This window comes from Astatotilapia calliptera, chromosome 15, assembly GCF_900246225.1.
Source record: "Astatotilapia calliptera chromosome 15, fAstCal1.2, whole genome shotgun sequence".
NCBI classification, from domain to species: domain Eukaryota; kingdom Metazoa; phylum Chordata; class Actinopteri; order Cichliformes; family Cichlidae; genus Astatotilapia; species Astatotilapia calliptera.
The window spans coordinates 7,261,345-7,322,292 of record NC_039316.1 but is presented as its reverse complement, the minus strand read 5'-3'; the positions used below and the strand labels follow the sequence as shown (position 1 = coordinate 7,322,292).

General features: G+C 39.2%; 2 protein-coding genes across 5 annotated transcripts in view; one reads left to right on the top strand and one right to left on the bottom strand.

Moving 5' to 3' along the window:
- The first annotated feature begins 211 nt into the window (after nucleotides 1–211).
- On the top strand, nucleotides 212–50,466 carry LOC113037539 (low density lipoprotein receptor adapter protein 1). Of its 4 annotated transcripts, XM_026194761.1 has the most exons (11): nucleotides 214–936; nucleotides 2,960–3,022; nucleotides 25,662–25,804; nucleotides 29,144–29,256; nucleotides 37,187–37,301; nucleotides 37,661–37,733; nucleotides 37,887–37,973; nucleotides 40,085–40,212; nucleotides 41,377–41,411; nucleotides 45,102–45,130; nucleotides 46,229–50,466. In XM_026194761.1, exons 1-11 carry the CDS (start codon nucleotides 915–917, stop codon nucleotides 46,273–46,275), a joined length of 855 nt encoding a protein of 284 aa, XP_026050546.1. In that variant the 5' UTR covers nucleotides 214–914; the 3' UTR covers nucleotides 46,276–50,466. The 4 variants fall into 4 exon arrangements, with proteins under 4 accessions (XP_026050547.1, XP_026050546.1, XP_026050548.1 ...); XM_026194762.1 differs by lacking the exons at nucleotides 45,102–45,130; nucleotides 46,229–50,466 and adding an exon at nucleotides 42,279–42,646 and having other exon boundaries at nucleotides 212–936; XM_026194763.1 differs by lacking the exon at nucleotides 45,102–45,130 and having other exon boundaries at nucleotides 47,441–50,466.
- A 7,179-nt stretch (nucleotides 50,467–57,645) lies between these two features.
- The window catches only part of fndc4a (fibronectin type III domain containing 4a), a 22,725-nt gene continuing 19,422 nt past the window's right edge, over nucleotides 57,646–60,948 (bottom strand). Inside the window, exons 5-6 of the mRNA XM_026143334.1 lie at nucleotides 59,884–60,017; nucleotides 57,646–58,680 (exon numbers count right to left, since the gene is read on the bottom strand). Coding sequence (XP_025999119.1) covers nucleotides 58,639–58,680; nucleotides 59,884–60,017 — 176 coding nt within the window. The 3' untranslated portion in view covers nucleotides 57,646–58,638. The remainder of the gene's footprint in view (nucleotides 58,681–59,883; nucleotides 60,018–60,948) is intronic.

Here is a 60,948-nt window from a genome sequence, read left to right as displayed (position 1 = left end):
AGAGTGCAGAATTTTTATCCTTTTGTCTTGAGATCTTTTAAAACTAAAGCACTTTCTCCGTGCCATTTAAATTTTAGTGACATTTTAATCTGTTTACAATCTTACTAAATGTTGTCGAGTAGGTGAAGATGTCACAGCAGTTATTACAAGAAAATTGCAATATCGAGCTACAATCGAAAGATGGCGCCAGAATACCAACAAATTATTTATTATTTCGACTTTTGACTACTTTTGTTACTTTGTTTATTATTAACAAGAAACATAGACGGACATGTGGAAAAAACATTAAAGAAAACAGAAGGCAGAAAATGGTCAGCAGTAGCTAATGATTTTATCACCACCCTTAAATAAAACTGTAGGGTTGTTTCTAGTCAAGATTAAAATATTAAACATGGTAAAGGGCTAAATGACTTTATTTGATAATTAAAAAAATAAAACTAAGAGAAAAAGAAACCATGGTAACAATGGGCCCACCACTGATCAATAACCCGCAAGAAATCCTATGAGACAGAAAGTGCAGTTGTAAGCTCATTAGGCATAAACTCATTAGTGTGTTTAAGTCCTCGGTACACACATTAGACTGTAATGACTTTTTTCATTAAGGTCACTCCCTCTCACCGAAGGAAGCTCGTGAAGGTTAGAAGGACACGCCCTCAACTTTGGAAACGGTGCAGTGGACTCGTGTGTGCCCTCAGCCGCTCACATTATCACTTGGGAAAGAGAGAGAGAGGTAAAGACAGAGAGAGAGAGAACGAGGAAGAGAGGCTCGGGGCTGGAACTTGAATCTGTGTCCTATCTCCCTCGCCTTTTTCCTTTCCGGCGTATCCGCCATCGAGCGCAGGCTGTTCCGTCTTTTCCTCCCTGTGGTCCGGTGACTGGGGAATCCACCTGCCGGAGAGCAGACACACCTCGTGATGGATGCCCTGAAATCTGCCGGTGTTCCAGATCAACTGGCGTTTAGATCAACTGGCGTTGGTCGAACAGATGTGTGGCAGTCTTGCGTTTCAGGAGCTCCTACCGACAAACCAGCAAAAAAACACCAAATGTGTCATCTGTGACACTTGTGAGGTTATCTCAAACACACTCCGTCAGTCTTGATGCTGTTGAACAACAAAATGTTTAAAAATGTGGCGAGTTTACCTGGTGATATCCTCATGCGCGACGCGATCGCGAAAACAGCAAACAAGTAACACCACGCCGTTGTTGTTCACAGGACAGCAAGAGTAAACGATCGGGAGACCCTTGTCGTCGTTATCGTTCCACTCGCACGGTTTATTTCACCGAATTCAGCGTTTTTGCTTCACAACTAAAGCGAGCAGTTTGCTCTGTGCACCAACATGGACTCGAGTCAACCAGCGCCACCTCTGGCCAAGTGCCACAGCCTACAGCCAGATCAACCTGTGACACACATCTGCACCACGTTTGAATTCGTGTCATGCACATTTGTACCTTTCAATTGTGTGTTTGTGCGTCATGCAAATAAACCTTTGAAAAGAATGAAATGATATCATATATTCCTTATTGGCCTACATTTGTACAAAATTCCAAATTATATACACAAAGTCATAGAAATCACCACTCCAATTGGTCATCATGATTTTAATATTCTCTTTTTCCATAACAATGAAATACGCCTTGGACAAATATGACACATCAATATTTCATTAGTGTTGTAACATCACATGTCGCTAGCATAGTCTGTCTGTGTCTTTTCCCTGAAAATGAATATTTCCAGCCAATATAGGCAATTCATCAACATGGCTGGAGTTATATACAGTCTGTATAAGTGTGGTTAATCTAATGAAGATTTGTAAGGAGACGGCAGTTACTGTGAATCCACAGCAGTTACACAGTGATTAGTAATAAACAGCCAGTGAGAGTGAGTGGATATGACTGTTCCCACCACTAACACATGACCATAGCCCACTACTAGATTAACTTGTGACACATCTGCACCTGCTGCTATGATCACAGTGAGTAGAGGCTGAGTGGCTGCACTTACCCCTGGTACATCCAAATCTGCCCACAAACATGTTGAAAGATGCAATGCCAGCAATGTGGATTGTCAACACTGAAAACAATCAGTAAGCAAAGACAACAGGGATCACTTTTTTCTGTTTATTTAGCACCCACAACATTTGTAGTCGCCTTCTGCACAGGGGAAGTCCACACACACTGTGTGGTACCACTTTCCACAGAAGGTGCAATCTGCAAGATTGAATGAGATTGTCAGAGTCATTGTCTGGCTGTTTATTACTAATCACCTGCTGTACATTCACAGTAACTGCCATCTCCTTACAAATGTTTATTAGATTGACCACACTTATGCAGACTGTATATCACAACCAACTCTAACATGTTTGTTTGCAGAGGGAAGACACAGACAGACTACGCTAACGACATGTGATGTTACAACACTGGTGAAATATTAGTGTGTTCACGACATTTTTCGTATGGGCAAAAGTATTGATATCAGGATGGTGATTCTTATGTGTATGTCATTTGGCATTTTGTACAAATGTAGGCTGATATTAAATACATGATATCATTTCATTCATTTCAAAGGTTTGTTTGCATGACGCACAAACACACAATTGAAAGGTACAAATGTGCATGACACGAATTCAAACGTGGTGCAGATGTGTGTCACAGGTTGATCTGGCTGTAGGCTGTGGCACTTGGCCAGAGGTGGCGCTGGTTGACTCGAGTCCATGTTGGTGCACAGAGCAAACTGCTCGCTTTAGTTGTGAAGCAAAAACGCTGAATTCGGTGAAATAAACCGTGCGAGTGGAACGATAACGACGACAAGGGTCTCCCGATCGTTTACTCTTGCTGTCCTGTGAACAACAACGGCGTGGTGTTACTTGTTTGCTGTTTTCGCGATCGCGTCGCGCATGAGGATATCACCAGGTAAACTCGCCACATTTTTAAACATTTTGTTGTTCAACAGCATCAAGAGGCAGAGCGATTATCAAGAGCCCGGGAGTTCCGCGGCACACATGGGGAACTTCAAAACACGAAAGTGAGTGAGATGATACAAATGTTTGGAAACGGTTACAGTTTTGCAAAGATTCTTTTTTTTTCTTCATGTGGCGTAGCGGCAGCATCATCTGTCAGATTGGGAGTATGAAAGGAGGGCAGTGTGTGCCTCTGGCTGCTCGCAGCAAGCTAGTGGACTTGTTGTTTTATTGCTCGGGCGCTTTTGTTTGTCCTTCTGCCAAATCTAAGCGCCATAGCTGTACAGTTACAAGCTGTTTTATTATGCTGTTGACTCTGAGCTGTCACATAATAAGAAACACAAGCACAGTCCTGTCACTTTTACTGTGTGATATGGAGCTAATGCTGCCAGAAGCCCCATACCAACATAAATGGCTACTTAGAGCCAGTATTTCTTCATTACCAGTTTAAACAAGTTAAACTAAAATCTAAATAGCTGCTGTTCTTGTTTTTTAGTTAAATATATTAAAGCTTTATACTGTTTGAAACTCTGAAACATTCACTTTGGGATCTTAGGACTCTTTCTTTTCGGCATTTTCCCCATTGGATTCGCTTAATCTAGTAATATGTACAATAATTGATAGATTAATTGAGAACGCTAGCATAAGAGCTTTACAGGTTTTCCACCTAGCTGCGTTTTACAGCCATCTACACTCACCTACCACTTCATTAGGTACACCTGCTTAACTTTGCATAAATGCAAATCTGTAATCAGCCAATCACATGGCAGCAACTCAGTGCATGTAGTCAAGACAACCTGCTGAAGTTCAAAATGAGCATCTGATTGGAGAATAAGGGTGATTTAAGCGACTTGGTTGGTGCCAAACCTGCTGCTCTGAGTATTTTATAAACTGCTGATCTGTTGGGCTTTTTCCAGCAAATATCTCTTGGGTTTTATAGAGAATGGTGTGAAAATGAGAAGCTACCTAGTGAGCTGCAGTTCTCTGGGAAGTTTGCTTCAGAGGAGAATAGCTACACTGCTTTGAGCTGTTAGGATGGCAATGGTAACGTAAATGACCTTTTATTATAACAGTAAAGCACTTTTAGGGTGTGAAACAGGAGATTCACATTGTGGATGTGCAGCTGAATTAAATCTACAGGAACTGTGTGATGCTATCATGTCAACATGGACTAAAATCTCAGAGGAATGTGTCCGGCACCTTGTTGGATCTGTGACACAAAGAATTTAGGTAGCTCTGAAGGCAAAAGAGAGTCCAACCTGGCACTAAGAAGGTAAAACAAATGATGAGGTATTTTGATTCCTATATATCTATCAGATGTTCTCTGCTATCACAGGCATATTCATAACAGTGTATTATTAGTAACATACTACAATGCAATTGTAATTGTAATGCAATCTTTATTTTAATGGAAAATATTCCAAAAAAATAAATAAAAATAAGGTAAGCTATTTGTTAATTTGTAAAGTAGGTTCCTACACAGTTCGTAAACTATGATCTCATCACTTTTATATATGTAGTTATAGATAATAAACAAATAAATCCGCTGATAAATCAATACTGCAACTTTGTACTTTGTAAAATCAGGATGAACATTCGGCCATCAATCAGTAGTGAAAACTGCAGGGATTTTATAGAGATTACAATACAGATTACTGAAACACCTAATCAAAGTTAAGCATAGTCCCAGTCTGTTCCTGAGTTATGGAGCTGAATAATGCCCGTGTTTGTAGGGACACTATAATAACACAGAAAGTTGACCTTTGACCCTTTGCTTGTAAAATCTCCTCACTTCATTGTTGTATCCTGTTAGATATTTTCATGAAATCTTGTCATAAGTAGCACATTAATTCTTGAGTTACAGTCACAATGCGTTTTGGGAGGTCACAGTGACCTTGAGATGCTAATCAGTGCTCATCCTATGGTCCAAGTTCATCCTTTGGTGCTTAATGGGAAAAAAAATCAATCAAGGTGTTCAAAAAAGTGAAAATAGGTTGGGGATAAGGGCAGACTGGCAACAGCAATCAAATTGCCTCTGGCTATGACTATCTTAGTTAAAAGTAGCATGGTATTCATTTGTTGCAGGTAGAACTGAGGACTATACTAAGATTTAATCCTACTAAGATCTAATTAAAGGTCTAGGTTAGTTTTTCTGTTGAACACACTTCAGCTGTCTAATAAGATTATACAGCTACTTAAAAAATATAAAAATGAAACCAATTTTTCAGCGAGTTTCATCCACAGAGGTCGACCAATTATCATTCGACGAAGATAAATGAATATGCAACAAACACATCTTTAATAATTGAGCTGAATTTACATCATAATTCTCAGTTATTGGTTTTTCAAAAAGTTTTTTTGACCATATTCAATATGCAATGTTGCTTAAGGACAACTACAGTGCGAAGTACAGGAGGTTTTGAGTGCTGAGTGAGGGGTCAGAGCAGCAAACCTTGTCACACCATCAGTGACAGACTGCCTTGCAGCCTGCAGCCCTGCTGTAACACAAATGTGTCAAGCGCCGTCTTGAACGCTCCCTCCTCTCTGCTACTTTGCCTGTGAGCTTCCCACTGCAATAAATGGTAGCATGCTGGTTATGCTTCATCCAAAATTCCTACTTAGTGCCAGCTTTCATTAAACATGACTGATTAATTTCACAGCCAGCAAGATGTTCTTAGTTTCTTCTGCTCTGTTGGACATGTTCTACATAAATTATTGAATGCCCGAACATAAATCTGTTGGATTTGGGCTTTCATGATTGTCTCTGGTTGCTTTAAATGCATTTTGTTTCTCAGCTCGAGCACAAAATGACAGTTTTAAGTGGCGGCTTGTCTCAAATAAGTGCTTGGGTTTGTCAGCTTCTCATAACTGCTGGGCTAAAACTTTTGATTGTGCACAAACAGTGAGGGATTTAAAAAAAAAAAATCATAATTTTCCACGTCACAATACTCTGCGCATCAACCGCGCTGACTTTTGATGACAAACAAACCATCAGCGTGTCATTTTGAAAGACATCGATTGTGACACATTGTTAGCAGAAGCCCCTGCATTGTGCTTTTCTTCTCTTATTGTTGTTGCCAGTGAGAGAGATAAGAAAAGGCAGAGTGACACTGCCAGAGCAGAATCCAGCTGGATTTCGGCACCTGATGACAGAAGCAGTTTGTGTCTCAGAAACACCGCAGAGATCAGGCTGGGAAAACATGTGAACGCAGCAGTGAGGAAATGGTGCAGGCAGTAAGAGCGGCTGTTGATATCCAGATGCTACTTAAGCAGGCAAAGTGGAGAGAGGACAGTGTCTGTATGGCAGCATGTGGCAATGCGTCAGAGCTGCCTGTCGGAATTTAAATAAGGTAACATCGCAGCCGGTTGGCACTTTCACACACATTAGGTGTGGTTAAGTTTGAAAGAGAGTGATGAATTATTTGTGTGCTGACAGCCAACTGAAAGTGCATGTGGAGCGTGGATGGTAAGTCACTGTGGATAAATAATCACTTTTAAGGACAATATTTAGTTAATTTAGGTAAGAGTTGGTTTTAACCCCTTAAGCCCCAGCGCCCCCTGATACGGGGGGCAAAGGCAGGAGATCAGTTAAGCTTGGGGCTTAATAGGTTAAATGAGACTCCAGTGTGAAGGTGGAATGAGACAGAGGAATTTAATTGGATGATCACTTGTGTCTGGAGTGTTACACTGATTAATTTAATTGCCTCCTGACCTCTAATTGTCCACCACTGTAAGGTTACACTTAACTTACCGCCCCTCCCTGAGCCTGGTTCTCCCGGAGGTTTCTTCCTGCTAAAAGGGAGTTTTTCCTTCCCACTGTCGCCAAAGTGCTTGCTCATAGAGGGTCATTTGATTGTTGGATTTTTCTCTGTATGTATTATTGTAGGGTCTACCTTACAATATAAAGCACCTTGAGGCGACTGTTGTTATGATTGGCGCTATATAAATAAAATTGAATTGAAAAAACTGAATTGAATTACCCTTTTGAAATTGTGTGGTTCTCTTTTAATACACCCTATATAACAAAAATTTATTTATTTATTTTATTACAAGTGGTCAATATGTCCCCCTCTGGATATATGTCCATGTGGTAGTCAAACCCGTCCCACACTTTTGCGAGCATTTCTGGAGTCACTGTGGCCACTGCTACCTACCATCAACCATGTGAAAGTCACGAACCCCCTCTGTGAATAGCTGTGGAATTAAAGCACTTTAAAATTTTATATATATATAACATATTTATAGGTTTCTATGAAATGAGGAGTGAACACTCTTTTCATTAGTAAACCAAAAAGACAAAAACAATGCATAATAACAATTTTATTTTTAACCAGCCACCTTAATAAACCTTATTAAAATAAAGTGATCTATTTGCTCCACCTTAAATGTAGTCAGTCTTTAGTCCTTTAGCAAGTGGAAAACTGACATGTGCAGCACTTTCTAGTCGCCCACTGTGGCTGCCCATTGTCATCTGTTGAGGTCAAAGCCACTGGCAGCATGGAAGAGGACACAGCATGTACCCTGAGTACAGGCCGTCCCTTTGCATCACGTCACACAGTAGCAGTACAGACCTTTCCTGTGTCTTAGAAGTCACACACACTTGCCCTTGGCACTAAAGGATGTCCCTGCTGCATCAGTTCAAAATGCTGTGACTGGAGGAGACTGAGCTGAAGCCAAGCAAGATTGTGTAATTTGCTTTAGTATTGCATTTTATAAGTGCTTTTTGTAACGGAGCATATCTTCTTTTTTGCTGCGTAGCTGTGGGACCAATGTGAGAAGAAGAAAACAGAAGACAACAAGCATCTTTAACAAAATCTCTGGTGTCTCAAGCCCTGTGGCTTTGAAGAAACTGTCAGAATATGCAATTTGTTTCCTGTGCTTTGCAGTTTGGATCATAGCTCGATCTGAAGTTGGTGGACTCAGGAGTCATTAGGTTCAATCTCTGGCTGTGCATATAGCCCTTGGTTATATTGAACCTGACAGGGGCTTGACTGAATGTCATCCAGGAGACACTGGTGTCAGTTAACAGTGTCCTGAAGGAGCAATTATCTCTCAGTGGCTCATTAAGACTCAGGAACCCGTGACCTAGAGAGATAGCAGTGAGGAGGAAGAGGAAACATAGTCCCCCTCCACCATTAAGGAAGAATTGAGTGTCAATAAAGGGCTGAAGACCAGAATTAGTAAAGATCAATTTACAGAGGGTTCCCACGATCTGAATGTGATAAATAAGATGACGAATTAGTGACTGATTGAGCAGTCAGAGCTGTGTTAGGATCCAGAAATAAGTACTAGTAATGTAACTTTATTAGGTACTAATTACATTATATGGTGTTATCTAAGGAGCTTGCATAGACAAGCGACTGGACTTTAAGTTTCTTAAAGACAACTGAAAAAACTTCTTTAGTTTCAAGACTAAAAAAGAGCTCAGCCAGGAGGAGCTCAAAAGCACCTTGATGATTCCTAAAACTTCTGGAAAAATATTCTTTGAACCGATAAGATCAAAACTAAACTTTTTACAAGGTTTGAGTGTGGTTACATCTGCATGGAACTAACACAGCATTTTATAAAAAGACCATCATAGTACCAGTCAAACATGGTGGCGATAGTGTGATGGTCCAGGGCTGCTTTGTTGTTTCAGAACCTAGACAGTCCATGAATTCTGCTCTCTACCAGAAAATCCTGAAGGAGAATGTCTGGCCATCAGTTCATGGCGTGAAGCTCAAGTGGAGCTTTTTAGGAAGTTATGCTGCAGGACGATGATGCAAAACACACAACATCAACAAAACAACAAAACCAAAATTATGATTGGCCTAATAAAATTCTAGATTTTATTCATGCCTAAAATATGTTTTCATTGCACTGTAACTAAACTAAACTAGTTATATTTTAATACCAGATGTAGCCATGTGGCTATCCCTGTGTGTGATCAGGTTTTAAACATGACTCTTGACCCTGATACAGCACAACATTGGCAGTGCTAAAACTATTTATAAATTAAATAGTCAACAGCAACATGTTTTTGGAAAAAGTCAGTGTACTTGGCTTTAGATAATGCAGTCCTGACAGTAAACCAGTACAAATATGTCTGTAGACTGCATGGATTCAATGCACTGGCTACTTCAGTGTAGAGACCTGATTCATTTAACATGACATCTTTAGGAAAGGTTGTATTAGCATAAAGTACACAACCAGCACTGTCCCATTTACTGTTGCACTAAAAAACATCATCCACCCAGAAAGAGGCAAATGGAGCAAGAATAGTGCATATATTTAGTCTGACATACAGCCAGATGTTGCTGTGCTTTTGGATTTCTTCTGCTAAAAGTAGAGGCACTCTTATTTCTCTTTGCATTTACTAGGGTTCATGTATAAGCACACAGTGATTTAGAGGATCAGTTAAGCCAGTATATGCCATTAGCTGAGCTTCAGTACATCAGATGATGATTTGAGTGAGCAGATTTCCCACCTATAGTCTGCATAATTCATGTTCACTACTCCTCAGTCCCACCAGTCGCATGCTGATGATAGATTAGATGATAAAAAGCTGCTAATGAGTTTTTACAGGGCGTGCTTTAAGGCAAGAAACCTGTCTAATGGATTTTTTATTTCAAAAATTAGTACTATCTAAGTTGTGAGCTATTATTTGCAGTAAAGATTTTAAATTATTTAACCCACTGTGTGTCTAACTGAACCCACACTGTGACTGAAAATAGGATCTCATTGTGTTTCTTGTAATTTCAGCTAACGGCTTTATAAAGTCTTTGATTTAAAAAGAAATTGAACAGACATATTTTTTCTTTTTGAATGTGTTTTTTAAATTTTATTTACAACCATGTTTCAAACACAAATCAGTGCTGTTTAGTTGCATAGATAACAGCAGAGATGTTTTTGTCTGAGTGTCTTTTCAAGCATTCCACTTCAGAAGGGAAATGCACGAGCTCTATCGCCCCAGCAGTCTGATTAGTGGGATTACTGTCAAAAGCACAGAGACCTATCTCACAGTTCTGCATAGCCTTTTTCCGCTACAGTTTGTTTGAATTTTTTTTCCTGCATTGTTTTATGAGGAAACTGACAAAAAATATATATATATAAATGCCATGTTGTGTTAGAAATTTTATTTTAGGCTTCTAGTAGCAAATACCCTGGTGCTTGGCGTGTGACCTTTTTAGCCATGCTTGCAGTGAGAGTCTAAAGGGACGCCTACACAGGAAGAGACTGGCAGGCATGTGGCAACCAGAGACCACAGAATGTCACTGAAATTCAGTGACTTGTAGCGACAATGGGAGAAAAAAAATGTCAGTGTCATGAAGCAGCTGGTCGCTAAATAAAACTCCTCAACTCTGAGGCAAAATAATTGAGTAATCTGAAGAGTTGTTGACTAGCAACCGGCTGTCATCACGTTCTAGATGGTGAAAAATGAAAGTATCAGTCCACTATTTTTGTTCTGGCTAAAATATCTCAATAACTACTTTATGGATGAAATGTTATTGTTCTTGGCACCCACAAGAGGATGAATCACTTTGCTGATCCGAAGCCTTTCTGTGTTATACCAGGCCATGGCACGTCAAAATTTTCCATTGTACTGTGTTCAGCTGTTTGTTAAAACAAATATCTAATCAGCCAATCACTTGGGAGCAACTCTATTCAATCAGACATGTAGACATGGTTAAGACGACCTGCTGAAGTTGAAACTGAGCATCAGAATGGAGAGGGAAGCTGATTAAAGTGACTTTGAATGGGACATGCTTGTTGGTGCCAGGCAGACTAGTTTGAGTATCTCAGAAACTGCTGATCTACTGGGACTTTCTCACAAGGCGGCTGCAGTGATGAGGACCCTGTACCTGCCTGTCGTAGTAAAGAGAGAGCTGAGTGTAAAAGCGAAGCTCTTACTTTAGCTGTCGATCTGCATTCCTACCCTCACCTATGGTCACTGTGGGTAGTGACTAAAAGAACGAGATCGCGGATACAAGCGGCAGAAATGAGCTTCCTTTGAAGCCCTCTCCCTTAGAGATAGGGTGAGAAGTAGCGAGAGGGGCTCAGAGTAGAGTCTCTGCTCCTCCACATCGAAAGGAGCCAGTTGAGGCAGTTGAGGCATCTGATGAGGATGCCCCCGGGGCGCCTCCTAGGTGAGGTGTTTCGGGCATGTCCCACCAGGAGGAGGCTCTGGGGCAGACTCAGGACATGCTGGAGAGAGTATATCTCTCGGCTGGCCTGAAAATGCTTTGGTGTTCCCCCAGACAAACTGGAGGAGGTGGCTGGGAAGAGGGAGGTCTGGACTTCTCTGCTTAGGCTGCTGCCCATGCGACCTGGCCCTGTATAAGCAGGAGAAGATGGATGAATGGGTCAGAATATGCATAAATAACATAAAATCAGGTATGCATCGTGGCTGCTGCTGCTGGTGGTGTATTGGTGTGCAAGATATATTTGGGCACATTTTGGGTCCCTCATTGCCACCTGAGCATCATTTAAATGGCTTAAAAGACAAATTAGTTCAATGTACTCAACACAGTCTCCAGATCTCAATCCAACAGAGCACCTTTGTGATGTGGTGGAACAGGAGCTTTGATGTGTGATGCTGTCATCTCTTAGGAATGTTTTCAGGATCTTGTTAAATCTCATTTTTATACTAGCATGGTACAGCTAATAAATGGGGTTGGTAAGTGGCGTGCTAATTTTGTACAAACTAGCAAATATGGGCATGATCTTTGTAAAAATGTTTTGTCCACTTAACACCAGCCTGCAGGCATTGCCGCTGGGAGGATATCGGCACGCTCATTGTTTGCATTTCATTCAAAGCATTGCTTTGCCCTTAGCACAAATTTAGCTCAGAGACATAGAACTGACTGTGTAATATGCTCTTTTGTTTAGTTAGTGTGCATTTTTTTATTTCTGCCTGGTAGTATTAGATAGGGGAAGTACATTTATAAACTAGCATATCCTCCATATTTTTTGCCACTTTGCTTCATCTTCTTGTAAACCCAGTTCAGGCTGCAAAGGTGAAGTTTTGGTCTTCATTTTTCCACAGCCATGAGAATATGCAGTATTAAATGGTTTTGGGATGTTGTCACATGTCACGTGTGATAACCCCCTGTTTGCGGTGGATATTTTGAAACTGAAGGAAGCCTCATTCAAAGATGAGTTGTAGTATTCCACAGCGTAATAATTTCTGTATTAATACTTTAAGGTTTGATTTTTACATATGGTATTATAAATTTTTCGTGAAAGGGTGGTACAGATGTTACCTTTATGTACATTTCTATATGTTGTATCTATTTCAGCCAACATTCAGAAAGTAAATCAGATTTTTCACGACGTTGTTTGTTCGATCTTCCACATGTTGTCTTGTGCCTGTTACATTTGAAGCAAGCAGGTTTATTTTCTTCACTGGTTCACTCCACAAATATTGATTTTTAAAACCTCAGCCTCGTGTTATTAAAAACTGCAGCATATCATATTCTATATTGATTTTCTTTGTGTTGTGTTGTGGCAAGCGTAATGTTTTCTCGTGGTCCACAGTAGAATTTTTGCTATAAATGTTTATGTTTGGTAATTCATTTTTTAAAGCCTTGGGGTTATTAACAGTTTCATCCAGTACATCAGTAATGGCCAAGAGGACATGATTCACTCCCACGTGTCCCCGTTCCCCTTTATAAACAGTAACATGTGCAGCCAAACTACTGTTTTAGTGGCTTAAAGAGAGTTGAATGTTATTCTGTTATTCGATGCATTTTCTCTGGAGTGTTTTTAGCACCAGCAAGGTTCCCTGGCCTGAAGTGAAGAGAATTATGCAACAGAGAGAAACTGAGAGCCCCTATCTCGGGAGAGGTCCTTGTTCACACAGCCGCTATAATGTGCACACGCACTCACACAAATACTGCTTCCTGTTTACTGTGTGAAGTCCAAACATTTGAGCGTTCTGTCTTGTTTGATGCCTGTGACAGGTGTCTATGAAATAGGATATGCTGTCACTCCAGTGTAAGAGTCTTTATCAGCATGTTGTCGATTGTTATTCTGTGTGTGTGTTTGTATGTGTAGGAGAGAGATTAACTATTGCAGATGCATCTTGTGTGTGTGCGTGTGCACGCATGCATATCTTGCTGAACCTGTCCCTCCACTGGAGAGCCAAATCCCATATCTGCTCTGTACCTCTGAAAAATTCAACTCCCCTTACCATTTCTGACACGTCATGTCCCTGCCTGAGCTCAGCACTGAGAGCTGAGGAGCCCACTCCTAAAAATAACCCTATGCTGTCACACTAAAAGGGGAAAACGCCTAACGTCAGCACTGTACAGAAATCCATTCTGTTTGCTGTTATTGAAACAAAGCATCAAAAATCCCAGTAGAAGTTTTATCATAAGACATGTTATCTTGATTTTGCAGTTTATTAAGATGAGCTGGAAGTGTTTAACCCAGCTCAGATAAGTTAGTTATACTTCAGTGGATTCCTCTGATCATACTGGTATTAATTATGGGGCTATCTGATGAATATTGGCTTTAAAAGCTTCTGAAAATTGCTGTTTGATGAATTCTGAATTATTTTACATAATTTTTTTAGGGTTTAAATTATTGAGATCTGTTGTACATCCAAAATTATTTAAATGTTTTTTTTGGGGGGTGGGGTCTTAGAAGATGGCATCTCAAAATGCAACGTAGAAACCAGTGGCTCCTGTTATGCTAGCTACAGCTACTTTTATGCAATCTGTGGTTTTAGAGTTTCCATTTTGAAGGCTTAGGTTCAGCATCTTTGCAGTTATAATCCTGTATAATTAAGGTAAGATAACCATGTTTAGATGGATCAAAACATGGGAAGTCAGCTAATAGCAGTGCGCTACTTAGCATGTGTAGCAAGGTGTGTCCCTGTTCGCTGCGATGTTGATATTTTGATTCAGCACCGAATCACTACTCAAAGTGGCCATGCGACTAATAATATATACCTTTAAGCCTCAATAAAATCTAAACAAAAGAGTTGGAAGAAGAATCAACCCATCTACATTTGCCACAAAGGGGGGAAATTGCTGCTTGAGACTTACTAAGATCTGCTATATCCAGAAGGTTATTTCCACTTGTTTTTCATCTTTGTGCTAAGCTTAGCTTTACAGCTGCTGGCTCTAGCTTTATATTTACTGTAACCATATGACAGCACTATGGCTCTTTTGAAAGCAAAATAAGCTCCAAAATGCAGGAACTGGCCGTCAGTTTTTGTGGCTGGATAATATCAGACTTTCAGCTTCTCCCTTGCCAGAAGGGGTCGCACTGCATGTTTGCTTTGGCAGAGTTTTTACTCCGGATGCTCTTCCTGATGCAACCCCAAAGGGGATTTGTATCTCATGCTGGAATCAAACCAGCGACCTTTTGCTTGCCAAGCGAGTGCACTAACCACTACACAGTTACAGGCACACAAACAAACAGGCAAACACATTAAAAAAATATGACCTTGCCTGTGGAGTGCCTGCAGCATTCTGGAAATCTAGCCAAGGATCTTGAAACTCACAAGTTGATATAAAGGAAAGGCAAAAACGCCAGGAAAATGTATACAGTTGAAATCAGTCGTTTCCAAATGCACAGCTCAAGTACTCACATTGATTATCCCTTTATCTTGTTATCCCAAAGGCGTAACACCCTAGAAGCTGATGTATTTGGTACTTGCCGGACTAACATCCATCAGTCAGATGGAAGGGTCTGAAGTGCTCCACTGCATTAGAAGGGATTCCTGTGAGATGCCCTCATCTATTAAAGGGGTGCAGAGATACACTGTCTTAAATTAGATCAGCAGCTCTCAAAGGTGACTTGTTTTGCTTTGGTGTGATAATGGATGGGAAAAGTAATGACTGCTTTGTTTGTCCCTTGAACTCAGCTTGAGATTAGCACTGGGGAATGTGGGGATTCTAGTTTTCCTCTTTTCATTTGAGTCACAGCCTTAGTCTTGAGTTGAAAACAAAATATTAAATATAAACCTATTATTTCCTGAATAGATTTTCTTTTTGGGAGGCTATTTATAGTTGATGAAGATGTTGAAATGGGAGCTCGAGGACTCCTGGGGGAACAGATTCGTATCAGCGCAGAGAAAATCACGCCCTGTTTGAATTGCTAATGAAAACAATCCTTGTATGGTGCAGAGCGATTATACTTTATGAATAAATGGCCGCGAGGAAATAGCTCCGATATTAAAGTGTCTCTTCTGTTGCTGTGTTAACTTGCCATGACTTTGGAAATGTTTACTTTCCCTCTAGTGAACGTTGATGTAAAATCATTTTATAGGTGATGACAACCATTGTTCTCTCTGTACATAATTATACAGTTAGTAGTTTTCAGTCTGTCCTTTGTGGCTGAGTTTAGTGCTTTCACAAGCAATTGCTACAATCTAAAAAGTTGTAAAGTGGGTGGCTGTAGCTCAGGTGGTAGAGCAGGTCATCTACTGATCGGAAGGTTGGTGGTTCGATTCCCGGCTTCCCCTAGTCTGCATGCCAAATATCCTTGGGCAAGATACTAACCCGAAATTGCTCTCCGATGCATTCATCGGAGTATGAATGTGTGTGAATGTCAGTTGTGCTTGTGCGAATGGGTGTGAATGGGTGAATGCACAAGTTGTGTAAAGCGCTTTGAGTGCTCAGAAGAGTGGAAAAGCGCTATATAAGAACTAGTCCATTTACCATTTTAAAGTAATAAATCTAGGATGCAGTGTTATTTTAGATCCTTGGGTATTGATCGTAGTGGTTCAGACCTGTATGGAAATCACATAATTTAACAGACACAGCGCTCTACATGTATAAACAAGGGTGGATGCGAGTCACTCAGATGATTCAGGGTGTTTCTAATGGACACTTAAAGTGCAAGTCACCTCCATATTTAGTACCCTTCAGTCAATGTTAGACCACAACTCAAGAAACTGTAAACACCCTGTTTGACAAACGAGGGCTGCTCTGTGTTGCATAGTAAGACAACTAATTGAACATTTTAAATGGTGCTTTTCTGACCTAACAGGTGTATCTTTAAGGTCTGATTAAATATGCAAAATTAAAGCTTCTTGATGAATGTTCGGAAACAATCATGGACATACTGTTAAAAACAAAAGTGCAGGGCATGAGTTACATTCTAGACACGAGTGTATCCCATCTTCCTTTCATCTTCCTAGACCTAAGTATCATATTCTCAGTAAAATGAGTGAGAGGGGTTCTTAGAAAGCTGGCTCTAGTGATTATATAAAACAAGCTGCCTGTGAGCTTGGCCGAAGCGAAACGGGACGAAAATCCAGCAGGAGTTTGAAATGTTGAAGCACATTTATTTTCCACCAAACAACTCAATCAACCAGCCGGGGACCAGGATCGGATGGTTTTCATACGAATGTGCAACATATGCACAGCTGCACAGGCAAATCTTCTCGTAGCGAGAAGATAGTGAGACTTTGCTGTTAACAAGTTCTTTGCTGTGAATGGGGAAGGCACATAGTTTGCCAAAGTAAACTACAGGGGAACCACTATAAAAAACCGTTGCTTCAACAAACCTAATCATCTATTTTCCTTCACTTATTCAGTTCAGGGTTGTGCTGGAGCCTATTCCAGCTTTCACAGGGTGAGAGGCAAGGTACACCCTGGACAGGTCATCAGTCTGTCACAGGGCTAACACTGACACAGACAACCAGTCACGCTTGATAAAATTGGAATCACCAATTGGCATAACTCCATGCATGTTATTAGACTGTGAGAGGAAGCTGGAGTACCCACACTGATATGAGGAGAACATGCAAATTTGCACATAAAGACTGGATTTGAACCCAGGACATCCCTGCTGTGATGGGCCAATACTAACCATTGCACCACTGTTTATCAAACATGAGCAATTTAAAGAGGCTAACAAAGACAAAGTGGCTAAAGCTATCCAGAGCTCACAGCCAGCCACAAGCCATTCACTTGGAAGTGAATATAAATAAGTAAATACACTTAGAACAGTAGAACCAAACACACCTGTATCTATACCCCACTTATGTTACCATCCCTGTGAGGAGGCAGAGGTAAGTTTGTTTGTTTCTTCAGGTTAGCATGAGTCTGTAGTTAGCAAGTCTAGCTGACATTAAGCTAAACATACATACATGTAATACAATAATACAGCCGTGTCCCTCCTATGATCAAATGACTCACTGCACTCCAACATACTAGCAATCAATAATATGAAGGATAAACTGCAAAAACATTGTGTGTTCATTTATTCCCAACATGGCAATGTGTATCAATACAGCAGTCCTGAGTGTCAGTGTAGTTTATGCAGTGGTTACTTACATTATCAGTAGCAATATTTTATGGTAATGGAAGCTTGTAATTACGCTGCCCCAAAACAAGTTATAGTTAATGTATTAACATGTAAAAACATGTAAATATAAAGATAAAATGCACACATATAATGATTTTGTGATTTCTGATCAGCAAACAATCCCAACCTCTTTCCAGTACCATTTGTTCCAAATAGATACAGCATGTTGCAACATTTTACGTCTTCTTCCAGAAGAGACAACAGTTACTAGATTAAAATGAATGCTGTTTTCAGTTTTTCTGGTGCCATTACACACTGAATTCTGTATGATGGCATGAATCCATGTGGCTCTTTCTTTCTCTCTCTCTCTCTTTTTTTAATCATTGTCTGCTTATCTGGCTCAGTCCTCCTGCACAGTATCATACCAGCCACACACCAACTGTCACTGTCTGCAGAGTAAATATTAACACAATTTTCACACTGGGATGCCAGCTATAAATAGAGTGCAGGAAATCATCCAGGAACAAACCCTAAACGTCTGTGTTGGCTTTTAATTTGACCGTGTAATGATGCATGTCCACAAAATAACCTTAATGTTAATCCCATTTTATTCTCTGGACACTTCTGAGGAGAAAGCATCCTAGTTTTTGAGGAAAAGATAAGAGCGTTTCACTGCTGTATCCCCAAATGTCAGTTTAATGCTTTCTTATTAAGGATTCATGGAACCTTTGGAAGGCTTTGTGATGGGAGAGCTCAGGTCTATGTTTTGCATAATAAATACAGTTATGGCAATTAACATTCAGGACATAATTGGCTTTTCATAATCAAGATCTAGATGGGAACATCAATAACAGTCCCAACATTCTTTTAAGACCACAAAAGCCTAACTTGGCAAAATTTGTATGTATTACACAAACAAGATATTATGTCTTAGTTCGAGTGGTTTAAAGGCCCTGCAGATTGTTGTTTTAAGCTTTGAATACAGTCATGATTTTTTTCCCTTTTTGCTGAAACAAAGTGCTTAACACATTAATGAAGAGTGGTATTAGGTGGTATCTTTCTTTGCTAATATTTACTTTCTTATCTGTCTTTTATTACAGAGGCTCAGCCCATGTCAGTCACTCAACAGAACAGCTCCCACTTTGCTTCTGTTCTATTTGCTCAGCCATGCTAGATAATTCAATCAGCATTAACAGCAGATACAGTGTTTTAAGTAAAAGCAAGGGGTGGTATGCTGAAAGAGACATTATGCTGAATGGGGGGCACTAGCACGGATTCACAGATAAACGTTTGGGGAAAATTGCTGGTTTATTAACCTAAATTATTTTACGCTAGAGAATTCTTACAGTTGGTATAAATGAAATTTTCTAAATTCAGGAGCTTGATGCAACTATTATAAAATATCTATGTTTTACAAAGTACAAACTGAATCTTGTTGGCTTGTATCCACTATAAATCACTCTATAGTCTTCTGATTTAATAATGTACCAAAAGTTTTCTTTTTCTGGCAGGGAAAATTAAAAGCATCACACTTAAGTGTGAATGTCAAAAGTCATCAGTTGAATAAAAAGGTTTTTCAAGCTCTCAAGAAATTTTAAATTAAACAGTAGCTTAGAAGCAAATAGAACAGTAGCTTTGTTTAAGTTGTTATAATGAAAGTAATAATAGAAACCTGAACCAGTGTCAACCCAAATCCATTGTCTTCTTTTTTCTGTTGGGTTTCAGCTTCTTTTCCGAGAAGCTATATTCTTATGCATTTTAAACTAGACAAGAGGGGTAGTGGCTAAAGCTAAAGATAGCTACTTCCCCCTTGTTAGCTGTGTTCAGCTGGATGAAAGGTATTTAAGTGTTTAATTAGGTATTTTGTTATGACAGTTGTCATGTTTCCCCATGGTTTAGTTTAGCAAACCTCACTCATAGTGAAGAACTCGCTAACAGCTATAGCCATGCTCATAGTGTAGCTGTGACTGTGCGAGCAACTATTTACCTGTGCTGCTGTGCCAGTGTTGCACAGGCATGACAGGGCTGACCAGTCCGGTCTGAGGACGCTGTGAACCGAGGGATTGCAGACCCTACCCGGCCAATCTGTGCAGCTCTAATAGATTTTAGCTTCTCCGATCAGCTGACCACAAGTTGTGATTCCATTAGAAAAGTGCATGACTAATGGGTATATGGTGCTTATCTAGTCTTCCAAGCTCAAATTTTCAGAGGACTACCTGGATACAATCATATTATTTCCATCTAGAGTACTTTTGCATAAAAACTTTGAAGTAATGTGGCTGTTGTTTTTATTAGTAAAGCTTATTTCCTTCTCCTTCCTATTGAATCAGGCACTCTGTTAATAACCCTAACCCTTTTTCGAGTGAGTTTCTATTCAGGTTTGTCTATCAGTGTAAGGGCAGTACAGTGAAGAAAATCAAAAGCTGTGATTGTGAGGGTTTAAAATAGAATGACATGATGGTTTGTACTCTGGGTTGGTGAATGTGTGGGTTTTTTTATGTACTACTCAAGCCGAGTGTGCAGGGTCTACTATTCCACTGTAGTTGATCCACTTCTTTTGATGCTTAGCCAAGGTGTTTAGTAATGCTATTTGCAAGTACCACCTCGCTGCTTCAGACATCATCTGTTTGATCCCATGATTGCGTTTTCGTATCTTTTTTTTTATGCTGTCAGGCTTTGAGAAATAGCTTGTACTGCACTCCTGGCTGTGAGGAGCCCAAGCTGCTCTCATTAGCTACAACTGGAGTTTATTCTGTGCGTTCAGTTAGTGCCAGAGGAACTGAAGATGCATAAGGTGAGTTAGGGGACGGATTTAAAAAAAGCAGTTTGAAGAGTGAGAGCTTGAATGAAAAGACTTAGCTTTACTTGGTTTCCCCTCAAGGCAGAATCAGGAAACCAGTTACACCCCCCCCCCCCCCCCCCCCCCCCCCCCAATACACCCACATCATCCCAGCCAACCATCTTCCCTGAATGTGCGGCCTATTTTCTCTGTCAAGGTGGTGTCCTAGATTCAAAGTTCCATCAGATGAGTAAAACACTAAGGCAAAAAGATTACATCTAGAAGGATGTGGAGGATGGGGGTGTCAGCAGGGGTCTTAAAGCAAGCTGAATGTATCTCTACTCATATGATGATAGTGTATTCAATCCACTGGTCTCCAGTCAAGTTGCTGTGAAAAACATTCTAGGAAAGAATATCCAGTTTGCCTGTAAAGAGATGGAGGCAAAAAATAGACAATTCATTTGGGTGTCATGCTTGTTTCTGCAGTTTTAGAAAGTAACTGAGATTAAGCGTCTCGAGGAAAATAGCGTATCGGCCCGCTGTTTGTCCATATGCCCTCTACGTCTCTGCTTACTCGTGTTTATGTTATTAATTAGCCATCAGCCGAGGTGTTCAGAATTCACCTGGGTATGATTTTGACTTCTCAGAGCAAATTAAATTACCGAGCGTGTAGCTCAGAAAGACAGCTGGTGATCACGGCATGTAGCTGAAGGCGTGCAGAGCACATGGCGTCTATTATACTACAGCAGCACTTCCCAGAGTCAGATCAGCTACTGTGAAATGCTGCTCTTGTCATTTGCTGGTTTAACACAGTCTGAAATATTTTACAGTGCTCAACATCTCAAGGCGGTAGTATTATAAAGTAACTTTATACGAATACACTTAAAGCCCCGTGGAGCAAAATGTTATTAAATTGTTCTGTGCCTTTGTTGTAATGCACTGATTCCTTTAGAGTGTGTCTCCACTGTGAAGCCTTTGTGCGAACACAGTGAAATCAGTGCTCTTGCTGCAGTGTACTCGGTGTGAAAGTGTTGCCAGGCATCAATTTGTTAGAGATGCAAATGTCACCAGTGCACCGCCAAGGCCGCGCTCATACCCTAATCTTGTTTTGTCCTCATCCAAATTTGATCGGCCTTGATGAGAACTATCTCGCAAACACAACGCGAATGTATGCACGCACGCCTACTTTAAAGTTCAAATTTCGCATTTTTAGTTGTCCTGAGGATTTTCTTCAACGTGTTAAATCCAATTAGCCACCCTCTGCTTGTTCCTGCCACTCTTATCAGTCCCAGTTCTTCTGTAGACTCACATAGGATTTATTAAAAATTTAAGACCTCCTCTTTTAGGCAGATAATATATTGGAAACCCTGCAGCATCAACATAAAGCTGTTTAATAATTCATTTGTGTAGCTTGGGGAAGACACAATATGGACTGTGGCACTTCAGCTTTGTATTGCTGTGACATTTTTACAGAGCCAAACTGTGCAATAAATCTTTCGACCAGAAGCTGACGCATTGCAGCTTTGAATGACATAAAGTCATATGGATACTGAAAGATTGGTAATAAAGTTGACAGGGTGAAGTGTATTTAATTGTTTTGGATTGACCAATCTCTAAGCCCCGCCACTCTTGCAGAAGCGCCATGTGACAGGATTTCTATTTTAACACCGTGGATACAGTTTGTAGTGACAGCTGTGACAGGCGGGCTCAAAAATCCTTTTAAATGGTAAATGGTCTGTATTTGTATAGTGCTTTACTTGGTCCTAAGGACCCCAAAGCGCTTTACACTATACACAATCATCCACACATTCACACACTGGTGATGGCAAGCTACAGTGTAGCCACAGCCGCCCTGGGGCGCACTGACAGAGGCGAGGCTGCCGGACACTGGCGCCACCGGGCCCTCTGACCACCACCAGTAGGCAACGGGTGAAGTGTCTTGCCCAAGGACACAACGACCGAGACTGTCGGAGCCAGGGCTCGAACCGGCAACCTTCCGATTACAAGACGAACGCCCAACTCTTGAGCCACGATCGCCCCACTCTTGAGCCACGATCGCCCCAATGGTCCCCTTTTAAACAATGGTCCCCTGATTTTGCACAGGAGGAAACAAAAACAGACGTCTTATTTTTAGATGATAAGTGTAGATTTTATTGCCTGGGAAAAAAACAAATAAATAAAACATAGTTGTTGTTTCAGAAGCAGATTTTATGAGCTGAGCTTAACTTGTTAATTAAATCTAACTTTTTTGTGTAAAACGTTTGTGATGTAAAAGGGTCTTAAATAGGTATATGATGGTAAAGACTGAGAAAAGTCCCAGGTAAAGTCAGCTATCCCTTAACTGAAATGATGAAAACTAAACAGGAAATGTTAAAAATTTGACTCATGTGTACTACAAAAATGTGTTTTTTTTCCTCCTGTTATTTGTAAGATATTTTATTAATATTTTAAAACAGATTAGCCCATGAGCAGTGGTAAACATTAGGGCTTTGCCTGAGCACAGCTGCCGTGTAACAAATGAGTTAACTGTGAATAGGATTATAATACTAGTTTACTAATGTCATCAATTTCTCACATAGCATAAAAAAATAGAGTAACGCAACTATAAGACATGTATGAAAAACATAGTGTGCAAAAAGAGCGTAAAACGCTATTTTTTTCGGTTAGGTTTAAGGTTCCCAGCCTTTTTTGCGCCACGGGCCGGTTTAATGTCAGACAATATTTTCATGGACCGGCCTTTAAGGTGTCGCGGATAAATACAACAAAATAAAATGATACGGCCAAGAGAAAAACTGTGGTATTTTGTAAATATAATAATAAACACGAATTCACTGTGTAATTGTGTAACTTTATTAGCAGCGTCCTCCTGAAATGCGGCAACAACATTGAGAGTAACATCCTCCTCTTAATGCTCTCTGGTCGTTAATGTAACGTGTAACTATTTCTTTCAAAATAAGACACACAACTACAACACGGGAAAAGAGTCAGGGAAACCAAGTTAACGATAAAAAACCTGAAAACCATACATTTCACACCCGAGCCTCAGCTCTCGCGGCACGGTACCAAACGACTCGGCCCGGGGGTTGGGGACCGCTCTCTTATCTGATAGTAATTTTTATCGATTAGTATTGACTATATTTTTTTGACAACTTCACCCATGAGAGTAATCTGTTGACCAGTTTGTGTAAAAACCAACCAAACAAACAAACAAACAAAAACATTTGTATGTATTTAGGTTAATATTGGGTTTTTAGACTAATACCGATATTTGATAGTTAAAATAAGCCAATCTCAGCTGGTATTTTTTTCTTTAAGACACACAAAACATAAACTGATTTCTCCCTCGTGTCACTCTCATTTGGTGGCGGCAGATTGCTAGCCCTCCCTGAGGCTGGTCTTGCTTGATGTTTCTTCCTGTTAATAGGGAGTTTTTCCTTCCCACTGTCACCATGTACTTGCTCATAGTGGCTCATCTGATGGGGCTTCTTTCTAATATTTCCTTTAACTTGAGGCGACTGTTGTTGTGATTTGGTAATACATTCTCAGTTTAGTTTTATTTATATAATTGAATAGAATTTTAATAACACTTGTTAGATGTAGTTATTCGTGTAAACTTCCTAAGACCATAAGTAAAAAATAATTTTATACTGTGGCTCTCTGAAGCTATATTTAACTATGAAAGCTAGGAAGGGTGTGCAGCTTCTGTCAGGGCAGAGGCACAGCTTTTAAACCATACTTTACATTTATGCGCATGTTTCTTGTCAATGCTGTAGCCTGAAGCACACCACAATGATAAGTATGGGCAGTGGAAGGAAGAGATTATTGAGGGGTACAGCAAACAGTCAAAAACTGATATCAGTTTTTAGTGTTTTAAAAAACGTGTGTGTGCTCTTTTTTTTTTTTTTTTTTTTAAATGTCCCTTCAGCATCTGCGTCTTTGGTCAGTAACATTTTGAAAAACCTAAATGCATTAGTTCAGTAAAATCTCATCGACCCATTCATAATAGAACAAAAATGTAATTATATAGAATCCTGCTCCCTTTGCCGGTGAAAGTCAATGGAATTTGTTTGTGAGTAATCCTTCCAGGGATGGAGTCCCTTATCTAATTTCTCCCTTCATGTATTCTTCTTTAAAAGCCTGAAACCCCTTTTTCCTGTCATGTAGCCAAACCTGCCCTTTGACCTTCTGTGAGAAGGGACACCACTGTGAGAAGGGGTCAGGAAATAATTCAAGTACCATTCCTAGGTAGTAGTGAGCTAGGTCACACGGGACTGTAAATATATTACATTAAAGGCAGAACTTTCATGGAGGATAAATTATGGGACTCCTTATCAGCAGCCACCTCTCATCCAGAGCTGTCAAATGATTTACAGTAAGCTGGCCACTGCGTACCTTAGAATTTGCATTTCATAACACCAAATGTGCTTCCTGGTTCTGAAACAGCCCCCACAGTGTGATTGAAAATTAGTTAATAATTCAGAGTCGTTGGAAGCAGTGGGACGGGGATGGCGGTGTTTGCTGTTCGCTTCACAGCTGCATGGGGTCTGCCAGTGACAGATGGCTCAGCCCATGTGGAGAATTTAGTGCCAGTATATCCCAATAGAGTGTTGGACACTGTGTGTGCGTGTCTCTTTTCCCTCACCCTGCTCTTCTTGCTCATTCCTTTTGTCAATCTCACTCTCTCACTTCATTCAATTGTGTAAGCAGCATTGAATTTATATGGAGAAGAAAGACAGAGGGGGAAAGCGCTAGAGCTTAATGTTGATTATTTCATAGTTTTATATTTATAGTAGTTTAATCACACTTTGGTGTTGGAAGAGTCATTTGAAAATCTTTAGCTCAGATGTTTCCCTTGTTCAACTGTTGGTTTTTATCACAGAATGTGGCCTGTAGCAGTTTTGTAAGTTGTTGTTGTTCTCCTGCTGCTCATCTGTAGGGTGTCCAGGTGTCTCTGAAAGATATTTTCAGCTCTCTGCATGGGTGCAGTCACTGACACTGCCTGCAATAGTCAGCTCGAGGACAGCTGGTACTACCTGTTGGGAATCGCAGAGACAACAGGATATTGCAGGCATTCTGTTATGGCATTATCAGAGCCCTGATACTGGATTTGCTTGCCAGTGGATGTTTTGTTTTGTTTTGTTTTTTTTTTTTTTTTTACTAAAATTCATACTATTTTCTACTGTAATGATGCAATCATTCAAAAGTGGTTACCCATTTCATTCAAAATTAATTTAGATTTAAAAGTGAAGTTCAAATTAGTCCCATTTAAAATATCACAGAGATATTTTAAATATTTAGAGCTGTTCATGTTTTACATTTCTAATGTTACACAAAATCTGACTCTATATTTATACCAGTATGTGCGGAGCGGTGATGTCACTTTGCCAGCTCACACGTTGCTGGGGCTGAGTACCGTAAACTGTTTGCTCAGCAATCTTTAGAATGACCACACTGACCTAGAAACTGATCCTGAAAGAGTGGGGAAAAAAATTTCCAGAATGTGTGACATTTGCAAATGATTGCATTCTGCTTTTGGTTTTCCATTTTCCACAGTGTCACAACTTTTTTGGGAATTGAGGTGATATGCATGAGCCTGCAAATGCACTACTTTGAAAGTGTGTCGGTTTCCAAAAAGAAAAAGTAACTTAACACCTTATTTTGGGATGAACTTGTTTTTCCAGAGCTGCCAGAGAACTGGACAGACACGAAGGAGACTCTATTGGAGGGGATGGTGTTCAACGTGAAGTACCTGGGTATGACTCTGGTGGGCCAGCCTAAAGGAGAGGACATGGCCTCTGCTGCCATTCGCAGAATTGTTGCCACGGTGAGTCTCTATCCCCCATTAGAAGCTTAAACCTAATGCATTATAATGCATGTCACTATATGAGCTGTGCTGGTATTACTTGATTTTACTAAACTAAGTAGTGTATAAATTATACCCTATTAGCAAAAATCTGTCATCAAGATCTAGAACTTAGAACGTTTTTATTGTCAATGTACAGTTGCTTATACAGTGAAATTAGTTAGCCAGACCACAAAGGTCACAATCATATTTCTAAAGTTTAAAGAGGGAAACTGTGAACATTTCAACTGCAGTGATATTTATTTAGAGGATTACTGTGACAATGTACTTTCAAATTCCAGTGCACATTATCTGAGTGACTCTAAGATGACTGATTGCTAAATTTAGATTTCATCCATGTCATCTTAATGGCTCAGGACATTGTTTTAAAGATAAGCAAGCAAAGGGTCAGTGAATTTGATTGTCATCATAACAGGAGCAAAATCACTGTGACACTGTCAGAATCATTTAAACTATAACCTTTGATTATTGTCTTATATGAGTATTAAGGATAAACAGCTCAGTTAAAGGAAATCTTTTGATTGAGACGTTCTGCGAAATATTTAACAGCTTACTGCGATTACTCTTAAACCAAGTAATCAGCATCATTCACAGGGAAATTTCTGTAATATGCTTGCCAAGTTGTTTACAAAGTTTATCTCTGTGTCAGGGTTTGCACGTATATGCATGGAAATAGAGCAGCTAATCCAGGATTATCAGGGGTTGCACACATGCAGAAGGCCAATCTCTGTTTTCATGTTTGTGCTTACCACCAGCATACTGGGGATTTCTGGGTACGGTTTTCTACATTAGTTCAGCCGGCTGGCAGTTTTCTCTTGAAACTACAAGAAAACCATTGCATTTAAACCAGTTAACTTGGAAACATACCAAGAAGCCAATTCCTGGACCGTTTTTATTCATGCAAATTGATACTCATGTTTCTGTTTCTACTAACGCTCACACTTGCACACCTATTCACTTGGCACTTTCTCAACAATGCAAATGTCTGATGTTTCTTTGCAGAATGAACAGCCTGGCACAGGCAGCAGTACAATCATAAATCCCCCGCCTCTCAATTAGAGACTGAACCAAACCTAATGGTGGGATTAAGATTCAGTTGATTTACACCAAGACAAAAAGTCTGTTCCCTCGGTAACCATTATAATTGACTGAACTGAATGGGTATATTGAATAAATAAGTGACTTTTCTGTTCACTACATGCTTCAGTAAGACATGATTAGACAAGACAGGGGAAGCAAACATAGAGAAAGGCTGAACTTGGCGTATCTCAAGCCGACAGATTGGTTTTTGCCTTGTGGCATGGCACTCGAAACATGACGCCGGCAACTGTAGCCGTTAGCGCTTCCTGCATGAAAGAGCTACCACAATCAGCTACAGCACGCTTTTAAGCGTTGTGGTTCTAAGCAGAGACTATTGTTCAATGTCACCATCTCCAGGGTATTACAATTCCTACAGCAAGCCATGGCACCATTCCCATTGTCCTTGAGAAGTCCTAGTTTTGTTTAAGCAAAGATCTCACTCCTACTGATCTTTAGCTTCTCACCATCATTCTTTTATGAATAAAAGAGTTCTTACACAATTCAACATATGGAAATACTAAATTATGTAGTTCTTTAAATGTATTTGTATTTATATGTATTTAATCTATTCATTGGTGGTCACTCTACTGATGCTTAGCCTGATATCTGTTGAGTGTCGCAAAAAACTGCTGTCATTTGCTATTTAATTGTATTATCTGGAGGTTATTGTCACTGTCAACAGTATTTTCTGGAAGTCCAGATGGTGTAAAGTTTCAGGGAGAGTCAGTGGCTGCTGGCCCGACCTGGAGTGCTCATTCTGGGCTGCATGTTGCAGCTTTTCTCCCCTCATTCTGTCGCTTTTTATAAAGCAGGCTGCTTGGTTTTGCTTAACAGCATACTGTTTACAAGTTGAGGGCTTTTAGTGTTTGATCAGAAGGTCATTTCGTATTAATGTCAGAGTGACATAGAAGGCCTGCATTTTCTTCTATGAGGCAACATTTCCTCCAGTTTCTTCATCTTCTTTCATCTATGTTTGTGTACACAGTGTGCGTCTGCTATGCAGAAGTCTTGAGCCATCCTTCCTTTTTCCTAGTTTTTGATAGGAAAATGAGAAACGGGTGCAGCAATGGCCTCCTTTATTCCTCAACATAGCCAGGCTTTCTTTTTTAAGAAAAAATGTTTAACTAGTATTCAGAAATACTTCTCTAAGTTACTGAAGGACATTCAAAGCTCTTTTTTGGATTTTGGCTGCCTTTTTTTCCATTCTTTATCAAGATGATCCCACACTGCCTCAACAATATTAAGGTAGTGTTTCATTGTCTGTTCTTTTATCCTGGTATACTTTTATTATAGCGAGTTTGAGATTGTTGTCGTGCAAAAATACTATCTGGAACATGCCATTGAGACACGTTCCAGATGATATTACATGTTGGATCTAAATCTGACTATATTTTTCTGCGTTCATAATTGCATTCATTTTGACAAGATCTCCAACATCGCTGGCTAAAATGCAACCATGACAGAGCCTCCAAGGTGTTTTACAGCTGGCTGTAGATACTCACTGTTGTACCTCTCTCCTGACCTCATCCGTACACGTTGACAGAAATTTGAACCAAAAATGTCACTTTGAATTCATCACCCCATCAGAACTCTTGCCACTGATTTAATTTGGCATAAATACAGCCACACTTCCATTTCAACCATCTTTGATGAGGTTTGAGAGAACAGTAGACGGATCAACTGAAGGGCTATATCCATCTCTTAGATCCTGTGTCAGGTCTTTGATGGATTGCTTTCTATTTCTTAAAGACATGACCTTCATATACTCTTCACCTGCTCTTGATTGGTTGTACAAAATGACTATTTCATGTCAACTAAAGAAATGGCACAGGCTACTAGTAACAAAGTGCTTAAAGATGCACTTTAAAAAGACTGCTTGAAGTTTCTTCTTTGCTATGTTGTCTATTTTTGTACATACGATACAGGTTCATCCCTTGAGTTGGGTACCTCTTTATGCTTGAAAAATATATATTTGAGAGTTAAGCATCTTAACAAAAAGAAAAAAAATCCTCTGAAAATGGTCAGGTACAAGGACTGGACTGAAAATGAGTGAAAAAGCAACAAACATTCCAAAACTTTGAAAGACCTTCAGAAAGCCTGGAGAACTGTTGTTCAAGACCACATTACAAATGTCAATAAAGTCTGGTTCACTGGACGAAATGAGGGGTGGCTCAAGACTTTTGCACATTACTGTATATGTTTTGTGTTCAATATCCACAGGCCAGAGCCGGTGCAAAGAAGTTTCGGAAAGTAACACTGACAGTCTCACCGAAAGGCATCGTTATCACAGACACAGAAACCACAGACCTCATAGAGAATGTCTCCATTTACAGGTACGGCCATCGCATTTCTATCCTGAAGCTGTTAGTCCACAACAGTGATTGATTACTAAGATTTTTTTTAATACTCATGTTTCCCAGAGAACTTCCCTTACCCCATTTTCCTGTACTTCAATTTTTTGCCCTTTTCTTAAAAAAAAAAAAAAAAAAAAAAAAAAATCCCAAAAACTGAACAATCAGCATGGTTCATAAAAGTTGACATTCATTATCAGAAACAGTTCCTCTCAGGCTCTACTGTACTGCTACAATGTACTCTCTGTCTATCTGTGCTCTAGATATAAACTGATTAAAGTGGAAAACATTATAGTGGACTACAACCTTGCAGAGGTACCAGCATTGGTTCAAACTTCCCAAGCAGCGTGTGCATGTAATATACTAGTTTGCTATCAGAGTTAGCAGATACACCTGCAGGGATTTGGAACTGAATGAGACAAACACTCCAGCAGAGAACTCATTTGTACCAAACTCAATTTAAATTCAAATTCACTTAAATTATTATTTTTTTAATTCATTTTACAAGAGGTCATTGGTTTGTCCCCTCTTTTCTATAATAATTTGCTGCTATTTTATTTCTCCTTTATTTTATTCTTTGTTCAGCCATTCTTTGATATAATGCTCTTAATATAAGTCTTGTTGCTGTTGTTGTTATGATATGGCTTCATTTTTTGACCTTCTATGTAGGTCATTTTCCCTTCTGTCCATTGCCGTGCTTCTTTTGCAGCATTAAACTAAGCAGTTTTCTGCTCAGAGCTGTGGTGAGTGGGTCAATTAGGGGTACATCACAAGATGATTATCTGTTGTATCACATCAATTTTGGACTAAATGTTGAACAATAGGGTAATGAAATATCTTCTTTTGCCTGGCACCAAAGGGTAAAGGAAACCAATTACAACAAAAACATAACAGAAAGTGGGTAAATCAGCCCATAGTGTGTGTGTGTGTGTGTGTGTGTGTGTGTGTGTGTGTGTGTGTGTGTGTGTGTGTGTGTGTGTGTGTGTGTGTGTGTGTGTGTGGATATGATATGTTTGGCTGGCTTCTCTCTGGGTAGCATTCTATAATACAGCCTTGGCCTCTTGTTGTTGGGGATTACAGTCTAAATATCATATGGCTGGACTGTGATTACAGAACAAGCTTTGATAAAAGACGCATGTGTTTGAAGGTGAATCGATGTGTGTGCAGGTGTAGCTCTGGATCCCCTCTTGATCTACCTTATCAGCAGTAACAGACCACAGGCTAGTGAAACCTGCCTCGTCTTTGATCTCCTTCTTTTCTCTCCTCTTTTCCTTTATACTGTCTAAGGAAAAAAAAGCTCCTATTTATGCTCATTATCTTAAACTGAGCTTTGAACACAGGACAACAGAGTTCTTAGACTGAAACTCGAGCTTCGATTGTTTGCCGAGATATGATACAGGACTCAGTGAAGGACCACATGCCGTGCTCGGGTTGACTGAAGATTTTATGGAACCCCACCCCCACCTCCACTTCCTTGTAGCCACCCCACCCCCTCGTATCTTTTTTTTTTTTTTTTTGCTGCACATAATCCATTTGTTGGCCAAGAAAGCAAGCAGAGTGTGAAAGAATTCAAATCAAGCAAATCAAGACTGTGTTTAGAGTGCGTAGCATCCACAGGGGGAGTTAGATACACAAGTTATGTGCACATATGTCCACGCATTGTGACTTTGTGGATGTAACTTGCACAGTGAGTGTGTATGTAAATTTGTGTGTTTGTAGAATTAATTTTGGATTCACACTGGGTTAAAGCCAGTCTGTTTCCCCTCAGGGGAAGCTTAGTGGGGGTTAGAAAACAGACAGGAGGGCATTGTGCATGGCATAGAAAATAGGATCCCAGCACCCATAACCCTCCCACTGCACCCATCCACACCCAAAACAATGCAATACTAACCTGTATGGGTGGAATTTCACTTTTTACAGTTTCAAAATATCCAATAGCTTTTAACACCCCCCCCCCCCCCCCCCCTCTGTTACCATTTGTGCCAGAGACAGAATTAAAAGGGTTTCTGAAATGAGAGAAGACAAGCTTTATGGGGATATTCGGCATGTCATGGTAGCACAAAGCTTTCACAAGGTCCTCTGTCTGAACACAGAAAATTAATCTCAGTGCGCTTCACATTATCATAACTGCTGAAATGTTTTCGCTATAGAGAAAATTTAAGTGGTTCCTGAAAGATGATAATTATTTTGCAATTTTAAAGCCAAAATTAAAAAATAAGTCCAGGTAGCCTGTATACTTTGATGTTAAAGGGTTAAAGCTTATTGTCACAAGCTTGATGTTCCCGGATTTGCAGAGCTGCTGTTGTCTAACTGCAAACAGCAGTGAAGGATTACACCACACAGGAGGTGAATAGATGATTTTCTACCTCAGGCATAACCCTGGATTGTAATGATAATACCTGTCAGTAGTTTACAGATCAGTGATGGAGCTTATATATAAGGAAGGAAGTGGAAAACATCCATTGATATGATAATGAAGCAGAGTTCCTATTAGGGAGAAGTCAAATTTTCTGCTTCTAACAAAACACAATTTTCAAAAGTGCACATTAGGTGGGGTCCAAAGATTCACCAGATCCAGTTAATCCAAATTAAATGTCAGAACCTATTTGGTTTGACAGCTTTCTATCAAGAAGAGCCAGGTTAGCTGTTTACCTCCAGTCTTTATGCTAGGCTAAAGTTACAGCTTCTTGTTCTTAGATCAGTCTCTAACAAAGGATTCCTATAGATGTTTGAACCATAATCAGTGATGAAGAAATCTTCCTGTGTTTAGTTCAAAATATAAGTAATCTGTGTGTTTTCTGTTACTGGGTCATGCACAGATTTGCAGATCTGCAGGTGTAGGAGAAGATGTGGGAGTTTGATTAATGCAGCCACTTACTGGATCAGTAGACAAGTGGCTGGTTTGTTTTTGAGTACTGACACTCTGGAGAGGCCTTTATGTGCGCCGGTGTAGAAAAATCCAGATATTCAACGCCAATACAGTAATCGATGTTTGTCATCCTTTTAAAAACATGCTTTGTTTAAAACATGCAGACAGAAGATGCTCCCAGCAGAGAACATTGTGAGGGTGTTCAGACTCCATCTGGGCTAGCGTTGCTGATTCATATTCTGACAAGAGCTCTCAGGGAACAGCCAGCATATCAATTAGCAGAGCATACGGGTCAGAAAAGCAGAGCTGAAATGCAGACTGACAACGCACCTTGTAATGATACACGTGGTTCTGACATGTGTCTGTACGATCTCTAAGCTGAGGATATTGGGTGTAACAGTGATCCTAAACATTCATGGAAACATGGCTTCTTTCATCATTTTATTTAAAGATGAAAAAACCCACTGCTTTTTCTTTCTTTTTTATAGTATTGCTAAGTTGAAAATTGAACAGAAGTTATCACTGTCGAATTAAGCAGCAGACCTGTTTCATTCAGCGTATGAAAGGTTTGAGGCTTTGATGTGTGAAGATCTATTCAGGCTTTGTACTGTAAATATTTAAATAATATCCAATCACGTTCTCTCGCTGCCTCACAAATACCGGTGCGGTACACAGTAAGAAGATCAAAGGCTTGCAGTCCAGACAGCCCCTTTGGAGATATGATGGCGACTGACAGCTCAGCTTCTGTTGTTCAAGCTTAGCGGGAACTATGCGATACTGTCAGGTTGTTTTTTTTTCCTGTTGTTCTTTAAACCTGAAGGCCTGTATTGAAAATAAGATCCACTGCGCCGCACGTCTGACACTTATTATCCTGTAATGACTAAAAAGTTTTCTTAAGAGTTTTTATAAATAGAAGAAACGTGTCTTTGGCACATGGATTAAATCTTACATGTACATTCACTGGACAGAGGCCTCTTTGTTGATGAATACATGTAACTATATGTATAAGTCTGACTTTTATGCTGTTGACAGTAGAAGTCAATGTGGCATGTGCTTCTTAATATGATTATTGTGATATTGGGATTTTGGACAGTCCAGTGCAAAATAATAATATTAGTAATGTGAATCATAACTGATGCACAAACAGCTTTGGGGTCACTGACTTGCAAGACATGCACTGCGTGTGCACTGACCTATTTTAATATTTCGCTTACAGCACATTGTTCTGGGAAAGCTAAAGACTTACTGTGAAAAAGTTTTATTTTTTTTCATAATAAGGCTAAAAAAGGTTTTAAAAATATGTCAAGAACAGCTAAAGCTTAGATACTGCCATTAAATAAAAATAAAATGTCAAATGCTGCAGTTACTGATTTAAATTCTATTCATAGAACTTTTTCTGAGGTTAGCAGATCAGTCCTTAAAAAGCAAAAGAAAGAAACGAGAAAAATGCAAAAAACACAACACGCCTGATGTAATTTTTAGCTGCTATCGCCTTCAGGGTCTGCTTCCTTTAAGCACCAGTTATTTTTAGATCACCCCTTCTGATCAGTTGCATGTGCGCTGGATGTCCGCCACTAGATCAAAATAATGATTCTTCAAAATAAATCTCATTTTGCGCGAGCCAAATCTGGCAAGTAGGGCAGTAGCTTAGTAGGGATTGTGTTGGTGTGGCCAAACAACTGTTTTTGAGTGTGGTGTGAATAGTTGCAACATGATGAAAGCATGGTACGAGACAATTTTTGGGTCACTGACAGGCTTAACTTGCATAATCCAAAATAAAGATTGCTATGCTCTTGGTTGTGCTCCGTTTGTTACCTTTAGACACAGGTCAGGATAATTTCTCATCAGTAGTGTTTTCTGTACTTGCAAGTCGATTGCGAAATAGCAGATGCAGTGTAGTGGTAAGAATGGAAATCTATGTTTGCTAGAAGCGATCCAGATGTGCACAAGGAGATGCCTTGAAGGGAGCATATTATTTAGTAAATAAAATTCTGAGAACACAAAGAATTATGAAGGCATGTGGATGCTTAAATATTTAAAATAAGTGAAATTCATCTTGTGGAAAATATATGAAGTTAATTAAAAGCACATACTATCTCAATAGGATGATAATTGAGTTGTATTGAGTAGTACTTGAGTTTCGTCATTCTTGTTTTCTAATTTTAAATAGGTCAACCCTTTCAACTTTTCCCTGCTCATTTTTATGCAATTACGGCCCCAAATATAAGTTCGCGCTTCGGGAGAGGGGGTAATACGCAAAGCTGGGTATCCTGGGCATTGCTATGTGGGTCATGCATCAGTGGTGCAAGCCAGCAAACAATCTGAGATGGAGTAGTGAGCGCTGTTGATTTCATGGTTGTTGTTTGATCTAATACATAACTTCATTTTTAGCACCACTACCCACCCAACCCCCACCTCTGAATTGGGGTAGCAAATGAGTGTCAGCCATCCACAAATCCCCTTTGCACGTAGTTTACAATTTGCTCTAATGATGGCAGATTATACAGCCATCAACCCAGAGCTTTCTCTTTTCTCCAGTGATGATGATGACAGCATGAATATAAAAAATAGCAACATAGCTCGTGTCGAAGAGTTCTGCTATCGGCTCTATGGAAGGAGCCCCTAATTGTCCTTGTTGTGCTGTTTTTAATTATAGCGAAAAAGGTCAAGTGCAACGTTTACCGTGGCTAATTTGCATATCTATTTAAGGCAACAAACAAATGACGCATGCTGCCGATTCAGGTAACCATCGCATATACACAGAGTGACTGAAGATCAATACAGCTTCTAATAGCCTGTGTAAAATCTGACAAAGGAAATTCACTGCTTTTGTTGCCTCGGTGAGCCCCAAACAAGCTGCTGTGGGAGAACAAAATGGCTTGGTGGACTTTGTCTGGATTGGGTTTTAGATAACTATTGAAAATCACAGGGCCGAGGCTGTGGCTGGATTTGCAGACAATTGGATTTCTTGAAAACCAGATAGTGGATTCAGTGTGACTGCTGGGAATGAGGTTTCAAATGCAATACAATCACAGTGGAGATCAATTTGTAATCTTAGACTTTCTATTTTCCACTGATGGTAGAAATTTAAATGTTTCAGAGGAAAAAAAAAAAATATACCCACATGATGGGGACATTTTTCTGCGGTTGATAAGAATTCGCAATATATTATGTAACTGTCAGGGAGGTTATTTCAGAAAATCTTCAGCAGATTTACTGCAGTTTCAAATGCCTTCCTGCAGTGGTTGATGCTCTCAGATAAAAAATGAGGAACAGCAAACAGTTGATCTGAATATAATATTTTTTTAAAAAGTCCTTTACCTTTGAATAATTCTATCATTTTCATCACAAAAGTGTAAATAATGCTCCTTTGCTGAAAATTCAGGGTTAATCGACAAGCTCAGTCTTTAAAGGTAACATTTTATCAACATTCGAGTTCGGCATGAAACACTTTCTCTCCATCCAAACTCTGAAGTTCCTACAGCTTCAAGCACAACTCACTTATGGATGTCACTGCTGCTCATTTGTCTTTGCCCAGCTGTGGGACTCAATCAGCATATTATTCATATCCATTGCTCTGGTGCTGTGACTGGTGTGCTCATGCATATGCAAAAAGTAAACCGCAAAGTTACAGCCTTAATTGACATGTAGGCAGTGCAGCTTACCTTGATCTACGAGGTTTCATTCACAGTGCGGACTAGTAGGTAATGTTGTGTACTTTGTGTCGCATGTGTGACACTAAAGCCTTCCTATTTGTACTTTTTCGTGTATCATTCATTATAAATGGATGTACACTCATGGCAAAATTCAAACTCTTAAGGTTTTACATATCGGAACATAATTAAAAAACATTATATGGTCCGCACTGGGTCTGAAAATTAACTAAATACAACCTTAGATGAACAGAAACACATGAGATATTACACCCTTACCGCTTCCATAGGAGTTAAGACTGTAAGTAGCAGCTGCGTGCTGCTAATCCACTGTTAACTGGTTATCAGTAAATGTTAGCATCTCCCATGAAATCAGAAATTTTGGTAGTTCTATGGTTTAGAACATTCAGCTATGTGTTAATACAATGCCAAGGAGGGAAGACTGCAGCAATGAATGAACGGTTGGTGATCATCAATCTGGGAAGTGTTTTAAGGCCAATTATAAAAACAGGCCATCATTCTGCAGCGAGAAGGAATATTCCCAAGTGGAAAACATTCAAGAAAGCTGCATTGGAAAAAAACAGAAGACTTCTGGATAGACGAGATGTTTGCACAGCACTATGTTTGGTGAAAACCAAACAGAGCATATCAGCACAAACATGTTACACCAACTGTCAAACACAGTGGTGGAGGGGTGATGATTTGGTCTTTGGGCACCTTTTAGTTATTACTGATCATGAAGTCCTCTGCATACCAATGTCAAATGTGTCAATAATAAGTCAAATGTGAGGCAATCTGTCTAATGGCTAAAACGTGGCTTACATATGGCCATACAACAGGATGATGATTCAAAGCAAAGGGACAAATTTATAACAGAAATGGCTAAAAAAAAAAAAAAAAACCCCCAAATCAAGTCATTGCAGTAGCCCAATTAAAGTCCAGACCGCAACCTCATTGGAATGCTTTGGCAAGTCCTTAGGTTTGCTGTGTATAAACAAAACCTAATGAACTGAGAAAACATTGTAAAGGATGGTCAAAATTCTTCCACAGCAATGTGAGAGACAGAAAATTATTGCTTTAAGTTATCGTTATCAAATGTGGTTCTACTAAACTACTAAATCATCTTCGTTTTTCCTGCGTTCCTTCTGCATTTTGCTCCATTTTTGTCAAATAAAAATAACATGGTGTTTTATGTCATGTGTTGTTAATGATCTTAGTTTTATTCACCTATTTTTAAAACCTGGTAAGGACTAGATATTGCTTTATTTATGTGCTTGGCTGAAATATGTAGAGCCGTTGTAACTGACTGTATATCATGTGAATTGATGGAACTGCTACACTGCAATAAAATTCTGTTCTCTCTCATATTTCTCTCTTTCCTTTAAAACAGAATCTCATACTGCACAGCAGATAAAACTCAGGATAAGGTCTTTGCATATGTTTCACAGAGTCAGTTCAACGAGACTCTAGAGTGCCATGCCTTTCTCTGCCAAAAGAAGAAAATTGTAAGTCTGCAGTGCCGTGGGTTTCTTGTATATACCTGGATTTAGACTGATGTGTTGGATATATGTTGTCAGACTTTAGGAGGATGCTCAGTTTGTTTCAGGACCAATAATTGTGAACTCTAAGTGCAACATAACAATGGGTGGCGTGTGGCTCCATCTTGTGGCTGTTTCCTTAGTGATACTTGAGATTTACTTCTGTGGTTAGTATTAAAAAAATACTGCTTTCTGACAAATCTTTCACAATAGATACACTCTTATGCAAAGAAAAAGTTAAAATATCTTCTTTATCACAAAATCAAATACCCATTATTAAAAATAATTTAATTTCATCTAGTTTCTCTGTGTTATTCTCTTTCCAGGCTCAGGCTGTAACATTAACAGTAGCCCAGGCCTTTAAAGTGGCCTTAGATCTTTGGGAGATTGCTCAGGAAGGTAAGTTCCCTGAACAAAGAGGAAATGACTCTGGAACTTACGTTTATACTCAGCATTTTGTGGACATTAAATTGTCTGTGCATAAATGAAAGATTCAAGTATAGTTGGAGTCTGTTATTTTCTAAGAGTTTGAAACAGCTTCTTGGTTCACAGACAAAAGCAAGAAGGCCAGGACCTGCTGTACGTGCGCAGCAAGCAATGGGCAGACGGAGGCAGCGGACGCTCAGTGTGTCCCAGCAGGTAACTTCATTTTATTGTGTCCTCATCCATATTGTGTCCCCGCATATCGAACAAGAAATAACTATATTAGTGAAAGGTAAAAGACAGCAGAATGTTAAATACTGTGTTAACTGTGAAGTTGTTTTAATGTGATTTAACAAATTATCTAGTTCTCAATATTAGAAATAGCAACAAATCCAAATTAAATTCATTTTCTTTGCTTTTTAACAAGTCTGACACATCACCATAAAACCGGGGGGGATTATAAAAATTCTGTTGAATTCATAATCAATATTGTGCCAAGGTGTGTTATATTAATTATATTACAACATAAAGACCCTACAGTATTAAAAAGAAACCCCGACAACCAGACAACCCCCGACGAGCAGGCACTTGGTGACAGTGGGAAGGAAAAACCCCATTTTAACAGGAAGAAACCTCTGATAGAATCAGGCTAAGAGAGGGGCAGCCATCTGCCATGAGTAGTTGGGGGTGAGGGGAGAAGAGAGCAGATAGAACCCGGGTTTAATAGTTGCTAATGATTAAATAGTAGTGATGTATAAACACACAGAGAGTTAAAAGAGGTGAGTGAAGAAGAAACACTCAGTGGATCATGGGATAGCCTGCAAGCCTGTTGCAGTATAACAATGAGATGCTTCAGGGTAATCTGATCCAGCCCTAACTCCAAAATTTATCAGGATTCGACTTTTTCTTTCTACTGTTGAAAACTTTTGAAACACTTACTACAAATAAGCCTGCAGTCTGAGAGAGAAGTTCTGTGCTAAGATAATGAGGTACTATGAAGTCTTTAAGATATGACAGAGGCTGATTACACAATCTGCTTTCCAAAATAAGGTCATGACTTGAAAATCTTTATTATTGCTCTAATTTTATTGAAAATGGTACAAATACAACTTTTTAAATGTTGAAAAAATGTGATTTTTAATGAATTTGAGGCAGGCAACATGTTTCAGAAGATAAAAGCGTTTTTAGGGATGTGCAGCATTACGTTTTCTTTTTTAAACCACTCTGTGTTTGGGTGCAGACGACACATTAAAACAGCTGAAAGTTTTGATCTACGCTGCTCAAGCTGTTTGGGGCCTTCATGTCAGAAAATTAGAATTCATCATGCGTCACGGCTGACAGTTTCCTGCAGTTTCCACTTTTTACGCTCTGCTAACTTGCAGCTGTCTTTTTGAGTCGCACAATATTTACTGTCGAGACGAGAAAGTGGCGTCAATCTTCTCATCTATCTCTCAGCAAGAATGCCAAAGAGTGTCTTTTCTCTTAAACCCTTTTTTCAGGTTTGTTGCTTCTGTAATCAATTCTCAAGAAATCAGTCTGCACACGGGACTCTGATTAATGCTGGGAAAATAATATGCTGTGTTATTGAAGTGAAGCAATAATAAGATGCTGATTTGTTTCATCTGCACAAACCTATCCGTTTCAACTCATCGTGACTAAGTGGAAGTCACTGCAAGTCAGTCCTATGATGATCTTAAATGACCTTTTCAGTTATACTAAGTCTATCACAATTTTGGCTTTTAAGTTTTTGATTGACACTGCTCTCTCACAAATGTATCAGTCATCTGTCACTTGTCATACACACTCAGGGCAAATCACCCTTCAGGGAATAAGTGAATTTTAAGCGCCTTCTAATGACTGTGACATTTATAGGTTATTCTTTATAGGTCAAAATGTTTTCCTGACCTCAGAGGGTCAGCAGACTTACAAAATGAGACTTAATCATCCATTGTTAGTCGCGGCCTGGTTTTCCCAGATTCTTTCAATTAAAATTTGCTCTGCTCCCAGTGGTAGTGGCCTGAGGACATAGAGAAAGTCTGGTGTGAAAGCCTCAAGGACCTTTGGAATAACTACATGGACAGATGCATTAAAGTTTTACAGAGATGATTTAAATTGTGCCTGTCATGAAGAAGTTTTTGAGTGCCACGGGCTGGAAATGTTGTTTCACCTCTTTGAAATCTGACAGCTCTTCCTTTCCTTTGCGTCCGGATGTGTCTGTCCTTTACCTCTCATCTGCCTGTCTCTACTCTGCCCTCTATGTTTCCTTCTTCCTGCTCTTTTGCTTTATTGTTTGGCAGCCTCTCATAAGCACCTGCCATCTCTCATAGATCCAGAGACACATAAGCCCAGTGGGATGGAGGAAAAGCTCCGGAGGCCCTTATTCTCTGCTTCGCTCAGCTCGCCCTCACCTCGTAGTAACCCTACTCGAAGGCGACCAATCAAACATGACTCTTGGGTAGGTCAGCTTTAAAGCGTTACATCATTGCTAGCTTGCGTGCTCTTGCTACCTGTCAAATACAGAATTAATGTCTGCTCCTTTTGCCTATAAATCCATGCCTGCTTCAGCATTTGGGTACTGCACATTTCAGAAGTTCTCCACTCCTAATATATCACTATGTCTGTTAAATCCTCAAACCAGCTGCTTTTAAATACTGGGGTTAGTGGTTAGTGACATTGCGCTTTTGTGGTTGCTGCTCCAAGGCTTTGCAATAGCCTTCCTTTCACAATCAAATAATCCCACTGTTAAATGTTCATACATAATATTTGTTTTTAGTTTTTTAAACCATGTTTATTTCATGTAAAATGTATCATTTCAACTTACGGTAGTTTGATGTTGTCTTTCTATTAAATGTGCTTTAAACTTTTAAACCGAATAAGTGGACTAGAATGATGAATATGGTCATATATCCATGGACCTCTTCTTTACATGAGCCAAATTTAAATGGAAAAAATTGAAACTTTAAATTTCAGTGGAAAAAAAGATTAAAATGTAAAAGTGGGAAGGAATAGTATAGCATGATTATTGGTCATATCCTGCCATTTATCCTCTATAAAACGTAATAAATATGTGCAAAGTATAAAATAATGGGAGCTAATTTTATATATTTATTGCACATCTGTATATAATCTGGTGTTCAGTTGCAGATTTTCAACACTAGGTGACACCATACCCATACGAATGTCTCCCATATACACTGATCTCATACACGGAAATCCCGATGATGCACATTTTTCCCTGATGTGCCTTTCCTCTCAGTGAGAAATGATCCTGTGGCTGAACGAGACCTGGTTCAAGCTGGTTCAAGTTCATTTTATTGCTGCAGTTGTGCAGTTTATCATCTGTCCGTGCTTATTAAGTGGGGTATTTTTCCAGGGTACTTTCTCATATTGTACTAAATATCTATTACTGTGACTGTTAATTGAGTTGCATCTGTGACTGGATTAAGAGAATCTATTTTCACAGATTGATTCCTCAGTAGCAGTTCATTTATGTGAATAAGCAAACAGGCAAGCACCTGGCTCAGTGCAGATGCACAAATGCTTGAAAGTACAGAAGGAGCAGGATTATAACTTGAAGCACTTTGAACGTGGACTGAGTCCTATTGTTGTGTCTCAACAGGATGTGGAAGATGGACTTGAGGATGCATTCTCAAGGTGAGCTTTGTTCGTGACTGTAATTCTGCAGAGCGCTAATGAGAATAAAATCTGATTTTCTTGTTTTATGCACACTAATATTTAAATACTACCATAAGAAACAAATGTATTCAACACATTGTGACAATGAATATTGCCTTTTGATTACAGTTGAATAGCTCCTGAGTTACACTGAGGGCCTTTGAGTCTTTGGATGAAATATCTTTTCTTTTGAAAACAGATATTGAAAGTCACATAGAAACTGAAATAAGCAGGCGAATGTGATAAACGTGATTTTCCAAGGTACCTTGGTCTAAAAGATGGCATTGAAACTGGTGAAATAACTTGATATTCAAAGCAGCTGTCTTAAGATATTTTCACAGTGGCATGCAAAGGTTTGGGTGGGCATAATCAAAATTTCTTACTGTGAATAGTTGAGTGGGATTATCTGATCTCCAAAGAGTTGTGTGAAAAATTCAAAGCTTTAGAAATGATCTGACTCATGCAAAAGACCTTCTGCAAGTTACAAGTTACACACTCTGGAGTTATGCTGCGCTGTTTCACTTTGTAGTGAATCCTCCACTAATATGACTGTTGTGTGAGAGGCACCTTTCCACCAAATTTAGTGTCAGAATTCTGCAAATTTGTCTTTTATTTTATTCAACCTTATTTTTACAGGTAATCCCACTGAGACTTAGTGTCTTATTTACAAGATAAACGTGTTTCAATTTAAAAAAAAAAAGAAAAAGAAAAAAGAAAATAGTGCTACTACTGTATAGTAATAATATAGTAATTATCATTTAACTGTTCTTTTAACTCTGTGAACTTGAGGAGACCAGATTCTGTTGTCTTGAAAAGAAAATATGTTCCCTTTCTTGCTTCTTGTAGAATCTCAGCTTCTCCGAGGCCGTTCAGATACTCTTTTGCCTTATTTTTCATTTCATAATTTATGAAATGTTTTAAAGGGGTGATAGCTCTGGACTCCAGGCTGCACACCCTGGTTCTCTTCCTGTTGAGCCGCTCTTTTGAAGTACATGCAGAATGGTGTTATCAGCATTTTTGATGAAATATTCCAGGCTTTTCCTGAAAAATGTATACACCACAGCATGTGTTGCTCCAAAAACATTTATATGCTGTTACTGCTGTATACACCAATGCATTAAAAAAACTTTCCAGTCTTTCATCACCCCTCACCCAGCTTCTGTGAAATGTGTTGTTTTCACATTAAAAGGAGGAATTTATTTCCTTATTTATTTGTGTGTTTATTTTTAATGACATGTGGCGTTTTGTTTTGAAAATCTGTATTATTATTTAGCTCTATACGCAATGGCCAACCTTTTTTGAAAAGGTGAATTTGACTGAATTTTTATTCATAGGTTTCCATAAATATACATTATTTGTTTTATAGGGCATCACTGTACAACATGCACCCTTAAAGCTGTAAGCTTGTTCTAAACATCAAGCATAATTGACTCATAGAGATCATGTGGAACAAGCAACCTCCTTTGATTGCTACAAGATCACCACTTTCCCAGACAGAGGTTTCAGGAGCACACCAGCTCAAACCAGTGCGGGAGCTCCACAATGCATCAACACCTTGTCACTGAACTAGGATTACGATACAGCGCTTATACCACGATGTGTGACAGCTTGTAAAATTGACTTTTTATAGGTGTAGGATACCTGCAGAGACAGGAATGTGAGTCTCAGGTGAAATGTGAGACATGAGGGATATGAAAAAGTCACACGTCAATGTGACAACTGATGTGAAGGAATACCCCCAATTCTGCCTGATTGTTACAAATCCTTGCATGCAGATACACAATTTTTAAATTGGGTATCTTTTAAATTAAATATATAAACATAGTATATTTCACCTGTTACTACTTAATGCACTTGATCACTCTGAAAACTCGCAGCTCACAAAATGTATGATTGTCTGCATGACTCTTAATTTCGTTGTGTAGCCAGCTTTCAGTCTCTGAGACTGTGTATACATCCTACAGCTCTGTAAAATCTGTCTACAAAGACAGAGAAGAGCTACAGAAAGATGGTGCTGCACACATTAAAGACATTGCACTCGTTAAGCTGTGCTGCCTGTGGCTAACGGAAGTTTTGGGGAAAGCAAATGAGTAAATTCGACGAAGGGATTTTCTGCATGTGTGTTTCTGTGGAAGTTGCTTTTACATGCGTGGAGAGCAGAAAAGGAAAGCAGGTCATCACTCAGGCACTTCTCAGCAGGGATGGGGACAGTTGTCAAATAGTGGGTAGGTGAAACTCTAGATAAACGTCTACTAAATCTGACGTCCTGGGAGTCGCACTAAAGGAGTTTGAAGTGTTTAGAGTGAACGTGCTCTGCAGGGGTCAGCAAGGATGTCAAGCGCTGCAGTTGTGGTACAGCACTGGTGAATGAGACGCGGCCTGAAACTCTGAAGAATCTGGGGGACATTGAGTTTTCATGGCTGTCACACCTATTTAATGTTGTATGTGACTTCGGGAATGCCTTTAGATACAACAGAGGAGGGTTTTATTTGTGGCTCTTCATATGTTCAAGGAGAACTCCGTTTTAAAATGTCTCTGCTGTTTATCTACTCTCTAGCCCTTTGGTTCCCAAAATGTAAGTATGTTTAACTGCCAAAGATTTACTGTTAAATAGAAAAAGCTCTTTTGTGAACTGAGTGGTTTCTGTTATATTTCAGGCCTGCTTATACAACAGAATGACTGGGTTTGCCTCAAATGTTAGTGAAGGTAGTCTCTGCCTTTACAGCTACCCTTTAAAAAACCCAGAAACTATTCTAGTGGTCTTAAACCATGTCTTTATATATTATGAGGTGTCAAAACTCGTCATTAAGGGTACTGGGGAAGCAGTCAGGGTCGTCTTTAAGGGGCAAAGAATTTTGCTAGTACCCATTAAAAATGTTTTTGGTGAAGTATTTTACTCTTGCTTTACTCTTGCTCTAACTTTGTATAGCTCATAACATTAGGTGTTTGTATAGGAATTGTCTGTTTGGTTTGGGGTTGGGTGGTTGTCTGAATCTCTTGCACACACTGCAGTAAGTTTCCATCACCAGTGCCTCTTCAGCTTCCTGGTATATCTACGAGTGCGCTTGTTTAAATATAGCATCGGGGTCACGTTATTGGTCTGCGGTTTGGCGATTCAGTTTAAATCTCTTTAATCCACTTTGGTGTAAGCAGCAGCATGACCTCTAGGGGTCACTGGTAGCACTTTGTAGTTTTGCGAGTTGAGCTGCAGCTGATACCGTTAAACCAACTTCAGTAGAATAATTTTAATTAACACTTAGCTGCACAGGTCAGGATTTAGACCTCATTAAAAAATCTATTTTTAGCAGAGCCAAAAGTGCTCACAACTATTGACTTCAGCTTCAGTTCAAACTGGTTTAATTAAAATGATTCATTTATGGTATTTAAAATTTCATAAATGAACGGCGACCCTGTGTAACAGCCGATTTAGCACTGAAGTACTTCTCCCCATTGAAATCTGAAGTGTTCTTTTTAGTTTAGTTTAGGCTTCTTTGTGTGTCACTTTGCTAACCGCATGGTGAAAGTGGGGCAGCTCACTTCACAATGTGTGCATGTACACTCCTGATGCCCTTTACCGGAACAGTTCCTATCACCTTTTCTTCACTTATCCTAACCTTTAGCACTGATTCACTTTGTCTTGATTTCTTCTGTCTTGAATCTGGCACGCAGCAACATGGAAACAGAGGAGACAGACACTGGTAAGTGATGTGATAAATGTATTGTTTTAGGACAGTACATGCTTGCTCTGCCTCCTTATTTCAGGCCTAATGTGAAAAATCCTAACTATTATTATCCCAGTCCAATCTGCTCTCTGCAAGGGGAAAGCACTGGCCTCTGGACGTATGTGACTCCACTAATAAGAAGATGATATTACGCTCAGAGCCACATTAAAGTTTTTGTTTGTTTGTTTGTTTTTACCTGAAAAGATTATTTTGATTTCAATTAGGATTAAACTATTACTTAAAATCTGTTTTTCAATATTAATTTTAATATTACATTTCCTTGGTTAGTGGTCCAGCCCAATGTAAATCTTAACATCTTCATCTCAACCTCCTGTCTTTTTGTTGGTGCCACCATTACCAAACCATACCTCAACAGGTTTCACTTTGTAAACCGTCCCTTTCACTCTTGCTGCTATCCTTCGGTCACCTGTCTCCTCTCATTCACACACGTATTCCATCTTGCTTTTACTGGCTTTCATTCCTCTTCTCTCCAGTGCACACCCCCACCTCTCCAGACTCTTCTTACTCTGCTTCTTACTCTCACTGCAGATCACAGTGTCATCTGCAAACGTCATAGCCCACGGAGACTCCTGCCTGACCTCGTCTGTCATCCTGTCCATCACCAGTGCAAAAAAAGTGACTGAGTGAATGATATAATTTTAATCATTAAGTTGCACATCAAAGCCATTGGCGTGCTGAAAAATGTTTATTGTTAAAATATAATATACCAAATAAATGAGGGTAGCGCTTCTGTTCAATTTTGGAGTTGGCTTTTGTTTTCAGTGTTGCCAGTGTTTTTCCGAACAACATCAAAAACACTGAATTTTCTTGTTGTCTGCCACTCACGACCTCACACGCTGCACTTTATCCACTAGCACTCCCTTTTCCCATTTGTTCTTTGTCATTTTGAGTCAAATCAACATCCTCTGGCATTGTGTGTTTGTGTCTGTGACCTTGCTACATTATATGCTTCCTTCTTCTGTCAGTTTTTTAAACCTTTGTATAGACTGTAAACCCCTTTGTCTTCTGAAAAAAATGTTCTAGCAATGCTCTGCTTTTCTCTGTCTCTGTCAGACTGGCCGAGTCCCGCTCCGAACCCATCTCTGACAATGCAGCTTTGAGTCTCCCGGAGGTCTCCACTGAGAATCTGTTGCCTGTCTGCAACAATGAGTTTAAATAACATACCGGCAATAGCTGCCCGACGTACAGCACCACAGAAATTAGACAAAAAGCATACGCTCCAGTACCCAGGCTGACAAAAACAGCATGCTTTACTCAATCAGAAAGAAAAAAACATATCACCCTCCCCGGTGCACAAACTGAATGAGAAAGCCTGTATTTGATATTCAGTCACTGCTGCAGAGAAGCCAGAGTGAATACCCTGATATCATGAAATGTTATTTCTATGAATGCCTGCCTGTCAAAACCCACTTCTCTCAGTGTAAACAGCCATCTCCTGCCATCTTAAAATTTGGTGCACACAGTGTGCAATACACCACAGCGAAGAGAGCAAGGACCACAAATTTGTACACAATGCAAATCACACAGGATGAAGTTTGGAGTCTCCTCCTTTTAGTAATAATTTGTGAAACATTTCCACATGTGGATTCCACTTGTAAATTACAGTAAAGACTGCACAAACGTCACAGTCCAAAGATGCGTGCACTGTATATATGCCTGCTATCGCTTTCTGAAAATGTGAGCACTCTCTAATCTTGCTGTTTGTTTTGGTGCAGTAACAGCTGCCAGTCACAGCACTTGCTGGAGGAAGTCCAGTGTTAGGAGTCATCATCAGACACTGGAGTGAACACTCTGTCATGATGCTGAATGGGTTTTACACGAATCATCCAGTTTGTTGTATCGAACAAACCATTTCTTTTGGGGGATGAAGGCCCCATTAGACACAGAGATATATAAAAGTGTGTGTCAGGTTTTTTTTTTCCCTGGCAACACAGTCAATAAGGAAATGTTTCTTTAAGAAGAATACTTGTAACATTTACAAAGTAAAGTGGAGTACTTAAATTTAATCTCCAGCTAACTGTATATGATCGTAGTTTTTTGGTCCCAAATTCTCACTGCTTGAGGGGTATTCACTTCATTCACTTATTGTGACCTTTCCCAGCAGATAGATGTGCCAGGTTGTCATGGGAATGGTTCAGTTTGTTATATATCGGGTCATTGTTTGCAGTGGGTGGGGGGGTTTGGAATCCATCATATTTATAATAGAGATAATGTATGAGAAGAGGGAATTTAACTACCAATTTATTCATCTGTCTTTTGTTACAGGACCCAGAAATTGTTAAATCCGAGTGCATCTTTCTGCTGGGAAACATAAGGCAGAAAGCTTCAGGAGTCCTTGAACTTTGGATGTTGGGAAAGTTACCAGATTGTTATTTTCAAGGTCAAGAAAGAACCTTTTATCTATGTTTTATTTTTCCTTATAGGTAAAGTATTTTGGTATCCCTTTTGCATTTAGTGTCATTATCAGGTTTAAAATTATGTATTCACTAAGTAACTAAAGCTTCAAGACCATTAGGGATGCACACAACAACCAGCTGTTTTTATGTTAAAACGGTTACTCTGGCAATTTACAACTGTAATAAATAGAAAAATGTATGCTAACAGTGATCAAAATTGAACTAACAGAGGGTAAGATGTTGTTGTGACTACTAATTCCAAAATCCTGCCTTCCGTTTTCTACAATGCAGCAGCTAAAGTCTGAAAGTTCACCACACTACCAATTTGCACCCCAGGCTTTATGCCGAAGATCTGTAGTTGTGCAAAATAAGAAAAAAAAGATAAGCAAATTTTAATCATATGCAGCCTTTTATGGGTGAATGAGTGATCTGCCTATGGTTTGCACTGCATACATAAAAGTTTACATAGTTGTTTTTCTTTCTGTCTTAAATGCTAAATATGAATGCGAATTTACTCTCGAAAGTAACAGGCTGAGATTTCTGTAACGATCATCACGGTCCGACTGGAATACGGCGAGTTTAGCATCTCCTCATTCATTCAGCTGTCACTGTACATAAAGACAATGTTACTGTTAATGCTGTTAGGTTATGGAAACTGTGTTTCAAGCCCAAAATCAGACTAAAGAAACCTATTTCCATATGCTGTATTTTTTCAGTGTCAAAGTTGTACCTATTTACTGTATGTATACATATTGTATCATTATAAATGAAGTAGGATGATTAGAATCAGGGCTTTTCACAGGTGGGCTTTTTTTTTATCACTAATTGGGACGTGGATGTGTAGATGCTTGTGTGCTTTTGCGTTAGGTTAGACGATTGTACAGATTTAAATGACTGGGTTTTACTACTGCAGGAGTCGCTCATTTTTTTACTTGTTATATTCAGTTACATAGTTCACACTGTCCTCTTTAAAGGATGCTTTTCCTTTTCTCTTAAACATCTCTTTTCATTAATGGAAATGATACATTCCAATTGTTTTCTTGTTTTTTTATTAGACTGTGCGGTTTATTTATATCCACCACTCAAATGCTGTTTGTTGTCAAGAGCATGTTATATTGTGCCACAGTCTGGTTGAAGTGGTCTTCTCTGTATTCACGGCATCACGACTGAAAATAATTGTGGCGGTGGTAGGTGGGAGGTAGCAGGGAGCTCCGTATTGTTGTCATGACACCCGCTGCAGAATAATTGGATGGCTTATCAGGTTACGACATGAGGCTTAATTACACTGTTTCATTCCTGACTGTCTGAAATACCAACTCTATTACAAATTTTAAAGCGAAACTATTTAGTATGGATAACAGAAATGCCCTGTGTCATGTCAAGGATGGTCTAGGAAGCGATGTGTTCACTTTAGTATTGACTGTGAATTTGGAGGTCAGCAGAGTGCGCTGCCAGTGCGATGCTGTAATGCACAAATGATCTGTACTCACCTTTTTCAGACCCGTCATTGATTGACTGATGGATTCCTGTGTGGATGTGTCTGCTGATTCAGTGCCGTTAGATATTTTAAGATTGGCTGCTGTCCAAGAGCTGCGAAATCTGTGAAATCTGCCGTTTAAAAAAAAAAAACCCCAATAGTTTCAACCTGTGGAGCCGGATAATAATAATAATATTAAATTATGATAATGTATTACATTTACACCTCAGGTAATTTAGAAACAGACGTACTACTAAAACATACTATTAAAGATATTGGGAACATTTTTTTTATGGTTTTAAACCTTTATTTTACTTTATGCTGCAGCAGTTATAGCAAAAACAGGTTGCATAGTTTAAAAAAAAAATGGCACATTAACCATGATAATGTGCCATGATCTTTAATGTACCACTCTTAATATTTCTAAATGACATTGTAGTAATCATTAATGTAGTAGTGAGCTCAGTTTAAATACGAAATGTTGTCCTGGGCGTTGTAATAAGGACAGAGCACATCATGTACACTCATTCTCGAAACACTTTAAGTTTTATTTGCACTGTAATGTTGTTAAAGTGATAAGCTAGTGACTTTTGGCACGTAGGAAATAACAGCCGTTCAAAGCTCTGTTACTGCCTGCACAGCACAATTAATCCACGAGTGGCCAAAGACATGAGAGAAAGTGCATGGGCAGGTTTTGTTGTACAGTTTCTCTATGGTCATGGTGTTAAAGTCCCAAAAAACGTCCAGGTGAAATTGTGGTACTGTATAGGCTTAAAGCTAAATTATTATTTGTAAATTAATAAAACATAAAAAGTAATCTAATGTAAGAAGAAGAAAGTCCTGGATTAATAACATTATGACGCAGATAATTCCATCAGGCTCCTCTGAGTATTGTTTCATGTAGCTAGTATACTGGAAACAGCAAGCCATCAATGTGGCAGATTCCCAGCAAATCTTGACTGGATGCGGTTCTTTGGCACAGCTGAGACTTTTGTCTTTGGGAGTGAAGAGAGAGAAACTAGCACTTGGAGGTACAGCATGCCAAACTGAGTCTTATGTGCACTGAATACAAATCACCCTGTGAGGTTCTGAGCCCAGAAAGCATTTTAGGCTGTTAGGTTTTTAAAAAATGAGAAAGAGTTTCGACTGGGTAAGCCAAGTACTCTCAGAAAACCTACTGTACTTCTTAACCCCAAATAAACACTGACGTTTACAGTATGAATTTACTTTACCAAGGTGCTTATTTTCTATCTATGCAAATAGTGGGTTTCCAGCAGTGTTGTGATATTATGTTAATAGCAGTTTGTGTATGATTCACAAGCAGGTGTCCTAATCTGTGTAAAATTGTGTACAGAATTTTGAGGCTGTTATGGTTTGTTACATATTTATGCATAATAAAGGACTTTGTACAAACTCTGCATTTTGCTGAAATGTCATTTTAATTACAGGATTAAGAAACCAGTCCACAGAAGCCTGTGTTTTATTAAACTAGAAGCCTTCTGTCGTGCTGTTTAATTTCTACGATCCTGTTTGGACACTACCAGAATATCAAAATGATTCTGAACTTGAAGTTTTAAAAAATCTTCAGAAAAGAAGCTTTAAAATAGCTGTTCGGTTTGCAGACAAACAGCTCAAAATCAAACATTTCAGTTTGCTTTGTCTTTATTGATTTAGCTCTTTCTGCTAAACTGTCCACAGTATTTTATTCAATCTGTACTTTTCTCAAACATTTCCCAGTTTACTGGTCAATCACAACCAAGGACGTGCACTTTGGCTGTCTGATCAATATGTCTCTAAATTCTGTCGACCGCTGTTGCCTGATTAAAGGTTTAAAAAAATGCACACCATTTGTAGTGTCTGGTGATTCTTCTTGGCTATCAATAAAAATGCCTGTGTAGTGTCATTTACACGGCCATTTAAAGTACAAACTCAGGTGAAAATTGTTTTAAATACTGCATGCATGGATAGAATGATTTGTGACCCCTGATAATATTCAAAGAAGGACTTTAAGGAAAGTACATGTATATTTATCTAACTTCTAATCTTCCTCTGGCTGGATCTCTGGCTCTCACAGACCTGTAACGTCTTCTGTAAGAAGCTTTTCTGTCCCCCACTCGTTACCTGTATGAATGGCACCTGTTTGAACTCATCATCTGTATAAAAGACACCTGTCCACAGCCTCAAACAGTCAGACTCCAAACCCCGCCATGGCCAAGACCAAAGAGCTTTCGAAGGACACCAGGAAAAGTATTGTAGACCTGCACCAGACTGGGAAGAGTGAATCTACAATAGGCAAGCAACTTGGTGTGAAAAAATCAACTGTGGGAGCAATCATCAGAAAATGGAAGACATACAAGACCACTGATAATCTCCCTCGATCTGGGGCTCCACGCAAGATCTCATCCCGTGGGGTCAAAATGATCATGAGAACGGTGAGCAAAGATCCCAGAACCACACGGGGGGACCTGGTGAATGACCTGCAGAGAGCTGGGACCAAAGTAACAAAGGTCACCATCAGTAACACACTACAACGGCAGGGAATCAAATCCCGCAGTGCCAGACGTGTTCCGCTGCTGAAGCCAGTGCATGTCCAGGCCCGTCTGAAGTTTGCCAGAGAGCACATGGATGATACAGCAGAGGATTGGGAGAATGTCATGTGGTCAGATGAAACCAAAGTAGAACTTTTTGGTATAAACTCAACTCGTCGTGTTTGGAGGAAGAAGAATACTGAGTTGCATCCCAAGAACACCATACCTACTGTGAAGCATGGGGGTGGAAACATCATGCTATGGGGCTGTTTTTCTGCCAAGGGGACAGGACGACTGATCCGTGTTAAGGACAGAATGAATGGGGCCATGTATCGTGAGATTTTGAGCCAAAACCTCCTTCCATCAGTGAGAACTTTGAAGATGAAACGAGGCTGGGTCTTCCAACATGACAATGATCCAAAACACATCGCCTGGGCAACAAAGGAGTGGCTCCGTAAGAAGCATTAGAAAGTCCTGGAGTGGCCTAGCCAGTCTCCAGACCTCAACCCCATAGAAAATCTGTGGCTGGTCTGGGCTGGATGTTGCTGGTTTTGATACTGTGTTCACAGACCTCTGCAGCTCTTTCACCTTAAGTTGTGTTGGATTTATAGATTATATGTTCCAAAATTGACATGAAAGTCATTTAAAATATTGCACCATACCCAACATAACACAAATACGGTGCCACCTATGTTTGATTGTCAGTGATGATAACGCAATATACAACATTATAAACAAAATCAGGTGAACTGCAGCACAAATGCTGTGAAATGTTAATAAAAGTATAGATTAGTATAGTAGATTTTATAAATGTAAGTGTAAACAATAATATACACTCCTCATTTATTTGCACCAGATAGGTGAATAACAAAGAGTTATGTCTTTAAAAAATCGGTGGGGAAAATACAGCAAAGATTTGACACAGGACCCGAGAGATGCATCTGACCCTTCAGTTGATCCTTCTGCTCTTTTGTCTCAGCATAAATGCTTTCATTGGAACAGTGGCTGTCAAGGAGAAATTCATAAAGGAAGGGAAACAAGAAGAAAATGCAGAAGTATGCCATATTGCACAAGAACTGCACTGAAAATCAGTGGGCCTCAATGTTATTGAAGCAATGTGGGATTGTCTGGATAAGATAAGATAAACTTTATTAGTCCAACACGTGGGAAATTTGTTGGAAAATGGATGAATTGATGGAGAATGGAATGTCCTTGAGAAGTCTGGAGAACTATTCCTGAAGACTACTTAAAGAAATTACAAGAAAGTTTGTCTAAAAGAGCTCAGGCTGTGTTGATGAATAAGGGTAGTCATGCCAAATATTGACTTTCAAGTTTATTAGAATTGTTCAAACACTTCATGGATTATTTCCCTTTGTGTTTGCGTATTTCAATAAATATTTTCCTATCAAAATATATAGAAATGAGGAGGTGGCTCAAGGCTTTTGCACATTACTGCAGATTTTTAACAATTTATTTCTTTTAATTGAATGAAGAATGATCACACTTCTGAGAAAGCCTTTAAAGAATGAATATTTCTGTACAAGCTCATCTGAACAGTTCACTGAAGTGTCAAGGGCTTTTATCACACGTTTAAAAATCCCAATCTGATCAGCTCTGTGGGCTTGTGTTTCTGTCAGCTATCTGAGTGTTTGTTTAGACCAATTAATTATGGTTGGCAAATATTTTCATTTCCAAGGATGCATCGCAGTAGGGTGCCTCCAATCTCATTATCAGACTGTGTGCAGAAGTGGGAATGAGAATCAGCTCTGACACAAAGTGGTTTAAAAAAAAATATGTGTTTAAGATAATAATCAATCACGTTTCGGGATTAAAATATTAGAGATTCATGGCAGAAGCTCTGACTCAGCCCTGACTCATCTAGGCATGGACTCTGCTAAACCCCTGAAGCTGTGCTGTGGTACCAAGATGTTAGCAACAGATTCTTTAAGTTCTAAAAGTTGCAAGGTGGGCCTCCCATGGATTGTACTTGTCTGTCCAGCACATCCCACAGATGTTCAATTGTATTGTAATCGGGGGAATTTGGAGGTCAAATCAACACCTCAAACTCACCGTTTTGCTCCTAAAACCATTCCTGAACCATTTTGCTTTGTGTCAGGGCTCATTATCCTGCTGAAAGAGGCCACCGCTATCAGGAAATAGCATTTCCACGAAAGGGTTTACATGGTCTGCAGCAATCCTCCAGTAGATGGTATGTGTCAAAGTAATGTGTGGTGCCAGGTGTTTCGCAGGTAAGTGACCTACATGCATCTGGCCATGCATGTAATGCAAGAGAAGACATGATTCATCCGACCACACCACTTCCTTCCATTGGTCCGTGGTCCAGTTCTGTTGCTCATGTGCTCATTATTGGCGTTTTCAGTTATGGACATGGGTCGGGAATTGTCAATTGTGAATTTCAGCTTCAGTAGCTCGCCTGCTGGATCTGGAAGCAGCAGGCGAGCCTACCTTCGTTCCTCAAGTACAGTACATCAGTGAGCCTTGGCCACCCATGACCCCATCGTAGGTTCACCACTGTTACTTCCTTGGACCACTTTTAATAGATCCTGACTACTGCAGATCAGGAAGATGGGAAAATCCCATCCAGTCATCTGATCATCAAACATTAATCCTTATACCTGCCCATTTTTCCTGCTTCTAACAAATCAGCTTTGGGGACAAAATGTTCAATTGATCCCTAATATATCCCACCCACTAACAAGTGCAATGATGAAGAGCGAATCAGTGTTATTCACTTCCCCTGTCAGTGGTCAGAATGTTATGTTTGATCAGTGTATAGAGAACTGACTAATCAGATTCATGAGATCAAAGAAGGCCTGTCTTCTACTTTAGATCAGAAGAGTTAAACATTTCAGAGAAAACTTCACTATGATGAAAATGCTGTATGACAGACCTGTTGTGTGACAGAAATCACTGACTCTGTGAACAAAGAGTGTGGAGTACCCGGCCCACCCTCAGAAAGAAGATCAGCTTGTCACAAGTAACAAAGAAAAGTGACAGAAAATCTCCACTTTGATGTTTTCAGAGAACTCACTAGAGACTAAAAAGGCACACTGTGTTATTTCATTGTATTGTCACACTGACAACAACAGCATTGTTAGTGTGCTGCTTCTGCTTCCATTACATATGTGTAAACTGGGGTTGATGCAGCACAGGCCTTGTTTTGTTGATTATACTGGAGTGCATAAATCTTTCCACTTAAACTGCTCTCAGCTCACTGCGTGACGAAGCAGAGCTCACCTGCATGTCATGTCAGCAAAGTCTGCAGCAGTCAATTAAACCCTAGTGCATGAAAAGAAATCGCAAGAGTAAGAATATTCAGTACCATCACCAGTTATTTTTTTATAGCAGCAATAAATAGCTTTGTCATTGTTTTGCTTCACGAGTGGTAATCCAAATCACCTCTGGACATAGACATTAAATTAAGGTCACGTATGATGGGGAAAGAAAAAGGCTTATTTTCATTTAGCTCCGCGGGACAAAATATTACACTTGACGTAGTTAAACAGTCATTCTAAATTTGAAATTACTGTTTAACTTTCGAGGGATATGTTGATTACCAATGTCATATTTGTCCTTTGTGTCCCGGGATATGGCAATGAACAGCTCATTTAGTATTCATAAGTGTGTAATTGATTGCTAATAGCCTATTTAACACAATTTTGTGATGGCTAATTAGTGACTGATAAGGTGCTCTGCCCTGCTCTAATGGCTTAATATTGTGTATGTAATAGTTGTACCATTTGATACTGAGACTCCGGAGAGACCAGCTTGTGGAGGTCAGATAGGCTGACACTTCACTGCAGTTGAGATTGTTATCATAGGGAGGGCCATAACCTGCATTTCATTTATAGCACATTTACTGATGTAGTTATATATATATGGATGTGCCGGCTCTTCAGTGCCTGTGAACCATCAGTCTTTTCATATTCACGTATATGCATGTGGGGCCAATATGAATATATTTGTAAAACTGGAATTTTAGAACACACAATATAAACTGTAATAACTTGCAGTGAGCTTGCAATAAATGTCTTTCTATATATCTTCATTGCCTATCTATTTTGGCTCCAATACTGACAGACAGGAGAAAGCTAATATTGGAAAGATGGGGCCAAGCAATACAATAATGAAGGTAGACTCCAATGCAAACCCTTTTTTTTTTTTATAGATTTTATTTATTTATAGCTTCACCATATCCCTGGATCTCTGAATCACATCTAAAATCTAACCACTTGGCCCTAACAGCCCATAAATCACCTGGACAACTAATAAAAATTGTCTGCTGTGCTGCACGGACAGTGAGTTAAGAGGGAATACAATATTACCTATTAATCCCCAGGACACTGTAATCTCTTTCTATTTTAAGATGCGCTGTATTCTTAGATACTTTAGTGTAATTACATTTTTGATTAGGAACATTCTAGTTTAAAGGCTAGATCAAATGGCTCATTGTTCTCTAAAGCACCGCAGCAGACAGTTTCATAACTAAAGGCTCATTATAAATGAATGCAGCAGCTGCTGGTGCACTAACCAACTGTTCTGAGCTATTTTAACGTGTAAATATTGACCATTTTAAGCAAGTAGATTGTTTATTATTAGCAGCAAATATAGGTATTTATGTGCATTCAGATGTTTGTACCATAGATTGAACAGGGCAATCATTCATTCATTGGTTTAGAAGCCTGAATTTTGAAGCCTCAGCTTTAGTCCTATGAAGTGACCATATTTTGATATCAGCTAATTCTGGCTAGCTTGGTAAGAAAGTTGCATAGACTACATGGACGCATGGCACAGGTGCTTGCTGAAAAAGTTATAAGTGAAAAATACCATGTTGTTTATCAAATATTTGCTAATAAACTTACTCTGAAATCCACCAACACCACCAGAGTCCAAGAAAAATGTAAGTCTAGCAGAAGCTAGCCTCGCAGAAACAGTTGCATGTGTTAGCATCGACGTGTCAGTAAAAGTGGTCACAGTGCTAACAATGCATAGCTTAGTACATTTTAAATGAGTCAAAAAAATTCAATTTTTGTATCTTTAAACATGTTTACATGTGTTGAGTAACAGACAATTTTGCTTTGAAGCTAAATTCCAGTGGCCATTAAAATAACTTCAGTTTTTCAGTCAGTGTTGGCTCTGTTTTTTTTTTCCACTTTGATCAGTGAATAAAAACATCCCTGAATGGTAATGCTTTGTTTGCTATATGAATGTAATATACGGTTTGTATGACATTAGTCTAGAGATTTTTATAGAGTGTTTGTCTTATTACTTCAAAGAAGAGCTTAAGCACAGCCATTTCTCATGCTGATTTGGAGAGCTTTAACAAGACATGACTTTATCTCCACCAAGTCCCTGTGAGTACCCATAACAGTACATGATATCACTGTCCCAGCTGTATCGTGATCTTTCCTCTGGTCCTTAAACCTATTGGGGGAAAAAAAACAACAAAAAACAAAACAGTGTGTAACCACAAACTCAAACAGAAAGTTAAGTGACAAAGGTTTGGCAAAGGTTTAGAACCTGTAAAATAGTAAGTTTTTACTGATGAGATTTTTATTTATTGATTCTTTTTTTAATGTTTTTTGTATTTGTTTTACTTCTCCAGCATATTCCAAAAGTTAGTAAGTAAAATTAAGTAAGTAAAATTTATTTATGTAGCGTTTTGGTAAGAAACCAGCCACAAAGAGCTTTTATGTTGTATCAGAAAAACTGCTGTGACAAGATAGAAATTAATCTGTCAATTTTTAAGCATTGTGCACATTTTATACCTGGAAGTGAAGAAACCTAGTTTAGATTTTGGCCACCACATCATTAACAGGCTAATTTGTAGCTCTTGGAGAGTATTACTTGGATTAAAACACGTTTTTGTGAGGGGGCTTGCCAAGCAATTTGTGCATGAAATGCACTTTCCTGGTGTAAGTCTCACTCCCGCTTAATGTACACCATGCACCTTTGTAACATTTGACGTTCTTTTTATATGTCAGAGTGCAATTTGTGCAACGTTAAAGTGATTTATGCCTTTCGGTGAGAGAAAGTTTATTACATTAGCTGCAATTTAGTAATGGGAGTTTCAAAAGAAGCTTTATTTTACACTTTAGAAAATACAATTTGCAGAAGATGTACAAGATGTGAAATAAAACACTGGATGATAAATGACAGTGCCTTTTTCTAAAAGCAGATAAAATAGAAGAATAAAAACATTAAGAGCTTAATTGTACTGCAATCATGTTTATTTCCCTATTTTGGGGGCATCTAGCTTAGAATGCACATTGAAGGCTATTCTACACGCAAATAACTTGCATGCAACTTTATTAGGAAATGGATGAAGTATGTACAGAGATATCTGTTTTACATGATGTATGAAGAAAAACATCCAGACCAGGGCAGTTCAACTGTAATATTAGGTTAAAAAACAACAACTAAGAAATGTAGCAAATTAATTTTAGATTAATGTATTTGCTTTCTCGCCTTATTAGTCTACTGACTGTATTCAGAAAATAATATACATTAGTGACCAGGCAGTTTTTAATACTATTTGCACTTGTCTATAACGTGTGAACGTGGTGTCTAATTGCACATGCCAATATCAAAAATACACTGCGTATTTAAAGTCACTAAGACAGGCTTCCCAGAGATTATACGTCGTATTGTGTGTATTGTATTGCAATAATATACCAAGCACCTGGCAAAGACATCAATGTTAACTGCACCATGGGTTAACATTAATCTATGTACAATAAACCCGCAGGAGTAGAATTCTGTTGTACTTACTCTCTGGTGTTTCTGTGTGTAGGCATTTGTGGATTTCTATAGGATTACTGGATGGCATTCGGAGTGTGTCTGTCGGTTTGTGTTGCATTTTCCTACAAATACTGGGTGCATGCAGGTATTTTGTCAACACTTTTTTTTTCTTTGCTGATGACCAACAGAAGCCTTGTATATTTCTCTCCTTTTCTCTACTTTCATCCCCCTCGTCAGGGAGAAAGGTCGAAACGCTTTGATGGTAGAAGAGATGGGATTTTAAGTTTGGCTTTCTTCTTCTCAAACTTCAATGATGTTGATTGATGGCACAGAAGGGTGAAACTGCAAAAACAAAATACAAATAAGTATTAGTCACTGCTCACATGGATGCCTTGATCTCAGAATTTAACAGAGCCATTAAACGTGGAGTGTGAAAGCCTTACTGTGCTTTAGGTGTAGTGGTTAATACATTTGCCATCAGCTATGGCAACACCTTAGGAAATAAAGTAGCAGCCATGAGGCTAAACAAACTTTTTATTCAGCTCTATCTTTTGTTGAACTTGATACTTTTGATACTTTTGTATTTTGTTTGGACAGTGTTGGCTCATATGTTGCAAGCCACTGCTAGCTTACTCAAGTTGCACCGTCTTATACAAAACAACTAATTTTAATAATATATAGTTATAGCTCCAATGATTGATCAATATCAAGAAATGTCAAAATTTATTTTGCATGTAAAATACTTTAAACATGTACTTCCAAGTTACATCAGTTGATGAATTGTTAATTTTCTGCTTTTTCAAAGAAATGACAAAATGTGGCCCCACTCTGTCTTTAAGGAGCAAACTGTATGCTGTCACTGTCTCAGTAATAAATGATTTAAGACATTTATTGGGTTCAAGGTAAACCAAGTGTGCTAGTCACCAAATCTAAGAAGAGAAAACTGATCCAAGGTGTCTGACAACTACCTAATAAGGATGAGAGAACTCAGTGTCTAGCAATGTTACATTTTTGCTTGAGGTCAAAATTCTCAGTGTAAGTGACCTTGATAATTGATTGGTCGTGGGCTCTGCATTAATCTATCCACTCCAGTCTGATGCTTCTTTAAGGCTCTGCCGGTGCTTTATCTACGTATTGTTCAAGACAAGGGACTTAATCTGCACTTTTAATGACCAGTATAGTCTCAGGTTTGTACATTTTTATATGTGTAAATATTGGACAGTTGCCTACTGAAAAATGGATGATTTTGTTCCTCCAGTGGAAATTTATTAGATTGGTGTGACTCAGATCAGATTTGTGATAGCGTACAGTGTATTACTTCAGCCATCAACTCAGGGAAAGTTTCAGCTCAACTAGTATGTCAAGAGAGTGAGAGAAAATAAACTTTTGTCATAGCAGTGGAATATGAAATAGCAATACATATGGTGTGTATAGAGAGACTTTACTTGGATGTATATATACAGCTGTTTGAGGCTGGTGTGAAGCTTAACAAGAACCGAATTCAAATATTTCCGTCTCTGTGTGGCCTCAGTCCTGAGACTTCACCTTGCTCCTTAGCAGTCCTCCACTGTGGTGCTCTGGCGTGCTTCTTTCTGACGACGGCTTGGCCTTCTCCTTATTGTTGCTGGAGTCGTTGTCCTTAATGATGTCATACTGCCGGCAGAATAGGGCAATAACAGCTGCCAGGAGGTGAGACAGGGGCACATTTGCAACAAAACACAAAAGAGGATAGGAATTCAGTCGTGAGGCAGCTGTCAATCACTGTCATGTCACCAATTCCTCTAACAGCACATGCTGAAATGCCATGTGGATAATGGAATTTTGTTCCCACGGGAGGGTGACGGCTGCGCCTTTATCTCAAAGCTTGGAGGAGAGTCATTCACTATGCTCTTTGCTTTCTTTCACTGCTAAATCTGCCAGATGCAGATTTGCCTCCAATTTGGATAAGTACTGTATATTCTCAATTATCTTCCTTGCTTCACTGAGGTCATGAATTTTTATGGGGGCGCTTTTATTAAATATTCAGAAAGTGATATACAGTCCTGGTAATGAGAGTTACAGAGCTGTTCTGAGACGCATTCGTTAAATTATTATTCATGCATCATGTAAGTCGTCTCCTGCATTGCAGCCACGTCATTCCCTCTGCAGAAAGGTACGAGTGGGTACTTCTGCATCTATCCTCATTGTTTTGTCGTAGAATTACAAAGGCGTTTGCGGAAGTGGAGAATGAGAGTATCCACAAAAACTTCAGCTACACAGCTTTGTATGTCTGATTGCTGTTTTCTTTACACTTTAAGTATGGTTTAGTCAGGACTAAGTTAGTACATTGAAATCTTAAACAGAATAGCAGAAAAGATTAGCACTATATTAAAAATCACTTAGTTATACCACACTGCTCCAAAAATTAAAGAAGCACTTGATCATCACAATATAAGACAGACAGTTAAATGTTAGAACATTAATTTCTCGTTAGTAAGTTTAAACTGTTATGAATCCATCTCAGCTGCTTCGGTGCAAATGAAAGTGACAACAGGTGCACTGGAGAGGAAACCCCAAGACAGCCCCTAAAAAGGTTTTGCAGGTGGTGGTCACAGACCATTGCTCTCTCCT

Coding starts and splice junctions, on each gene's coding strand:
- LOC113037539 (XM_026194760.1), top strand. CDS start 915: ATGGATGCCCTGAAATCTGCCG. Junction 25,805..29,143: donor TTCGCAGAATTGTTGCCACG/GTGAGTCTCTAT, acceptor CAATATCCACAG/GCCAGAGCCGGTGCAAAGAA. Junction 37,302..37,660: donor TCTGCCAAAAGAAGAAAATT/GTAAGTCTGCAG, acceptor TTCTCTTTCCAG/GCTCAGGCTGTAACATTAAC.